At 25.0% G+C, this 72,089-nt stretch overlaps 2 protein-coding genes across 2 annotated transcripts; one reads left to right on the forward strand and one right to left on the reverse strand.

Annotated features, from left to right (window-relative positions):
- The first annotated feature begins 4,278 nt into the window (after positions 1 to 4,278).
- LOC145841173 (cadherin-19-like) lies at positions 4,279 to 18,865 on the forward strand. The gene is made up of 17 exons (XM_082948544.1): positions 4,279 to 4,389; positions 4,645 to 4,791; positions 5,091 to 5,232; positions 8,023 to 8,207; positions 8,511 to 8,652; positions 9,432 to 9,568; positions 10,624 to 10,795; positions 11,660 to 11,732; positions 12,614 to 12,726; positions 13,419 to 13,552; positions 14,132 to 14,258; positions 14,649 to 14,771; positions 15,164 to 15,283; positions 16,364 to 16,431; positions 17,385 to 17,524; positions 17,831 to 17,921; positions 18,722 to 18,865. Exons 1-17 carry the CDS (start codon positions 4,279 to 4,281, stop codon positions 18,863 to 18,865), a joined length of 2,169 nt encoding a protein of 722 aa, XP_082804670.1.
- Positions 18,866 to 62,693: 43,828 nt separating this feature from the next.
- Positions 62,694 to 69,271, reverse strand: LOC145841174 (serine carboxypeptidase ctsa-1.1-like). Its single transcript, XM_082948545.1, has 12 exons — positions 69,084 to 69,271; positions 68,681 to 68,789; positions 68,307 to 68,450; positions 67,860 to 68,024; positions 67,470 to 67,622; positions 65,932 to 66,075; positions 64,914 to 65,051; positions 64,047 to 64,153; positions 63,766 to 63,838; positions 63,464 to 63,553; positions 62,904 to 63,005; positions 62,694 to 62,774 (listed from the first exon to the last, which is right to left on the reverse strand). Exons 1-12 carry the CDS (start codon positions 69,269 to 69,271, stop codon positions 62,694 to 62,696), a joined length of 1,494 nt encoding a protein of 497 aa, XP_082804671.1.
- Between the last annotated feature and the right edge of the window lie 2,818 nt (positions 69,272 to 72,089).

Consider the following 72,089-nt stretch of genomic DNA (forward strand, 5'->3'; position numbering starts at 1 on the left):
TGTAGTTTTTATTGAAAAAGCCAATCAATTGAAACCCTGATACTTGGTATGTTTAACATATACTACTAAAATTATTATAAAATTTCGTCACTCTTAAAAATTAATCTCAGCAAAGTAAATAAAAGTGTTGACTTAAAAAAGAATTAAATAGATAAAAAAGAAAAATATATTAAAAATTTTTATTTGTTTTAAATGTTTAATATTAAATTTTGATTAAAGAATCTGGTCGTTACTATGTTATATTGTTATGAATTAATTAAGTTGTATGTTTTTACATAAAAATAATGTACAACAAATTGCTTATCTAACTTGTTTAATCTTTTTTTTACTTAGTATATTGGTATTTAAATAATATATATTGTTATAATGAATATATTTTCTTTAGTTTCAAGATTTTCCAAAATAATTCAAAAAATTTCCAAAATACTGTTTGATTTAAACACTATTACTTGTGGATTTTAAAAATACTATAAAAAAAAATATATAATTTCTCAGTGCTTAAAAGTTTACCATAAAACATTCTATAAAAATTAAAAATAAATACAGGCATTTTGAATTTCTAAAAGTTTTTTTTTGAAAGTTTCTTTTATTTTCAAACTTTTTAAACTTTTATTTTTATATAATTTTGTCAGTAATATGTTCTATACATTCAGAAACTTTTTTATTCACTTTAAAATATCAATTATTTCCAGGTTTTAAAAATGACTATTAATTTTATTTTTTCAGAGACCATCTTACAGTATTAGATTTTTAATAATTATTGCCTCAAAGCAGAGTTTCAATTTCTGATGAAATGTTTTTTTGTAGGTTTTAATTCTTGATGAAATGTTTTGTAGTAGGAGAATATATAAACTTTGAACTTAGTTTAAATAGTCAAATAATCTGTAACAATTGTTATCTTGGCTTTAACATTAGCTTTGTTTCTTTGTTTAATACTAGTAAATTACTTAAGTATAAGCTGATTATTTAATCATATACTATGTGCTTTTAAAAAAAGAAAGTTGAATAATTATTAGATAAAAGTGCCTGATGTACAATTTGTTCAAAGTGTTGTGTTTAATCTATATGCACCATATTAATAGTTTAGTTAAAGCCAATACTCACTAGTTTTGACAAGTCTAAAAATATTTATTATAAATTACTAGATTTAACCTTAATATCTTGAAAGTGTTTATTTTAAATTTGAAAAAAAATCTTGTATATAAATTAGTTTGTTTAAACCTATATAAATATTGTTTATTGAACGACAAAAAACGCTCAAAATACTTTGTCCTAGGACTTGATGCACGGAAAACTGTTTGGTTATCGAGTCGCGCACCACTTGGACACTTTTTAACCCTTTGTCCAGGACAAATAAATATCTACTATAGCAAGGGATTTATTCTAAGTTCACCATAGGTTAAGTGAAACATTAGCTTAAAAATATAATCACGAGTTAGTAAAGTTGTAAACATGTTTGTTGTAAGCTAATTGAATTTTAATGATTTTCATAAACAACAAGTTTTATTTAAAGCTAATAATAAGCATGCATTGTGAAAAAAAAGATTGTCATAAGCTATGTTAGTTTTAATGTTTGTACTCAAGTTATGTACTGTCATTGTGTTTGTTGTGTTTGTCATTGTAACAATAATTTTTTTTTTGTGTATAGACTTTAAGAACCAAGAATAAGATAAGAGTTAGTTTTATTTTTATTTTTCTGAGCACAAGTTTTTTCCATAAAAAAACTTTAATCAACTAAAATACCTATTTGACTTAAAATAAACTAACCATATGATTTTCAGTGTCACCATAATATAGATTGGGTTTAATTTATACTACTATAAAGTTATATTGAATTAAAGAAATAGTAAATATCTTTAAGCTAAATAAAATAAGCATACTATGTTTTATTTTGATTCGAATCTTTTATAGTTTCAAATTTAAACATAAAAATGAAATGTATTTTGTTATAGTTTTTAAACGAGTTATGCACCGATAAAAAGCTGTTTAAATTTTCTAGTTATACAATGTTTTTCTTATGGTAACGATAGCATTAGAACATTGATATTATAACTTATAAGGTTACAATATAATAAAAAACTTTTATTTAAATTACCCACATAAAAAGCAAGAAAGAAAACTGATTAAAAAAAGAGTCTGAGATTTTGTGAAAATTGAGAGATTTAAAATGAGAGATTTAAAAAAAAGTAAAAATTCATCAGTTGAATTTCGTTTTAAGAGCTTAAGCATTCTTGATAGGAACTTCGTCTAAGCTTTAAAAAAAAAACAGATTTTAAAATTTAGGTGAGTAAATTTTTGATTAAAATATTTTTAAGTAGAACAAAATCTATTAGTGTATTTTTTAAAGTTTTTCCCTAAATAAGATAAGTTTTTCCATACTAGCAGTTGTATTGTTACAAATATTGTCACTTAAAAACTATCTAGTTTAGTCAGCCTATATGTAAACAATTTAATTTGCTATTGAATTGTTTTTTTTAATTGACTCAGCAAAGATTTCATTTCAATATTTGAATTTAATTCTCAAAGTCTAAAGCTAAAATAGTTTCAAAATATTTTGATATATAAATAGGTAAATTCTTAACCGCTTTTCATTTCTTAGTAAAGCTTCATTCATGGTTTGTTATTAATGAATGATTTTTAAGTAGCAGAGCATACTCAAAAAAAAGTTTAGTTTTCGTAATTTGTTGAAAATTTGTTTACATGTATAAGTGTTTTTTAAAAATTTTGAAACCTTTGTACTATCTGTTATATCAAATAAAAAAAGATAAAACTAAAGTTTAAGTAAATGGGTTTAAAATTAATTGTGTGTAAGTTAATAGTTATTTTAGTTAGTATTTACAAATGTAAATATCTAAGACTTCAAATATTTTTTTTTCTAAATGCTTTCATCGTTAAATGTTTTAACTAACTTTTTAACAACATTTGAAGTTTTGTTTAAGTTTGTAAATACTAAAACTTCACAATTTCATGCCTTATTACCTTTTGGATTAAGTAAAATTTGAATAATCGTATATTATATATACAGTACAAAGGTCCGCAATGTTTGTATACTTTAGTAGTTGGTACCTTTTGATATTTTGCGAAGTTAAGCTTGTTTTGCGTGTTTTGTTTAAGTATAAATTAAGGCGTTTTTTACTTTTTAAATCTTAGGTAGCTTAAAAAGTGTTTTTTTTACATTTTTAAAGATTTACAGTTTTATAAAATTGCTACAAGTATCTTGTTACAAGTTTTATCACCTAGAAATTTTCAAGTCTAGTCAGCGTTTTAAAAGAAAAAGTATTGTATATATAAATGAATTTATGTTGTATTGTATATCCACCTAGCAAAGATTAAATTTCATATTTTGGTTTAAATTTCATACTTCAAAAATTTTAAGATGTTCAGTTTACACGAGCTTTGTCATTTTATTGGAGGTAAACTTCTTATTTTATTAATTTATATGATATTGAAATACGGTTTAAAAAAAGAATTAAATGCTTCTTGTTGCTTTTATTTGTAGTAAAGTTTGTTTACCTTTTTTTGAGTTGTATGTCTATGCTGGGATATTGATATTACAATAATAAGAGTAGTAAAAATTTATTTAAATAATATTTATAGTTAACTATGTCAGAATGTGAAACTTTTTTAGTAAAGCTGATAGTACTTAAAATAAAAGCTTAAATTATACTTATGGAAGAGATATTTAGTAGCTAAACTTTAAATCTTTGCATGTACTTTTAAGCGCTAAAGTTATAAAAAATATATTCTTCAAGTCTAAACACTTCTTAAAATTGTTTAATTTACCCGTCAAAAATATATATTGCTGTTAGTTTGATGTATTTAGATGTTATGAAAATATTTGTCATAAAAATTTTACAAGGCAGTTGTAGTTACAAAAATGTTTTAAAGTTGTAACAAAGTTTATGGTCAACTAGGCATAAAAATTGATTGCAAAATACATTTTGAAATTTGATAAATTTGTTATATTACGAACAAACATAACTTTAGATGTTTTATAAATAAAGATTGATGTATGATAAATTCATCTTGTATTCTTTTTTCATTTAACTTTCAGCTTCCATCAATTTAAATTTAGTTTCAACTATAACTCATACTTTTTACTGTACGTGTACACTGTACATTAACTTAAAATTTGAATGGGCTAAAATTTTACTAAACGTTTTTGACAAGTTGAATTTTTACATTTAATCTATAGCTACAAATAGTTAGTTATGTTAACATAATTGATATAACAACCAAATAACAATTTTTCAGAATTTAACAATATAAAAGTAAATTATGTTAAAACATTTGATGCTGTTGAGTTTCTTCAGCCTGGCATTGGGCCAGTGGCAGTTCAATTCTTTCAGTGTTTATGAAAACATGCAGCCCAACAGACCGGTTGCCGATGTAAGTGATTTACTTGTTATAATAATCAATTATATGCTGTAAAAATCTTTGGTGTTGGTTTTCTAGTTAAAAAAAAACTTAATAGTTTCTTGTTTTGAATTCAAAATTCTAAAATTTATCAAAATAGAAAATACATATAATATTAGTGCAAATTAAAAATCAAGTCTGTTAAAGTTTTTATAGCCTGCTGTTAAAAACAAGTTTATCTTTTTATAAAACTAAAGTTAAATATATTAATTAAATATTTTCAAACAGTTGAAGTCAAAAATAAAGAATTCTGGTAAATACTCCGGATTGACTTTCGAGCTGATGGGAGAAACTGACATGTTTGAGATGCGAGAAAGCAAATTGTTCGCGAAAGGACCTTTGGACAGAGAAACCAAACAATACTACCAAATAACTGTATGTTTGTTGTAAATATAATAAGTATTTTTTTAGTAGACTAATTATCAATTGAAATTTTTTTATTATATCTGACTACTATTTACACAGCTGAACACTTATGTTTACTGTTAGGTACTTGTTTAATTTTTTGATTTAAAAATAAATATTTTTTGTTTCGGTGTTTGATAAATTGAAATAGAAAGTGCTTACTCTTAAAAGTTGATACAGCAGTATTTAAGTACTTTATACATTTTGTTCAATATGTATCTGAAATACTAAAACATTGAACATTGATTACCCAGAATTCTTTTAACTAGGTGAAAACACTGAACAACGGTAAGGAAGTAGAAGAGCTCCCGTTGAAACAAATAACAATCGAGGTGAAAGATGTGAACGACAACTCACCGGTCATCAACAAGGAGCAGACCAAATACTTCGTTTCAGAAGCAATTAAAACTGGTTTGTTGCAATTTATTTACCTAAATATTTAAAACAAAGGTCAGTATGACTTATATACGTCTAACAAAATAAAAACTAGTTTATCTTGGATATTAATAAAAGTAAAGGAAATAGTTGTTCAAAATCCAGGTAGTTATTCTTGGAGCAAAAAACATTTGTATTAAACAAAATTTTAGAAAAAAAAGTTTATTTGTTTTAAGTTGTATCAGGGATAAGTAAAAAAATGTTAAGTTCAAGCACAAGCAAAAATTAATAAAATCAGAAAAAAAGTTGTAAGCATTGTTTGACTTTCGGTGATTTGCAAACCAAACACAAAAATAGTTTAAAAGTCTGAAAGTATTATTAAGTTCATTAAAAAAAGCGTGCCATAAAAGTTAGTATGCTTTTAAATATAAATATGCTTAATAAATCCTACAAAAACTAAAATAGTTTAAAAAATTTCAAAATTTTAAAAAGCTAAATAGGTTTGATTAAAACTTTAGTTAGTGGACGGAAAATCTACTTCAAACTGTAATTACATATAAAAAAAGGTAAGGTCAAAAAGTCAAATGTCACATATGAAATAAATTTAAGCAAAAACTTTAATGCAAACAAGCATATTTGTAATAAAATTTTCATGGTTTTGGTTAAATACTGAGAGTTAATAATTCTACCTACTACATATTTCACAACTTTAGCCTTTTAAATTACCTTTTATAAACAAAAGTCAAGCAATGCTAATCAAATTTGATGACCAGTAAATGAAAATATGTGTGTTAACAAAGTTGAAAAAAGTAATGTTTATAAAATTTGTACAATTTTTATGTATGAATATTGATTACATTTACAGTAATTAATTACAAGTAATAAAGGAAAAATTTATAAAATTTACCTTATATTGATAATTGTAATTAAAAAAAAAAGACTATTTGTTTCTTTATTTCAATATCAATAACCTATATAATATTTATGATATTTAAAACAAATTGCTGTTTTTCATAAAGTTTTATATTTTTTTGATTACCAGAAAAATATATTTACGTCCTAAATCGTGTAAAACGTAGTTGAAGCAGCTTATAGAACTAAGTAGAACCAAGACTTAAAGTTTTAATTTTAAAAAGGTTATCAAACTTTTGTAGTTTTGTTTATTTAATTTACCGAGAAAAATAATATTAAAAAAAATACTTTTTTTTTCAATTAAGCTTAAAGTTTTAGATAATTTGCTTGATAAGTAGTAAAGAGGAAAAGTTTATCGTTCAATTAAGTTAACAAGAAAATTTATACATCTAAACGAGCAAACTTTTATACGGAAAAGACTAGTTTACGTAAACTAGTTGTCTGCTTATAAAATTTAAATTAATTTGATATATGACAATTGAAACAGCTTTTTGAAAAAAAGTAATTTTTCGCGAAATTTATTTTTTGTTCGTGAAATAGTTGATTTAGGCATTGTGCTTAAAAACTCGAAAATTACGTGTAGTTTTAAAACTTTTATTTATACTAATTATAACATTGTGAAAAAAACATTTTCAAAAAGCAAAACGTTTTTATAAATTTACAGGTCATTGTTATAAAAATAGCCGTATTTTAGTTTCTCAATAACAACGTATGTAACTTTGTATTTTTCGTTTTTAAAACCATTTTTACAACAGTTGTTTACAACTTTATCTGTTATAAAATTATTCACACTATTGTTATATTTTATAAAAAAAAAATATTTAGGATATTTTTTGGTAGATAATAAATTTCGATAACACTTATAAAATATTTTATTTAAAGTTTGAAGTATTAACTTGAAAATAAATGTTCAATACTTTAAGTTAGTTGAAAAAAAGTTTATTGTTTTTCTGGAATATTTTAATTTGTATATATATAACTGTTTTAAAAATAATTTTCCAAACAAAGGCGCGTAAAATACTCACATATACTGAAAACTCTTATCCTTTTTAAGGCAAAACAAAGTTTGAAAAAATCTAGTTTTGTTTTATAATTAAATTATGTCGTACTTACACTGCGGGACTTAATACTTTTCTCTCTAAAGGTCACATCTAAAATATTTGCGTTTGAAAGTAATTTTCTTGATTGAATTTTGAACTAAATTTTTGATTGTGTTTAAAATAACTTTAAGCAAAAAATAGTTTGTTTTAAAATAAAATTTTACGAAAAAAAGTTAAACAAGGATGCATTATAATAAGTTTATTATCTAACCCTGTTTAAAAAGCTAAAAAAACTGTAAATTATTTTATAGTCTTAGAAAACTTATTCGAGTTAAAATTTAACTTGGTGGGGTAAAAAAAACTTATATATGAACTTTTTTTAAAGAGTTATCGTCTTTAAGTAGTCATTTAGTTTAACAACGTTTTACAGAAAGTTATACTTCAATAATTTATCTTTTCTTTTAAAATAAACTTTCATAAATGTTTTATATCGTATTAAAAAATTAATATCAAGTATTTTAATATAATATACTTTAATTGTACCACTCTTGTAACTTTTAGCTTTATACTTCAATGAAATTTTTTGTATGTATTTTTATATTTTTAATATACTTTAGTATATTTTAAACTATGTTATCACTTAAAAGTGGTTTAAACATATTAAATATAAGCTAAAACCATATAATTTTAAAGGCGAATCTACCAAAGCTATAAAATACCAATTTTAAAATAAATTTACAGCGTGTGTACATAAGATATTTTGGCTGTGTAAATTAAAAATCATATTTAAAGCCAGTTAATACGAAATAAAAAAAGAAACTAATTTATTTTTTAGAAATAGATATTTAAAAAGTAACTTACTAAATTTTAACAGGCGATAAGGTGTTCCACGTCGAAGCTTCAGACAAAGATTACGGTTACAACGCAAGATTGGAGTACAAACTGAAATGCGTTGATGACGTCACTAATTGCCCGTTCGTCATCCATCAAAATGGTGAAGTCACGTTGAGCTCGAAGTTGGACAGGGAAACCAAAGATCAGTACAAAATTGCTGTGACTGTAAGTAATTTAATAGAAAAATGCTGATTGAAAAACTAAAAAGTGGTACTAATTTAAAAAAATTAATTGCATAATTTGTAGCAGTTCAAAATTACCTCATAGTTGTTTAACAAATATTAAAAAACTAAGCGCATGTAAAAGTTTTGGCAAAACATATAATTACATGTTACATTTTTCCACTAAACAGTTTACAAACTTAATTTATGATTATCTTAACTAAAAAAAAAAACAAATACTTTGTTTGACCCTTTAGAATATCTTATTAAACATAGTTATTATTTTTATTAAAACAAACATTTGTAGGTAACTGACGGAGTGGGAGGCCCGGGTGACATAGTAAAAAGATCCGACGAAGCAGAGTTCACAGTGGTGGTTCAAGACGCAAATGATAACGCTCCATACTTCGACTGGAATCAGAAAACCGTTGAAATTCCTGAGAATGCCGGTGAGTATAAACTATGCTGTTATGTAAAAATTCGTTAATATTTAGATTTCGATTTTCATCAGAAGTAGTTTAAATGTGATATTACATGAATATTATATGAACATATTGGTTTCTAACGAAACAATGTAAACTTAAACTTGTGCGCAGTGTAATAAAAATAATTGTGGATGAATAAAAATAATATAAATAAAATATTTTTGATTTTCATTGCCAAAAGCTCGTCTAGAAATGTAATAAAATAATTTTTTTGCAACATAATTTAATTTGTTAGTTTGATTTTTTTACTGTACTAAGCTATTAAAAGAAAATAGTTGTTATTATGTGCCAATTACTTTATAAAGTATTTGATTTCAACTGGGTTTTAAATTAAAATGTTAGTTGAAAATACTTAAAAAATACTTGTTTCAAATTACGTTTAAAGACTAAAATATTTTACTTTTTTTCAGTACATTTGTAAAAAAGTTAATTCATTGTTTAGGTCAAATGATTCTCGTGAAAAAAAATGTTTACACGTACACTTAATAAAGTAGTTACAAAAGCTGATAGTAAAGTTAAAAAGTTATTTATAAGAGCTAAATAAGGTTTTTGAGTACTAGAAATTTATAAAGATTCGTTTCAACACATCTTAGCTGAATTTTATTTAACACATTTAATGTTAGAAAACTTCTTTATAGTAACTTATAAATGTAAAGTGCAAAAGCTTATTTATTGATTAGTATTAAGTATAAGTATTTCTTTCAAATAATAAATATTTATTTTTTTATTTATTTTTTTCACAGCTTTTAATACTGAAGTAATGAAGTTGACTGCTGTTGACAAGGATTTAGGAAATAATGCAGAAATGGTATACAAGCTGTCAAACGATGGAAATAACATGTTCTTTGTTGATAATAAGGGAGTTTTGAGAGTAAAACAGGTTAGTTTGTTTTAAAACTTGTTAAAAAAACTCAGTGTTAATCTATGATAGGTAGGTTATTTAAAAGTATGCTGTCATAAGTATAAGTTATATCTAAATTTAATAATATCAGTATGATTTTTTTTTTATAATTCGACATCAAATTATAGAAACGCCGTTTTGCAACTAGTTAAACATGTCATCTATATTGAATATTTTTAAAAAAAGCTTGTGTTTACTTCAAATTAAGTATGGTCAAATAAAATTTAATATAAATTTTGTCAGAAATTTCATTAAAAAAAACTATTTTCACCTTATCTACATATTTAAAAATATGAAAGTGTGTTTATTTTTGTGTTAAAAGTTTGTTTTCCAAAGTTAAAAACTACCTTGTTTTCAGAAGCATTTATTTTACAAAGTTTGAAACTTAACAAATTAAGTTTTAACGACCGAAAAAATCTGATAAAGGTTAAACTGATTTGTTGTTTTTATTAATAACTGTCAAACGACACATTAGTATAAATTTCTAAATAAACAAAGAATGTTCCCATACTTAGAAAAATATCATAACAAATTAAAACAAAAGAATTTCTTTTGTTTCGTACTTTTGTTTTACAAAATCTTGATTTATAATATTGAAAAAAAACTGTTTTGTACAGTTTTTTTTTAATTTGTTGTTATAATAAAGTTTAAAAGTTATTGAACAACTTTTATACTTTTAGCAAACAAAGTTTTCTGTATTATAAATATTTTTAAGCTATTTTAAAAACGTTTTATATAATTTATTATACTTTGTTAAAAACATATATAAGTAAAGTTAAATACTGAAAAAAAAAATGTTGATCAACTTTAAACCTTGATAAAATTAAATTTTGTTTAAACCATGCATACACAAATTAAAAGCTTAAAAATACAAATTATTCGGATAGATAAAAACAGTTTCTAGTATTAATTTAAATTAATTTAGTTTTTTTTTATCAATTTTATTTTGATTTTAAGACATTTAGTTTTCCAAAATTAAAGCAAAAATATTAGCTTAAAATAAGTAAAACAATACTTTTTTTAATTTTAAACAGAATTTGGACTACGAAAAGCAACAAGAGTACAACTTGGTGGTTGAAGTTTCAAACAAAAATCAGCTGGTAGAAGGAACTAAAACATCAAGTAACAATAAAGCTAATGTCAAAGTCAAAGTTGTTGATGTCAACGAGCCACCAGTGTTGCTGGAAGATTCTAAAAACATTAAAGGTTTTTGTTTGTTTAATGTTTATTTTGGTTTAACAAAAACATACCCTACTATAGATAGGAAATTAATAAACGCTTATAACATTAAGAAATAAGTATGCTGAAGGTGTTGCAAAAAAAAACGTATTTACTCTTGTAGTGTGTTTGTTGGTACTTTTAAATGACTTAAGCATGTAATTTTATTAAACTATTGTTTGAATTCAGTAGCCTGTTGAATGTTCAGTGTACTTAATACAGAGTAGCCTACATAATTAAAAAACAACTTTACATCAAGGTTTCCTTTGATGCCATATGATCTAAAACACAAATGTTCTACAGTTTAATCTCATTATATAAAAACCATGTAAAGCGTATAATTAAGATGTTTGTATGTACTTAAAATTAAGTGTTTATTAAAAAAAATGTTTAAAGTTTATTTTTAAACTTAAAACAAAATCTTACAAAGCAGTTTTAAGTGAAAATAAATTAGTATTAGACAGTATGTGTCAACACATTATATAAACTTTTTTGACATATAACATTTATATCAACGTATATGAGTCATTAAGTGAAAGTCTTCCGTTTTTAATTAAAATGCAATTAAGTTTAGTATGAAAAAACTCTATATAGAAATATAAATCGAAGTAGCTAGTATTACAATTGGCCCAAAAGTGCTATAAACTATTATGTATTAGACTATGCAAATGTTTTTTTTTGAGTACAGTATTATTTTAAAGCAATTTTTATTAATTTTAAACTTAGATATAAACTTAACAATCGATAAAAAAACAAGTATTAACTTGTTCAGTTTATGAAGATGCAGAAGTCGTTACAAAAGTTGCGAAGTTAAATAAATAAAGTAAACATATAATAACATTTTTTTTTCAGTTTCTGAAGATGCAGAAGTCGGTACAAAAGTTGCCAAGTTGAATGCAAAAGATCCAGAAGGAGATGCTTTTAAGTTTGTTTTTATTGATATTTTCTAATATAAATGAATTATATATAAAGTTAAAACTAATTTGTAAACAAAAAGTCAACTTATTTTGTTTATGGGTAGTTTTAAACTAAGTTATGACTTTATATTGCTCAAAAGTTTCAAATTCGTAAAAACCAAGTATCTACATACTAAAGGTGCTATTCCAGAGTAAAAATAGAAAAAGTGAATCAAAGTTTACATATTAAAAAATCTAAAACCATCGTAACTAATTTAAATTAAAATTGTTTATTAATATACATGGACAATAAGCTTATATGAATAGGAAAGAAAATAACAAAAAATATCTCCCAACTATGTAGTACTATTTTTCATGAACTGTTACGTCATAATTAAAAATGTTAAATTTTATCAAAGTTGACCAAATGGTTAACATAACTGTAATTATTTTATAATTTTTATATAACTTTTTACGAGGTTTTAAATGCGTATTTTATAAAACTGACAAGTGTTGACGCATCTTAATAATAATAATCTTAATAACAAATTTTGATTTTTTTGCCAAATTTTTCGCGTTTAGGTGAGTTAAATATTTTACACATGGTTGAAGCTTGAGGTGATATAAGCTTATCTTTGTTAGCATGTTTTACTTAACGACTTTACAATCTAGTTAAAAATAACTTGTGTGAATATATTCAGTTCACTACACGGTTTTAAGATTTTTTAACAGTCAAAGCTGTTTTATATTAAAACTTTGTAATAAAAACAATTAAAATCAGCCAAATGCAGATATACAACAACAGCATTTCTTTTAAAATATATTATTTGTTTTATCAATTTTTTAGTTTTCACAATTATATATTTACGTTTAAAGTACTTACTTGAAAGTTTAAACATTATAATAACAGTTTCGAAGGATCAAACAAACACTTCTCAGTAAATGAAAACGGTGATGTGGTTCTTAAACATCAGTTGGATTATGAAAATGAACAACAGTATGAATTAGAAGTTACTATGAAAGGTAAGTAAAATGAGTTTAGTCTGTAAATTTACTGACTGAGTGTTTTGTAATATTTGAAGCAACGTTGCTTAACATTTATAATTAAAAAAAAGTTATAAACTGTTTCAAAAAATTCTTTTATTAAACATTCATTTTTAAACAGATGCGTATTTCTTTTGGTAATAAACTTTAACAAATTGACATGTAATTTTATTTGTTCAAGCTTTTAATAATAATGTATTTAAATTAATTTAAAACCAATATTATTGAAATTTAATAAACGTTGTTAAATAGGCAATTAGATTATATTAATTTTATTAATATATTTTAAAGTTTAAAGCGTTAAATTTCTAAACAAATGCTGAAAGTTTATCATTTGATTTGTGTTATAAAATAAGTTTGTGTTATAAACACTTATTTGCTTTTTGTTTTAGAACGGTTAATTAAACAATAAACAAAACCATCAAATATTATGACTGAGTTGGCTACTGGTAAACATGTTTTAAAGTTCATGATTTTGAAATAAAAACAGTTTGAAACTTGTTAAAATAAGTAGTTAAATAACTTAGAAACTAAACTACTATAAAAAAGTTGTTGAAAACGGATCAAAAAAAATTCCTCATCTATCATTGCCAAGAAGTTACAACATAACAACATTTGAAAGATTGGTAATTAATTGAATATTTATAAAAACGTTTTAATATTTTCAACAGACAAATCAAAAGGAAACAACAAAAGTACAGAAAAAGTTTTTGTACAAGTACTAGATGTTAATGACAATGTTCCAGTACCTTTAAACGAATCAAGAGTTCTGACTCTCTGTCAGAACAATCATACTGCTTCTCAGGTATTTAATTTAACCGCTATATCCATATTATAACTTTTAATTAATACTTGAATGATTTAACTGTTTGCTTTAAAGAAAAAGTTTCAACCTTAAATTTCTAAAAAGTTAATTTTTAATACTACAAAATAAAAAAACATTCTTAATTAAGAAACAATTCCAAATTATCGTAATGTAATCAAAACATTATATATCCAAATAACAATTACAACATAAAGTTGGCGGTAAAAACTAGCTGGTCTTAATACAATGCCATTAAAATACTTTAAACTAATTCCCAAAGCCGCAAGATTCTACAGCAACAAAAAGCAAATAATTTTTGCAGTAACAATTTGCTAAATTACTAATTAACAAATAGCATTTTGTTTTGTTGTTGGTGGTAAGATTACTTTTTATTCTTGTCTTATAAGAAACTTTTGACGTTTAACTTGATAACTATAGAGCCTAACTAAATATTGTTTTTTTACTTATGACTTTAAGCAAGTTTTAAACAAACCTTTTATCACAATTTATAGCACGAAAAAAAAGTTAGTACATTTATGTAATTAATTATATTGATTTTCCTAAAATTTGATTTTTTAGGTATTGAAAGGAGCCTTAAAAGCTTCAGACGCTGATAGTTTGGATGTGAACGGAAATGTTCTCACTTTTTCACAAGACCCAACTGATCAAACTTATAATGGAAACTTCGAACTGTTTAATAAAGATGGTAGCTAGTTGCTGTGTTTTTATCTTTAAATTAATTTCTAACAAGTTTATATAAAAGAAATGCAGCTAAAAATATATTTGCAGTTGTTTTAATCTTATTTAGCTCTAAACCATTTTATGTCAAACCTATTTTTGTAGCATGTTATTTAAATTCGTTCAAAGTTTATCAAAATAAAGTAATGTTATCGGTTTATTGCTAACTTTAAACAGATAGAATCTAAATAACTATAAAACATTTAGACTGAAACATAAAATACATAAAGTAGAACATTTTAATATACAATCTCAACATAAAACGTGTATATCAACAAAAGCTGGCTACTGCTACAATTGTAAAGCCATGAGCTGAAAATGTACCTAACTTTAAAAATACACAAACTTCTTCTGACAGGTCAAGGATACATCAGAACACTTAGAGGAGATTTTGACAAGTCAGTTACTGATAAGTACACGTTGAGCTACATAATATCAGACAATGGAAGCAATAAGTTACAAGGAACGTATACCGTGGAAGGTAAATTATTTTGTTTATAAATATTTTTATTAGTAAGTGATACATGGTAAGGAAAGAATGTCGTTAGAATTAGTTTTGGTAATTTTAAGCTTGGTGAATACTACTTTATATACAATTTCAAACATGGCTGGAAATTAAGTAAAAACTTTTAGTGATTTATGTCGTAACATATTTATTTTAAAGTTCAAATATCGCTTTTAAGCAAACGGCAGAAACAACATTTGAATTTTACCACTGAAATAATACCTTAAAGTATACGCAATTGTACAAAAAAGTTTTACAATTTAAAAAAATGCACTATTTCATTGTAGTTAAATATTTTTACAATAAGTTCGGGGATTAAAAATAAACATTTTGTTACGAGCCTTTATAAATCATGTTTTTTTACACAGTAAATGTTTGCGAGTGCGGAGAAAATGGTAATTGTCAGACAACAGAACCTCAAAAAGGCGGCGGAAATACGGTGAACATTGTTGTTATTGTAGCCTGCGTCTTATTAGCTCTTATAGGGGGTGAGTTTAATTACAAAATAATTAACATTTAATAGTGATAAATATCTACTTATAATTTAAATTTACATATCAAGTTGCATGTAAACAAAATATTTATATATCACTGTTTAAATATTTTTAACGGTATTTTTTTAAACTTAATGAACTCAAACTTTACTGTTCAATTGTTTTCTACGAACTACTAACAAACAAGCATAAAAATTCCAGAATTAAGTAAATATTATAAACGTTTTTGTCTAATTTTTTACAAACTTTAAAAGGTTTGTACTAGCGAGTAAATTTTTACACATTTAAGAGTTTATCTAAGTGTCATTAAACTGTCAAAGTATATAAAAATACTTTTTAAAACTTTTTAAAACGCGATTTGAACGCGAGTAGGCTGTAAAAGTAGTAAAACTGCATTATGTTTTACACTTGTTTATAAAACACAAAAACTTGTATACTAAAAACTAAACACAAGTATTATGTTTTGACTCAATACAAAACAATAAAATGCTCTTAAAATATAATTTCGATAAAAGTTCATTTTTAAAGATGTCTTTATTTATTGTAAATATAAATCTTAAGCTAGTTAATTGACTAGTGTGAAAATCAATTTAAAAAATATCTTACTTGTTTTACTAACATTATTCGAAATTTATTTAAAACTTTTATTAACAATGTTTACATTTTAATAGCTAATTGGAACTTTTTTAAAAAGATTGAGTTAATATAGTTTATGTTTTAAGTAACGTTTAACAACAGATTATTCAAAAAAGGTGTGTTTTTATTATATTTATAAGAACTTACTAAATGTTCTGCATTTTGTTTGTAACATTTATTGAAATGTTGTTTAAGATTACTTATTTACAATACCAAATACAGTACATAGTAAAAGCTTAGCATACCAATTTGTTTTGTTTATTGTTTTTAGATAAAAGTTATGTTTGTATAATAAAGCTCTGTTTACGTTTTACAGGTGTTTTGCCTAAATATTGTTACCAGTTAAACAATATTACAACTACTTAATTTTAAAAGACAACTTATAGAAAGTTTAAATCATTAAAAACATACAAAACTAATTTTAATTTATTTTTGCAGTTGTACTATCTGCATTCTTCTACAGAAAAACCAAACGTGACAGAAAGTTGAAGAATAATCTTATTCATGTTAGTTTATTTGATGTAGTTTGTAAAAATAAGAAGGTTATATTTTTACAAAGTTTCCCAAGGTGGGCGAAATCGTATTTAGTATAATGTTAACTCGTAAGCTTTTGAATAAATTAATTAACATTATTCATAAAAGGAAAAGTACATAAAAAATAGGTTTAAAACGAACAATTTCTTCAAATAACGATACAAGTCTCAAAAATTAATTTAGTATGTTTGTACTTAATAAACTTGATAAAAAAAGTGATTTCCGAAAAGAAATATCTAAGCGCTTAAAGCTTATAGATTTTCATCCAACAATATTTTTGTATTGTTTATTTTAACCAGGTTAAGTATAAAAACGAAATTAAATTTATAAAAATAAACTACGTTACACAACAATAATATACTACCTGTTTAAGATTTTAATCATATAATGCTTAAAAATCAATCTTTTATCACTGGTATAAAAGATGCATACCATGTATATTCACACTGTATCTCCTCTCTAGAAGGACATCGAATCAGGATACCTTAGAGAGATATTCAAAAACGCTAAATTACCAAAATTTTGGCTCTCTAATATAATGCTCAAAAACTAAATTATTTTATCAGATATAGTTATTGTATCCCGCACAGGATACAATAATAATACTTTGTAACACTAAATACTACTACTACAGTAATAATATTAAATACTCTAAAGTAAAGATTAAATTACAAACATTACGGCTCTCTAGCATAATGCTCAAGAACTAGATTAATTTATCAGATGCTCACCATATAATCTATTTGTATTGGATATGATGTAATTTGTTATTATATAGTACTTTATTTCGCTCAGGAGCCGAATCAGGTGACAAGGGACCATCGTGTCCTAGAAAAATGAGTTGTATTTGTAATTTCTTATAATAAAAAAACAACAAAATTAAAAAAACAAAGTTAAACTTTGTTTTTATATAATAATCTCACAGGACATCGAGTCAGGAGAGATGGGAAGCGACGTTCCAGGTGAGAAGATCGAAGGAGGAGGAGAGGAAGACAACATGAAGTGGGATAACATGGAGCTGAAGGTAAAGAGTAACGAGGAAGAAAACGAGCAGGACGTGTTGGTGTTTGTTGTAGTGTTTGAAATTTATAAACTTGTTAAGATTACAAGTACAAATAAACATGATTCGACGAGAGTTTGTATTCATATATTTTCTAATTGAAAGTATACAAGTACAAAAAATTTACTTTTGTTTTTGTTTATGGCATGTAAAATGGTTTTATTAAACAAAAAACATAGAGTTTGTATGTAAATATCGTGATACTTTATCTAGGGTACAAATCTTAATGTTTGTCTTTCCTAAAAAGAATAAAATGTATACTTTATTACACTTTTACTGTAATAAATGTTAATTAGTGATCTTTTATTCAGGCAAGCATCAGACGTAGACGTAGAAATGATAGATGAGTGCAAACAAAACACAGATAATGACCCAAACAATCTCCCTTATGACGCAATACAGGTAAGTGTTCTTTAAATATTACCTATGTACTTTTCAATATGCGTAAAGCAAAACTTATTTTTCTTTGATTTTCTCATGTGTGTAAGTTTCTCTGTTATAGTTTTCATTAATTTCGAATTCTTTTTATTTGCATTTTTAAGTAGTAATTTTTATGTAATGAGGCAATATTTTATTTCATTTCAGTTTAATTTGAAAGTTTATATCAAGTTGAAAGAGTTTGATTTTTCGTTTGAAATTAAGAGGATAATATTTCACTAACATATATGATTTCATTAGGCCAGCTTTCAATTCTAAATTTTCTCTTTGTAAAACATCGAAAGTAAAGTTACTATGGTTTTCTTTAAAAATGAATTTCATAAATTTGATTATACCAAATCCAAAGAGTTTAGATTTAAACTTAAAATATTATACTAAAAAAGATAATATAATAAGTTCAATTTTAGATTAAAAGATGTGCTTATGATTTAATGTTGAGTAATTTTTAACATTACTTATATAAACTTTTAACATTATTCTAGGTTGACCAAAACACATATTGAACTTTAAACAAAGTTATTTTCAACGTTTAGTTTAAAAAAGTTAATTTGTTTATCGTTATGTATTTACATCTTAATTAGTTAGTAATTTTAAACTCTATGTTAAAAAACTAATAAATATTAGAACTTGTCTTATGTTAACTTATAATAAGTATTTCAAAAAGTAAACAAATATTAAAAATCCTAGGTGTTAGTAAAAATATCAAATACAACTTTCTTATGGTAAAACTGTCAAAAATTCAATATTAAAAAAATTTATCAAAGGTGTACGAATACGAGGGGGACGGATCGAGGGTCGGTTCTCTCTCCTCATTGGACGAGAGCGTCAAGTCAGGTGACGAGGATTACAACTACTTGAACGAGTGGGGGCCAAAGTTCAACAAGATCGCTGACGTCTACGGGAAATGATAGTGACGTCATGCATGATCTGACGTCATTTGTTTGTGACGTCGCTTTTGTAAATTTTCGCTAGACGTTTTAACTTTGTTTTAATTTTAGGATTTATACTAAAACCCTATAAGTCAAGAAATAATTGTGTGACGTCATTTGTAGACGCAATTGATTTTTCAGTTTGGTTATGACGTTTTTGACTTAAACTATGATATCATTTGCCTATTTTGATGTAAAACTTTTTTTGGTGATCGCTTTGTTTTTGTTTCGGTCGCATTTAAAAAATTAAGAATTCGAAATTTGGCTAACTGGTCAGAAGGTTCCAGTTAAACTAGTTATTAAAGTAAAGTTTTTAAAAATAGTTAAGTGTATATTTGATAGGATCGAATAAAAGTTTTCCTTGATACAAACAATTTGTAAGTTTGTCTAGTTTATTTTTAGGACTATTTCTTAATTAGAGTTAATGTTTAATATGAAATCCCTCTATGACTAATTTAAATTGTTTAAGTTCTTTATAATGAGCTAATAAATTTACCAATTTTCAAATAAAATTTTGTTATAAAAGAAAAAAACAATTTCGTTTGTTTACATTCGTTTGGAATAATATTTCTTTTTTTATTATGAATTTTTTTTTGCCATTGAATAAATCATATAAACTGTTTTTCAGTGATTTTGTTATAGTTTTTATACTTGATATACAATCTTTACTATAGGAAAAAACAAACCTTACATAAATTTTTATTTAGCTTGAATATTTTTATCTCCTAAGTTTCTTTAAACACACTAAAAGCTAGCTTCAGTATTAAAAAAATATAACTTAAAAAAAAACCTAGAATCTAAAATTTAAACCACTTTTTACCAAGCTCTTTTTTTAATGGTCCCTTTCGAAGAAATTTAAAAGGCCCAAGCCTCCCTCTAATATGGCTTCTCAAAATTATTTGTGCACATTTTTTTGTTTATTAAAAAATAAGTTGGTGCATTTTAATATGTCAGCGTCACGCTGCTCTTACTAAAAATGTTTTATTTTAGAACTTTATTTAAATAGACTCATGCAAACTTCCAGACGTTCTTAATTATTTTTAACGCTAGCCATTACATCTGGTTTCAAAAAATGATTTTTTGAGTAACAATAAACAATTTATTGAAATAAAAGCTACTCTATCACAATGAAAATTTTGAATAAACAACTTATTAATTCAAACAGAACTTCGTATTTGTCAATTACAACATCTTAGGTAATTTAAATCGTACTTTAAATATGTTAATAAGAAAAAGAAATGTAAATCATCGTTTCTCTGTATAAATAATTGACCTCTGTATAAAAAGTTTTTTAAAAAACAACCTTATCATAACTGAGATGTTTTATTACAACTAACAGTCTCTCAAAAAAAGACACAATAACATGATAAATTAAAAAAATAAGGTAAAATAGAGTATATAAATTCTATTAACCCTTGTCACAAGTCATGTATGACACAATTAAATAAATAATCAAAAACTTCTATAAATGGAGACTGAAAACCATATTACCCAAACAAAACATACTTTAACAATTACATGGTCTTTGTAAACTAGACCTCCCTACTAAAATCTCCATAAATTTATCCTTAGAATACATGTTATAAATTTTCAAAATAACCTTCTTATAGTCTTTAGAAAAAAATCCTGGTTAGGCCTGAGCTATGCAGATAAAATTTCACTGAAATAAAGTGAACTGAGTAAAACATTACTATATTAAATTAAAATAGTTACCTAAAAGTATATTTGTTTAGTTATATTCTTGTAGGAGAAAAGCCAAAATGTTAATTAAACCAAAATAGGTTTTACGAGCAAATAAAAAAAGCTAAACATATGATGAATAAGTAAGCGCAGTTATCCAAAAGGCTGAGATTAAACGCCTTAACTATAAACTTAATTTGATTTGAGAGTTTACACAAATAAATTATCATGATTTTTATACTGTGTGCAAAACTCTAAATCAAAATTGAGAAAGCTTTTATTAGTGTGAAAAAACACTGTTTTATCCCTCAAGTGTGAAATCATAAAGTAGTTCATTTAACTTTGAACAAAAATTGAGTAAGCTTGGAACAGGTCATTTTTTCACAAAAGGTCAATTTTGCATTAGTATAAAAAAACAAAAAAAATATAGTAAAAGATAAATTAACTAAAAAAAAAGTGGAGAAAAAATAATTCACCGACCGACGGTAAGCGTTATAAGTAACAGTGGTAGCAAAAATAAAAAAAATGAAATAGCTAAGAAAAACTGTTATTAAAAGAAAAGCAAGAAAATAAACAATTAAAAAAAAAGATTTATTAAAAAAAACAAGAATTAAGTGTCAAAGACCGAGGGTTAAGGTTAGGGGTAACTGTGATACTAAAAAAAAGTTAAAACAAATAATAAATTATAAAATTATTAATAAAAACACACTACAATATAATTAAATAACTTAATGATAAAAACTATTATATCAAATTATGCAGTTTTATAAAACTTAATTTACTTAATTTCTATATATGATAAATTAACTGTGTATACGACAACTTATGGTGCTACACACAAACTCCCTATAATTCTTCATTTTTTGCTCATAAAAACTCTTAATAACTGTTTTTCTAATAAGTATACAAAAAATACAACTTAGTTAAAAAATACGTTAGCTAAGCTTAAAGTTTATATTAATGGTTAAATTACACATAATTCTTAGAATATTTGCTACAGTTGTTGCTTTTATCAGATAATAATGCTAAATTATTTTTGATTTACTGAAAAAAATATACAAGAACAAGTATAAACACAACTTATTATTTTTTTTTATTTTTTACACAATAAAAATGTTAAAATTTTTAACAAAAGTCTGTTTATTTTTAATAAATGCAATTATCGTTTTTTTAACAAAAATATTTTATATAATTGTAATGAGTAAATGTCTTATTCAATGTTATTTCTAGCGTTTGTTGCTTTAAATTTTTAGCTGTAAAAAACCAGTTAATTTAATATAACTTTTTTATTACAAGTTTTTGACGAATTAAAACAAATAAATGATAAACAATAATAATATATTAAAAAACCATCAATAAAAAAATAATGTTGTTAGTGTTTTCAAAAAATACCTTTAATTTAATTTTTTTAAGTATTCAGCTAAATGTGTTTATATGAAATAGAGCAAAAATTTTTCACAATTTTGTAAATATTATAAAATATCAAAACAAAGAAGTTGTATGAAAAAATTTTAAATTTTACTATCGTAAAGAAATAAGTTTTAATAGTTATTTTGGCCCAACTATGGATTTTTTACTAGTCACGACTTCTTTGGCAACTTTGCAGCTTATGGCCTCCTAAATTTCTGAAAAACACTTAAGAGAGCCCCATGGCCCATTTTAGGAAACCCTGACCTAAACATGTATAAAATCTTGGAGCAAATTTTAAATTAAATTTAAAACTTTTACATATTTTATAAAAAAAATTAGAATTTATTTATGTAAACAAAAAAAATCCAATTTTTGAGTTTTACGTATTGTATTTAATGCTCCAAGCTTTTTGTCTTGTTTGTCATTTTTTTCTGATATCATACTTTTATTTTCTTGATAAGACTTCTAAAAATTAAATTATTCGTATTAAGAATCTTTTTTTTTTTTTTCTAAGCACTAAGTTTTGACTATGCAACAGTCAACTCAGAGAGTTCTTTTGACCTTAATCATAAACAGATATTTTTTGTTAACTCTACTTTAATTTCATCTTCTTTGAAAATCAAAATACTGTCAAACTATTTCTGTTATCTGGAAGTTTATTACTTTACTGAGAGATTATAAAGTTTATACTGATTTCGTCTTTATTAATTTTTGTGTGACACAAAACATGATGTAAATTTAAATATTATAACATCCATTTCTGAATCATACTTTAATAATGGGCCAACCTCTCTAACATAACAATTAAATTTCAAACAATAAATTCCTAAAAATGTGTTGAAAATACTACATTTCAAAAAATAATACCCATTTCAATAATAAAAAAAGGGGTTTGTAATCTAATCAATAAAATCATGATAGTAAACTATAAATTAATAAAGCTACTTAAACAAAAGAAAATTGTTATGGAATTAAAATAACAATATTTAATTACCTATTTAAGTTATCTCTCAAAAAATATTTAACACTTTGCAAAATAAAAAAGTTGTCTGTAGATATTGGGTAATTATGCAACCCATTTTGTTTTCAAACACGGTTAATAATTTCTTTTTAATTTGAACTTCCCGAATTCGAATTTTTGAAATTTAACCCAAACTCTCTCATATTGTAGTTTTGTTTTTGTTCGATTTTGAAAACCTGCAGACTTTAAAATATTTTTTACAATGCATTGCTTTTTATTAAAAAGAGTCTTAGCTAAGCTTCCTTGAGTGACTAAAAACTTCCTTGAGTACCTTTAAATACCCTGAGGTTCCCACAGTTTTTCTCAAATCGTTAAGATTTTAAAAATCTTATTCAATAATGATAAAAAATTTCAACGTTAGTTTTAAGAATTTTAAAGAACTACCCGCAAGGCTAAAAAAATTCTAAATAAGCACTTAAAAATGATTAAAACTATTTTTTTGGACAAAATATTGAAACTGGATTAACTTAATCTCATTCTTAACATAGAAAACAATTCCCTGAGATTTAAAAAAAAAAAAAAGCTTAAACCGTCCCTGAAGTTTGTAGAAAAATTCAAAACTGCCCTGATTTTCTCTCAGTTTAAAAATTATTAAAGTTCCTAAAGTTCCCTGAGTGTGTGGCAACCCTGTTAATAAAACCTAAATATTATTAAAACTAAATAGTACTTAAGATGTATAAAATATGCTACTCTATATAAACTAAGCGATACAATTAGTGGTTATAATTTATATTGAAGAATAAATACACATTTTAACAAAATCACAAAGAATATGATACTTTAGGAAAACACTTTAAATGAAATTAAAAACTTTACATCAGAAATAAATCTAATGTAGTAGAATTTAAAAAATGTAAAATCTGGAATAAAAATCAACTACTTTAGACCATAAAACACTTTTTAGAAAATAACATTTTTCAAAACATAACTTTACAATAAACAATATAAACAGTAATTAAGTTTAATTCTGCAACTACAACTTTTAAGTGTTGACTCAAATCTCAATATAATCTTTACGTGGCTGGTTTTCATAGGTACGGGTCTATATTGCAAAAGGTTACTAAATTGTGCGAGGGGACAAATTACACGAGAAAAAAATTGCACGAGTGCACAAAATTACACGGAGGCAAGTTTGCACAGGTTACATGTTTGCACGAGGGAAAAAAATATGTATAAAATAGATAAAAACAAAAAATAAAGAGAGTAAAATTAGAAAAACAACTAATAAACAATATTATTAACAAAAATACATAAAAAAAAAATTACAGAGCAAGAGTAATGGTTAATAGTGATAGTAAAAAAAAATAATAAAAATTTAAAAAATAATAAAACAATTAAAAAAAAAAGCTATCGATGGAGGGTAAGGGTTATGGGTAACAGTGATATTGCAAATTAATAAAAAAAAATAACAACATTTAACCTGTGCTAAAATATCTCCGTGTAAAAGTATCTTCGTGCAATTTTGTGCACTTATGCAAGTTTGTCCCTTCGTGTAATTGTGTACACTCGTGAAAATTTGACAGCTACCCGGTTTTCGTAGCTTTTTTTTATAAATTCTAGCCTCAATATAACATTACATAAGGAAGAATTTCTTTCCAGTTGACTGATTTAATATATTTAAGTATTTAACTAAAGGAAACAGCAAGTAAACTGGTATTCCATTACACTTCATATCTTTACTATTTTGAAATATAACGTTCACTTTACCCTTTATATCTCTCTTTGATCAATGTCAGTTTCGACTTACTTTTTTCTCTCCTTTTGCTAGCAGAATGGTGAGGAAAACTAAGTTTCAGTGTTAACCAATTCATTTTCCCCTAACTATATTAAGTAGCAGCAGATATATATAAAAAAAGTTAAATTAAAATATAAAAAATATATTGGTATTAAAATAAATTAAATAGAAAACATGTATAAAAACAGTAATATGAAAAGAAAATCATATCAAAAACTAATTTTATAGTTCTGAATTTTATAAACTATTAGTACACATAGTTATCTAAACACTTTTTTCGACTATACAATTTGCAAATATTTTCGATAACAACGTAAAAAAATAACATCAACATCATAATATAAATAACTTATTTAGTTAAGAATATCATTCAACTAACATGCTTATGTCATCTCCTATGATAAAAATCCCTAATTTTTTTCACCATGTTACTTGCTTTGACGTCTTAGCAGTTAATAAATATTGTCTTATTCTATAATAATATTAAGATTTAAGAACCTTACATAAAACTTAATATGACTTAATAAAATGGATTACCACTTTTTATGACTTAAATGCACTTTTACATCATTAATACTTTTGTGACTTACTTGGACTCATAGTTTTTAAATAATAATTATGACTTTTTCGACTCGTATTTTGTCAATACTTTTGTGAATATTTTGACTTTTTGAATTCTTTGAGACTTATTGGAAATTAAGCTGGGTCAACACACTTTGTGTTTATTTTGACTCGAACTACATCAAAAACTTTTTGAGATTAATAAAAATCTAATTGAGTCACTATCCATGGTGAATAATTAGGACTTTCAAAAAAGGGACATAATAAATGTGAGAATTGTTTTTTTTTTCAAATTAAATTTAAGCTTAAATTGTAAATTTTTTCGAAATTTATTGTTAAAAAAATTCATTATGTAATTAAAACTTTAAAAAAAAAAGAATTTAACTTACAAATGTGACAAATACTGCCTCAAAAACGAAAGGTAAAATACTACTAAACTTAATTTGGACAATATACTCTCTTTAACTATAGAGTTTGAAACAAATAAATAGGACACAGTAATCTACCAACTATTATGAGATTGATAATTAATAATTTATTATTTTTGAGAATAAACAATTACTCAGTTTCACCGCAGAGCAGATTTTCAAATTGTAAATCTGTAGTAAAATAAAAATGTTAAAATGACAAATAATTAAAAATAGTTTTGAGTTAAGTTTTTATACAAAACTCAAACCAATTTTTAATTATTTGTCATTTTTACCATTATTATTTTACTACAGATTTACAATTTTAAAATCCGCTCTGCGGTGAAACTGAGTAATCGTTTATCCTCAAAAATAAAAAATAATTAGTTTACTCTCTTTGTGTTTTTTAACTGTAACCTGAAGGACTGGTAATTTTTTACCTTTAGAACGCTATTACAAACCTATAGGAACTGTAGATTACTTACTTGTATGGTTGTAGTATAATTATAACCAACTACTAACCATAATTAAAATCGAACGAGAGTTACTTTGGCTCGAATAGCTTTTTTGGAAAATTCTTTTAAATTTCCAAACTTTAAGATTCAACTACTTTTTTTATCTTTTAAGCTAACTTATATTTTTGATTTATATTTTTAGCACTTTATTTTAAATTAAAACACTTGAGCCAGAAATCAATCAAATTATGTAAATTTAAGTGAAACTTGCATAGGTCATGTAATAATAAAAATTTAAAAAAATTAATATTTCCTTAATATAAAACTTAGTTAAATAAATCTAAAATTAAAACTTATTTGAAAAACATTATAAACTTTGCGTTAAAGCCAGAATAAATATTAATATTTTTGAAAAATTTATTTGGGATATCTTTAAAAAAAAAGTTAATGAAAAAAAAGTATTTCCAGCATTACAAACTTAGCTTAATAAAAAATTAAAAAAAAACATCTTATTTTATTTTTTGAGAAAAGCTAAAATCAGTAAAAACAAACAATAAACTTTTAAAAGGGCCCCACACCCACTACTAAATTCAAACCCCAATCCAGTGGATTTTTTAAAATTTAAGGCAAGGGAACGTTCTCTAGAACAGTTCTAAGTTAGCTTTAAAGATCAGGAAAATTATTAGATCTAAAGTTTGGACATTTTTAAAAAAATGTAAAAAAGTCTTTTCGAGCCAAAGTAACACCGTTTATAAATACATGAAGGCTAAAATGCTACTCTATAAAAACTAGGTATGTCAGTTAGTGGTTATATCTTATATCAAAAAGCAAAAACACAATATAACTATATTATAAAGAACATCATACTTTAGTAAAATATTTTAAATTAGGTTTTAACTGGTTTTTTGAAATATTTTCTCCAGGTTTTCAATATTTATTCCAAGTTTTTAAAAGTACACATTTTTTGGTCTATTTTTAGTATAATACTAAGTTGAAAACAAAAAATTTTGTTACACATTAAAACTTCATTAAAAAGATACTGAAAAGGTAATTTAAATGTGGTTTAAAAAAACATAATTTTTGATGATGACAAAACAAAATTATCTATAAAATTGATCATTTGTGTAAAACCGAAATTTTACTACAAAAAATGTAAAAGTTTGTTAAAATTTCAAAGTTTTTCCAGGTTTTTTACTGATTTTTGTTCACAAATTCCTGTTTATTTTTCGAAATTTATCAAATTCAAAGTTTTTTAGGGACTCCAGGTTTTGTGGCAGACCTGTTCAAATCTAATCAAAACCTTACACATAAAACAAATGTAAAATAACATTATGTAAGAAATTTAAGTCTTCAATGGGAATTAACTACTTAAACTTAAAATAAGAAAATGTTATTAAGAAAATGATATTGTGAAAAGATCTTTACATGAAACAAAAAAAAAACTAAGTTTATTTCTGGAACAACATTTGACTCAATTCTCAATAAAACTTTACCTGTCTAGTTTTTTAGCTCTGTTCCCTTTTATAACCTCAATTTAACACTTCATCGGGAAAAATCGCTTTCTAGTTGACTTAGTTATATTTCTTAATATTTACTTAATGGTAACAGCAAGTAAAGTATTACATTTACTAATCCTGCAATTTAGAAAGAGAACCTTCGCTCTACACTTTATCTCTCTTTTTGCTCTAAAAATGGTGGGGAAAAGTCAGTTATAGTGTAGTTAATCAAAGCAAATTCCCCTAACTCTATTTGTAACAGCAGAAATATGTAGAAAAGTTAAAAAACATATAAAAAAATTAATAAGTCTTAAAACCGATAAAAAAGTAAACATTTAAGTAGAAATAATAAGAAAAAAGTAGCAGAAAATTGATTTTTTTTAATTATTAGTACTCTAATACCCTTAAAACTTTCAGGTTTTAAGTATTTAATTTGGATTTTTTTAAAATTACGTAAAAATTAACATTAATATTGTAATAGGAATAACTTACTTAACTAAAAATATTACTCAATTTTCATGATTATGTAAATTCCTATGATAAAAATTCATAAATATTTTTAGCATGTTACTGGTCTTTGCTATCTTAGTTATTAGTAAATATTTTATTTTCGTATTACACTATTAAGATTTAAGAACCTTACATAAAACTTAACATGAATAGCTGTGACTTTAAATGGATCACTTTCTGTGACTTATTTGCACTCTTACATTATCATTACTCCTGTGATTTACTTGGACTCATGGTTTTGAACATCCTTTGAGAAATTCTGGCCTTATTTCTTGTTAGTATTATTGTGACTTTTTGGATTTATATTTTGTCAATACTAGTTTGACATGTTTAACTCATACTTTGTCAGTACTTTTGTGACTTTTTGGACTCATATTTTTCAAGACATTTGTGATTACTTTGACTTTTTTTTTGTGACTTTATAGTAGCCAAACTTTTGAAAGTCATTATCCTTTGTAATTTTACAAAGGATAATCAAATCAAATAATCAAATTTTACAAAAAACCTTTTTTAATTATTTAGGGTTTAATTGTGAATTTTTTTTTGTGATTTTTAGGATTTAACTCTGTCAATAATCATGTCGACTTATTTTGACTTTTAAAAGAGTATTAGTCCTTTAAAAGTAAATGTAAGCTAAAAATGTAAAACTTTTCTCAATCTACTGTTGAAAAATAATGTGTAAACTATGCAGAAAAAATGAAAACAAACTATGAATGTGATTTTAAAGTGTGATAAATACTGCCTTAAAATTCAAAGATAATATATAATAAATTTTAATTGGTTTATATACTGGCTTTTTCTTATTTAACTGTTAACTGAGTACTGATAAATCTTTACCTTTAAAACTAAATTGAAAACCTATTTGGTTATTTAAATTAAAAGACTTGAACGGTTATTGTAATTTTACCCAAATACTAAACATAATAAAACTTGAATAAAACTAAAAATTAAAAACTACTTAGGAAGACTATTAATGTCTTTGATGTCTTATGACGTCATTTTTACAGAAAATATGCAAGTTTTGTCTGTAACTTTTTTATTTTTTTCTGGTATAAAAAACAAATTCTTCTGCTGTTTTTACTTCTAATTTTTTTTGTTTTTGAATGTAAAATGTATGGAGACAGCTAGCTAGAAAGATATTACCGATGTAATGTCATTTCAATGGCATTTTGATATAGATATAAAATAAATCTTAAACCACTTTCCGTTATTAGAAACTATGATAAATGAGAACACCTGTAAAAAAGTAAAAGATCTAGATATATATGTATATTGTAGAAATTGCATGAAAATTTTTTAAGTTAGTGTAATTATATTGTTTAAATAAAAAGAGTTATTATCTAATTAAACAAGAATTATTTATCTATATCAAGTATTTTTAAGCTGTAAGTAAGTTATAGTTTTCACATTACTATTAATTTAAGTTTATAAAATATTATACATTTAAATTTATTAAAATTTAACTTGTCAGTCAGTTTAGATGTTTTAATTCTCCAATTTAAATGCTTAGTTTTAATATATTTTTAGTTTTAAACTTATAGCAGTTTTTCATTATTGTATTTAATTATATAAATGCTATCTATAAGACTGAACACTTAGCAAGGTACACACTTTTATCTATATAATTATAAAGGTGTATACATTGCTAAAAACTGTATTATACACATGTTAAAATTCTGTTTTGCTAGGTAATGAATTGAGATTTAATTTTATTTAATCTTTTGTTAATACTAACGCATATTCATAGTAGAAAAATATTATAAAAAATCTGAGTTGATAGTAAATGTAATTTACTCTTTTTCTAAAATAGAATCATATTTATTCTTAGACCCCTTTTTTGATTCTCTCAAAACTACTTCAAATGCTCTTTTTTAAAGTAATCAATTACTACTAGTATCAATTTTTGTTTTACTTTAGTTTTTTACATAACATATCCTTCACCAAGTCTAAACGTATTTAGTTATTTAAAGACTAAACTTCATAGTCCAACGTAAATTGAGGGCTTTTGAGCATGCAGAAATACAGTAAAGTATCTTTTTCAATTTTGGTGTACAACATATGCTAAAGATACTTGTAGGAAATTGAACTAAAACACTTAGTGAAGGATAAGTTATACCAAAAAATAAAAAAAAGATTTGATAAAAATCCTTTATATTAGAGAACCAAAATATATAAACTTAATACAGATATATTATTCTCGTTTAATTAAAAAAACTCTTTGTATTTAAACAATATAGTTACACTAACTTTAAAAATTTACCTGCAGTTTCTATGATATATATATACCTAGAGCTTTTACTTATATACAGGGGCTCTCAATAATCATAATTTCTAATAACGGAAAATGATTTAAAATGTATTTTATATCTATATCAACATGCCATTGAAATGTCATTACATCGGTAATATCTTTCTAGCTAGCTGAATCTACACATTTTACATTGAAAAACAAAAAATAAATAAAATTAAAAACAGCAAAAGAATTTGCTTTTTATATTAGAAAAAAAGTTCAATTTTACACACATAATTTGCATATCTTGTTGACGTCATAAAACATCAAAAGCAGTTGAAATTTCTTCCAATATATGCTTATAAGCTTTCATTTAAGATGTAACTTATAAGTCTACGACATGTATAAGTGATTTTTTACTGTTTAAGTCAAAAAATCGAAAGAAAATGTGATTTTTGAGGTTGAAATTAGTTTTTTTCTGCGGCATGCTTTTTTATTTTGTAAAAATTGTTTTTTTTCTTAGATTTTTCTTAATGAATGTAAAATACATCTGAACAATATAGACTCATATGCATTTTACAATATGAACAAAGTGCTCTACTCCCTACCCCTAATACATCACAACTTTCTGTGACTTAGTTGCACTCTTACATTGTCAATACTTCTGTGACTTACTTGGACTTATATTTTCGACCACCCTTTGAGACATTCAAACGTAACTTCTTGTTAGTATAATTGTAACTTTTTGGACTTACACTTTATCAATACTTTGTGACTTTTTGGACTCATACTTTGTCAATACTATTGTGACTTTTTGGACTCATATTTGTTCAATACTTTTTTACTTTTTGGACCTATACTCTATCAACACTTTGTGACTTTTGGACTTATACTTTTTTTAATACTTTGTGACTTTTTGGACTTATACTTTATTAATACTTCGTAACTTTTTAAACTTATACTTTGTGACTTTTTGAACTTATACTTTATAATTACTTGGTGACTTTTTTGTAGTCATTATCTTTTGTAACTTTTTGGTATCAAATTCTACCAAAAACCTTTTTAGATTATTTAGGGTTTAATTGTTTCAATACTGATGGCGACTTATTAGGAACTTTAAATTAAACGTAAGCTTAAATTGTATTTTGTTTCTAAATTCACTGTTAAAATAAACGAACTATACAAATAAAATTACTAAATACTAAGAATGTAATTTGAAAGTGTGATAAATATTGCCTTAAAATTAAAAGGTAATACACAAGTAAATTTTAGTTGGTTAATATACTGTCTTTTTCTTATTCAACTGTTACATCAAATACTAAAAATTCTATATATTTAGGGCCCAATTAAAAACCTGTATGGTTATTTTTATTAAAAGACTTGTAATGTTTATAGAATATTATACCCAAATATTAATCATAATAAAACTTATATAAAACTAAACATACTTTGAAAGGCTGTTAAATGCTACTCTATATAAACTATCAATGTTAATTAGTAGTTATATTTAATATTAAAGAACAAATACACAATCTAAAAAAAATAATAATTATACTTAGGAAAATACTTTAAATTGAATCAAAACATTTACACATGAAATGAAAATAATGTAGTTAAAGAAAATTTTAAGCTAAAATAATAATAAAATACTTAAACTTTAAATCATAAAACACTTTAATGAAAGTAAAATTGTTCAAAAAAGAACAAAAAATAAAAATTCCTAAAAATACAAAAAATTAAACTGATTAAAACTATATAAGTTTCTTATTAAAACGTTGATTTTACGATATATCAAGTATTATTTTTGATAAACAATACTTATTGGTAACAAATAAAATTTTATAATTTTGAAACAATTTGGTTTTTCTTCATTAAGCTTTTTTTATTTTTTAAATCTACAGAACAAAGTATTGAAGAAAGCTTTTTTTATTGAAAATGATTAAGTTTTTAAGCATTGAAATATAATAAATATATTTTTATTCTCACTTTCAGACAAAAATAGAATTTTGCATTTTTAAATTTTATAAAACACTTTAAGCTGTTAATCTAAAAAAATCGGTAATTAAATTAGCATTTAAAACAATTTACAACAAAAATATGAAGTCTAAATCCAAAATAAATTTTGGTTGCAAGCCCACTATAAAGTTGACCTTTGTACACTTAAATACAGTATGTAATATAATACTAACCAGTTTTAATAAAATAATTCAGAGCCATGATACTTCCTTTGCCCGTAATAACATACTGAGAGTCACTACTTTTTGTATAAAATGAAATACAACTATGAATTTGTTGGGAAACAACTTTATCTGGTTTATCATTCTTCACAGCTTTCAGATACACTTGCATGTGATGGAACTTGATTGTTGTTAAAGTTTTTTATTACATTCTTATATTTAATCTGAAAATAGTTTATCTAAAACCATTAGTATATTTTTGGTTAAATAAAGTGTTTAAATAGTTTGTGTATCATTATTATTACGTGATTTAAGTAAAAATAATTTAATTTTAAAAGAAAGGTTTCAATTTTTGATCATTTACATAACGATTATCCTTATTGAATTTAGTGTTTGTTAGAAAATAAGTATCAAAAAAAAAAGAAAATGTACAAATCTGCTGTTACCAATGTTAAAAATATTTTTCTTAAGTTTTTTAAAGAACTGTTTTATTATAAAATGACTTTACATTTTTCTATTTAAAATGGCTAAATATATTAATTAAAAGATAATATTACACCTATAATTAAACATAATTTAACTTTAAATTATATTGCCTATAAAATACGTAATGTATAAATATAATAAATAAAAAGTACAAAAAAAATTAAGGAAAAAGTACAAACTGTGTTTTTGTTGTTTTTCTACTAAATCTTAAAAATGTTTTTTTCAAATGCAGTTACTGGTAAATTAACACAGGAAAAACATGCTAAATCTTTTGTTGCTTCACATTCCTTTTCTGAACATTTACCGTTTTTAAAGTCATAAATTACAACTTCACCTTGGTCGCTGAAAATAAAAAGCTTGCTGTCAATTGTAAATATTTCTTCGGGTGTAATATAACTGCTCGTAATGTCTGATAGAGGTTCTTTTAACAACGAGAATTTATTACTTCTTGAATCAAAAACTTCCATACTTTTTGAAGCATATCCGCCAACTATATAAAGTTTATCGTTTCGTACAACTGAATTATGTTGAAATCTTCCTTCAATCATATTAGCCATTTTTGACCATACATCTGCTATATGGTCGTATACTTCAACAGTTTTAGATTCGAGAGTATTTACATTATATCCACCAGAGACGACTATTTTTCCTTTATATACCGAGCAAGCTGCGTAACCTTTTTCTTCGTTCATTCTTGAATTTTCTTTCCAGTTTACACTTCCAGTTGTACGAAATTGAACGCAAGTTGACGTTGGATACCTTTCATCTATGCTTCCTCCTACAATATAAACACTATCCATAAAAGAACAACCTGTAAAACGATCACGATCATCGTACATGTCACATACATATTCCCATTTGTTATTAGCAAGGGAGTACTTTTCAACTGATTTTACGACTTCATAATGTTCTAAATATTGTACTTCATATTCATCAACGCCACCAAACACATAAAGCTCACCTTTAATAAAACATGCTTTAAAATTATATCGAGCTTTTCTCATTTCTGGCAAATTGTTAACTTTACCAAAATTCTGTCCATCAAAAGATTTAACATCAGTAACAGCTGCTTGCCTAGTAACATTAAAGCCCCCACAAACTGTAATGTTAAAATTGCTTTTGTTGCAGTGCCTGCTTGTAATATTGCAAGTTGTTGAGAGCAAATTTTTATTATCATGTAAAGCCTTTTTAATAATGCTAATACATTCATCATCAATGCTAAAAGATGATACTTTGGTTAAGATTTGGTTTAAGGCTGGTACTGATAAAAGCGAAAGTCTAACTTTAGACAACAAGTATTTTGCATACTTGCCACGGTCAGTTATATTATGACACAACCAGCTATCTCCTGCATCAACTATTTGTAATTCAGAGTCAATTCTTAAACCACTGCTTGTAAGTATTTTCATCAAAGAGTTTAAGTCCAGATCTAAAAAGTTGTTAGAATCAGAAGCCATCGGAAAACAGCATTCAATATAACTCATCAGATCTTTACACAAGCTTGAAAGTTTAAAAAGTATGGACAAGTTGAAAAGAACCAAGAAATTATTCCGGTCAGCTTTAGCCTTCATAAACCTGTGTAGCTTATCTTCTTTACATTCATCTAATACAATCTTGTTATTTTTCATTGATAGTATAAGTTTGTCCTCGTTGGTAATCAGGTTATCTGTAAAGTTTACAGGTTTGATATTTAAAACAGCTTCTTTTAGTTTGTAACTAAAAATTAGATTTAAAATAAGCTATCAGATTTTTTTGCCTTTTAGACTAATGGAAAGTATCAAAATAATTGACTAAAAAAATAAAAATAAAATAAAATCATTCATTAAGTTTTAAGGAAAAAATCTGTTTTTTGATATAAATTAGGATAATGATAAATTATAAAAACTGTAATTAAGTAATCTTGGAAGGGAATACAAAATCGTAAATAATTCTCTTCGCTTATTGAAAATTATAAAAAATTAAAATAAATAAAAATACTATTTGTTTTATTTTTAGAATCTTCAAAATTTTATTCTTTATTACGTTTACAGTATTGATTTTTAAAAGTTATTGTATAAATGCAAATGATTTAATTTTTATCTTACCCTTCTTATTAAGTTATTAGTGAAAAAAATAAAATCAGAGTATGTTTAGTAAAAAATATTTAAGCTATACGAAGCAAAATGAAAACGTTTTTGTGAGAAACTTTTTTTACTAGATTTAATAATTTACTAATTTAGATAAAATTTAACTTTTTTTGTAAACTATTCTTTTGTATAACCTTTTTGTAATAATTATGCATACCAAAATCTTTACACTGCTTTAAAAAAACATTTAAGCTAATAACCTGTTTTTAATTCAGACAAAATATAAAAATTAAATTGTATGAAGTATATTAGAACACTAGTATAATAGAACAAAACTTTATGAGTATAAGAGTGAAACTATTCTTGTTAAAAATACTATTTGAATAAATGAAGTAATAAAATTATTCACTTTCTACTTAAAGTTAACAAACTCTGTAATTTTAGTTAAACTAATGTCTGTAAATTTTTTATGAACTATTAAAATTAGTTTATTTAATCACATTTGTTAGCTAATAATATTACAAACAGTCCTAACCTGTCTCATTTGGTTTATAGGAAGTCATGATATTTTCTCTGCATGACTTGACAAAACCTGGAAGAGCTGAAGTTGCACAAGATGTACCATTATCACAAGTTGCTTTTTGTTTTATAATTTCAATTATTTTTTCCTTTGTCTCACATATGTTATTTATTTCTTCAAGTGGTGAAACTTGATTACCATTTAAGTTACTTCTTTGCATATTTTACTCTAAATTTGTAAAATTTTACTCGTGTAAACTTATATAAAAATTAGTTTACTTATATTAAGAGACTTGTGTGATTTTATTATACATCACATCAAACTATTAAGCCTAATTAAATAACTTAAACACTGTTAAAGCTCAATAGTGCTTAAGAAGGCTAGTACATGCTTCTCTATATAAACTAAGCATGACAATTAGTGGTTATATTTTAAATTGAAAATGAAATACACATTTCAACAATAATACAAAGAATATCATACTTTAACAAAATATATTGTTGGAATAAAAACCTTTAAATCAGAAATATGTCTAATATAGTATTTTTTAAGAAATATAAAAGCTTGAATATAAATCAACTCCGAACTTTGAATCATAAAACACCTTTAAAAAACTTTATTTTTCAAAACATAACTTTACAATAAAAATATAAACATCAATTAAGTTCAACTCTGCAACTACAACTAGAAGTTCTTGACTCAAATCTCAACAAAAACATTATTTGCTGGTTTTTTTAGCTCTGTTCCCAATCCTAACCTCAATTTAACACTACATCAGGAACACTTGTTTTCTTTTTGAGTGATTTAATATTTTTCAATATCTAACTAAATCAGGGTTTCCCAAAGTGGGCCAAGTGGCCCCCTAGGGGGCCATGACAGATACTCAGGGGCCATGAGCAGTAAAGGGGGAAGAGGGGGGCCATGAGGCCATAACTTGAAACTTACACTAGATATTATTGAGTTGCAGATGAAGAGCAAAAAAAAAAAAAAAGTCTAATGTGTATTTTATAGCAGTTTAGAAACTTACACTAGATATTCTTTAGTTTCAGATGAAGAGCAAAAAAAAAAAAAAAGGTCTTATGTGTATTTTATCGTAGTTTATGAGTAATCTAGATGTTGAAGGGGGCCATTACTTTTTCAAACTCTTTAAAGGGGGCCATTAGCAAAAAAGTTTGGGAAACCCTGAACTAAATGGAACAGCAAGTTACTACACTTAAGTTACTACTTAAGTATAAGGTATCACATTTCAGTTACTACACCTACAATTTTTAAAGATAACCACAACTCTACCTTTGATCTTCCTTTTTGCTCGAAGATAGTATAAACTTACTATTTTTTTCTCTTTTTGCTAGCAGAATGTTGAGGAAAAGTGAGTTTTAGTGTTAGTTTATGTAATTTTCCCAAACTCTATTAGGTAGCAGCAGAAATATAAAAATAAATAAAGAAAAATTAAATTGTTTTTAAAACAAGTTAAAGAGAAAAAATTAATAAAGTTAGTAATAGGAAAAGAATATCATATCATAAAATTATTTTATAGCTATAAAAATTTTAAAAGTTATAAGTACTCAAAATTCACTTAACACCTTTTTGGATTATAAAATATGCAAATAGTTTCAATAACTAGATGAACAATTAATATCAACATTATAACTGAAATAATTTTTTTAACTACAAATATGACTCAATTTTAATTATTATATATTAAAAAATGTTTTAAACATTTTCAACATGTTACCTGCCTTTGCTGTCTTAGTTATTGATCAATATTGTCGTTTTCTATTATTCTATTAAAATTTTAGAGCATTACCAATAATTTGACATGATTAAATGTGACATAAAATGCATCACTAATTTCTATGACTTAGTTGCACTCTTACATTGTCAATCATCCTGTGACTTACTTGGACATATGGTTTGAGGACCCTTTGAAACATTCTGGACTTATTTCTTGTAAAAATTATTGTGACTTTTTGGACTCATATTTTATCAATACTATTATGACTTTTTGGACTAATACTTTGTCAATACTATTGTGACTTTTAAGAATCATATTTTTGAAATCTATTAAAACTTTTTGGACTCATATTTTTGTAGTCTATTGTGACTTTTTGACTCATATTCTGTCAAAAGTTTTGTGACTATTTGAATTCGTATTTTTTAGTACAACTGTGACTGTTTTGACTGATTATTACTTAATTGTTTTGGGACTTATTCGGACTTGATACATTTTGCAATTAATTAGAAATTAATTGTGTCAATACCATACCCATGGTGACTTAAAGGTGGCAAGTAAAAAATTTGATTATTAATTTTTTTATATAAATGTAATGCTTAAGAAGTTTTTTTTTTATAACTAGGATGCACTATTCAATTAAATATCAAAAACCTAAGAATGTGGTTTGAAATTGTGATAAATTCTGCCATAAAATAAAGAACATATACTAAAAAAAATTATTTTGGTAAAATACTGTGTTTTTTTATTAAACAGTTACCTAAAAAAATAGTATTTCTTTACCTTGAGTGTGTCTTTGCAAACTTATACAGAATGTACGTTACCTAAATTAAGAGAATCTTGTGGTTAAAGTATAGTTACACCGAACTATTAAGCATAATTAGTAATAAGTAGTATTTATAATGCTATTAATTGCTATTCTATTTAATCTAGGCTAGTCAATTAGTGGTTATGTTTTATATAAGAGGAAAAATACATAATCTAACATTTAAATAAAGAACAATATACTTGAGAAAATCATTTCAAAGGGAAACACAACTTTTAAACGAAGAATTAATCTAATAGAGTATTATTAAGAAAAGTATAAGCTAGGTTAAGATAAAGATATATTTTTTATAAATAAAATCAGATAGGTTTCATTAAAAAACTAGTTTTTCTAAATCTACAAGGTTTTTGTAAGGGACTGCATTAGAGTTTTAAGTTTTCCTTAGAAAATTAATTTTATTTGTTGTATAAAAATATCTCTAGTTGTATTGTTTCCTGAAACAACTGGCATGATAGAAACCTTTTTTTTTGAGAGAGTAAGATATTTATTAATAAGACTTTTTAGCACCATTGATGACCTTATTAAGTTTAACTTCTGCAAGATTTTTTTTTATTTGTTGCTGTTTTGGTCAATAATTTTAAATCTAACTAAGATAGGACTATATATTGTAGCATTATTGTTGTCTATTTTCATCAGTCTTCTAGTATACTTAATAGCGTGTGTCCTCAACTGAGAATCAACATTACAAGGTTGCAACTCGTTTTTTCAAAAAATTTTCCAGGTTTATAAAATTAAACATTTTTGGGTCTATTTTCAGTTTAAACTTAAGTTTAAGATATGAAATGTGTAACTAGTATAAAAACATTAGAAAGATACTTTAAAGCTACTTTAAATATGTTTTTTAATAAAATAAAATTTTTGATATTGACAAAGAATTTTTATTTATTTGATAGATTTTTGACAGAAATTTGTTAATTTCAGGTTTTTTCAAAACTTCTCAAATTCCAGTTTTTTTTTTTTGCTTTAGTTGTCAAATTCCAGGTTTTTCCAAGTTTCCAAGTAAAGTGGCATCCCTAACATTAGTCATTACTTTTACAGCCAAGTAAATTACAATCACATTTTTTGCAAAGGAAACTCTACATGTAACCCTGGCCTGTATGTAGGGGATACTTTTAGATAGGGAGCTCAAGCTTCTCTTATTTTTATTATTAATTTTTTTTACTGCCAAACGTTTAAAGCGCTTGGTGCTGTTGGCCTGACCTACATTTCCCTGATTCATATCAAATATTTTAAATATTAAATTCCAACAAATATAAAATAGTTAAATAGTCTTCAAAATTTTATTTTACAAACTTAAATTAGGTGTAAAACATTATAAATAAAAAATAAATAGTTTTAAGTCTTTAAGACAGCTTAATATTTTTTGAAATACAACACCAAAATGAATAACTTATCAATATGCAAACAGGGTTCGTGCGCGAAATTTTTTCCATTTAGCCTGACTGAGACCAACTTAGCCTGACATTTTTTCAAAGTAAGGAAAATCCCCTTTAGAAGTCATTTTAGGTGTTGGGGAGTCTTGATTATTACTATTGTAGTCTCCGACATCAACCAGCTTTATCTCAAAAATATTTTGAGCTTTAAAACTCTGCAAAAAGCAACTCATAGCTTAGTTACAACTCAATAAAATAAAACTAAATTGTGAAAAAAGTGATTAACCCCCCCTATTCCCTTAACATAACAAATTCAGTGGTAAGTTTTAAAATAAGTGTTATATCTAATGTTAAAATTTAATATATATTACTAAACTCAACTGTTCTATTTAGTTAAGATCTAAGTAAAAACATAACCAGAAGATTTATATTTAAACGACGTGCATTGTTGTGTTTTATTAAATTTTAAAATGAAACGCTTACACGAGTATTAAAACTCAAACAAACAGCCAAGTTATTGAACTAAACTGTATATGTAAATTTTTAATGAATTTTCATAATTTAGACGTATATAACCCACTTAAAACAAAACAATAAAGGTTCTTAAAAAATTTTAGAGATTCAACATAAGGTTTTAAGCACTTATTATTAAAAATACTGACTGATTTTATAATTAATAACTAAATCTTCATTTAGAAATAAATTCACATCTCAATTTGATCTTAAAAAGATTTCACAATTTATTCTAATCAAAAATTTTCAAGCATTTGAACTGAGAAAAACTGATATTCTTAAATTTTTAAATAAAAAAACTGATTTAGCCTGACGTTTTTTAACTTTTGTCAAAAAAACTGATTTAGCCTGACTTAGCCTGATTTAGCCTGACGCGCACGAACCCTGTGCAAATTCTAAATGCAAATTCTCAAATTCAAATACATATCCAACAACTCTAAAACAATGAAAACATTAGCCGCCAAAGACGAAAATGGCTAAAACTTAAATGCTATTTGATAACAGGGTGTTTTTGTTGCACACAAATCTCTACATTTTTACCTTTCAGACTTATTTATAAGTAATCCAGCTGTATTTAGAATAGTAATCTCATTCTTCATTACCTTAAATGTTCATTTAACATTTTGATTTCATTCACCAACATGCTGACTTAAAACAAAAACATTTTTATTAACTTTACCAAAAAAAAACTTGTTCTGTTTTAAACTTTATTTTATTACTTTAACATCTTAAAGGCAACGGTAAAAGAAACTTTAAGTGTGATATTCTTAAAAGTTTTTGAAAATGTTGGATTTTTACAACTTTTATTCGTACAGGCACTTTTTTACTCATGACTCAAACTTGGATTTTTCGAATTATTTTACAGTTGCCTGAATATAAATACTTAATACTTGATTAACTTGTTACTGAATACTGTACACTTTTTTTATTTAATTAAATCGAAAATTTTCTCAAACTTTGAGTGGTGATAATAACATAAAATTGTAGCATTTAATAATTAAACAATAATTGCTTAAAAAAAAACTAACTAAAAAAAATGTGTTATGTTAATGCATTTTATAACGCTGTATAAAAAGATAACTAAAGGTCAAATAAAGTATTTATAAATTCAATCTAGTTAGAATAATTTATATACTAAAGTTAATTAAAACTTTCCAACGGGTACGATTTTAAAGCAAAAGTGTTTCCCCTAATATTTCCTGAATCATCAATTATTTTATTTGATATATTTTTTTAAAATTCTATTAACATTTATACCCACAACCGAACCCACCTTAGTAAGGTACAATTATTCAAAAATTAAATTTCAAAAAAAATATTAAGTTTTCAGAACCCGTTATTTTCAGAAGTCTAATTAGAAAATTAAGCAACAAGGTACAAATTGTTCGAGCATGGATCTAAAAATAGAATAAAAAATTTTCAGTATTCTGGAAAGCCTGCAATTTAATATAATGTTTATAACTTCTTTTTTTTATAAATCCTTAAGAAAGATACTAACACTAGCTTGTAGTCAGGGCAATAAATGAATGTCCTTCTCCACGCAGTACGTTTGGTTTCCGCAGTCGAAATATTTGTTTTCATATTTCAAGTGGTAGCCCGTCGCGCAAAACTCGTGCTTTTTCTCATCGGAACATTACGACCGGGTTGTCGCAGTGCGCGTCGGGAAAACCATCATCGCAATCGTAACACTTAAGTGAGCAACAGCGAATAGGCAAAACAGAAAACTGAAAAAGCAGCTGATGCGTGCATTGTTTACTAAAACTAAAACATTTCAAGCAGTCGGGTTTTTCTTCCGGTTGCTATTTTTTCAATAACTTCCGATCTCACATGCCACACTTTAATTGAAATGTAATAATTATAAATTACCGTCAATCCTAAGTAGCAGTTTGTGGCTTACATTGTTCTAATTTCTTTTTTAATAATTTTTTAGGTATACTTATGTTTTTATTATTCAGTATACAACATATATGGTCGCAACGTATTTTCTAGCTTAAAAACATGTTGTAAAACAAGAAATTGTTAAATTTTTTATAAAAAATAATTTGAAATGTGAGCATGTTTTTTTAGTTTACGGCAATTATATTGCAACACTTCTTTGTTTAAAAGAATAGTTTCACAAAACTAGTTTCGGTGCTAACACTTATTTCTGATGAGCACGTTCTGAAAATTAGTTTATTGGTAAATTAGGCCTATTTACAATGAAAGTTGCCCACTCCTAATCTTATACCATTGTTTTTGTGTGCCTGATGTGCTGATAAAGTATAAAGCAATTGAAGATAAAATGAAATTATCTGATTTTTAATTTTCAATCATGTCTATTTTAGTTTAAATCTGGGTATTTTGGTCATAGATATTTTTTAAACATTTTTTATTGTAATCATCTATAATTAAAAAATATTGAAATGATTTGAAACTTTAAGCAAACAGAATTTATGTAAATAGTAAAAATATAGTTGCTTGTATTTAAAAAGAACTGATAAAGCATTTTAAATTTGTAAGAACTCATTCAAATTAATTTATTAAGCAACTTAAGGAAATTTTTAGAAAAAAAAAATCAGTGTGTAATACAGTTTTTGTATAAAAATAAAAAATTGTCCTCAATAACCATTTTTTTCAAATAGAATAGTTATGTTAGCGGCTTAAATTTTTGTACACTTAAAAAGCATTACAAATTTTAGCCCGATTGTTTAACAGTAACTAAACGCATGTTTATTTTTAAATTTAAGCATATAAACAAAAGCACATTTGACACGTTGCTGTTGCTGCAGATTTGTAGTAACATACATTCGTTTCAAAATTATAGTGCTTTGTAATACTTTTATTTAATTTTTTCTGATATTTTTGCACTTAGTTTTGAATTTTTATATTATAAATTTAGTAGAAACTGATGTGAAAATCGCATAACGCCTTTCTGGCTAATATATTTTTTCAAACTATCATAGCAAGTTTAGAGTTGCTTCCTCTACTTGAAACATAAAGTAAGATAAATTTAGACTATAATTGTTATATATTAAGTAAGGTAAGAAAAATTTATATGCTTAGTAAGCCACTAGAACTAATTATAAACAACTTATATCGCTGTTGAAACATCTAGACTAAATTGTAAAAACTGAAACTGGTAGTTAAAATTTTTAAATGAATAATTACTTTATTAATTTCATTAAATTTTTCAAAATTACTAGTCGGTCTAAAATTAAGTAACTTATAATTTTACGCATTTTTTTAAAGTAGACAGTTATGATCACCCGAGCCAAAAACTTAATTAGGCTTTGCCAAAATACTTTTGATGAGCTTTTAATGTTGTTAATGACATGCGCCATTCCATTGTCATTAAATATCAGATTTGTTTTGGTTGTGAGTTGGCGTCATAGTTAGCCAAAGCTTAAAATTGTCTTTAAATGCCATTACACTACTAATTTTTTAGGGTTGTGAAAATATTGTGTTTTTATAACTAAAACCACTTATTTTTCATAAAAATTTTGCCGAAAATAACAATATAAAAATATAATTTATAATATTAGTCTCAAAAAGGATAAACATTTTCATGAAACAAAAATTTTTGCTTCATGTAAAAAACCAAACACGTTTTTTTTTATATACAATTCTAAGTTGTTTAAACTATAGCCGGGCACCTAATCCCGCTCGTTGAGCAATATTGTCTGTCCAATAATTATGTTTTTAAGTATCAAAATTCAGAAATAAATTTGTTAATTATGTTGTGAATGAAAACATTAAAGACACTTTATAAATTTTAAATTAAGTTGACTAACTTTTTTAGTGATAAATTTACAATGCTTAATAAAACTTTATAAATTGCTTAACATAACATGCTTGGAAGTACTGTAAATGATTTAATTATAATATTTTTTAGCTGCTAGATAATTAAACTAAGTAAAAGTTTAGATAAGTTTGTTTAACATCGGTATTTGTACCAATAATGGTTCTACGAATTTGTTTTTCAAAGTAATTAGAAAAAAAAAAGAAATTTAAACATGAAAAATGTTGTGGAGTCTTATCTATAACGTACAAAACAAAAAAAAAATCGTTTTTGACTACAGACTAAATTTATTTTATCTATATTAAAATTAACATGTTATAAGTTTATTTTTTTGATACGTTCTATAGGATAAAAAATAACAATCAGATGTAAACGTTTTAAATTTTTTCATAATACACTCCTCATACTTTTGAAAACTTAACCTTTTATAACAAACCAACTGTAAACCCTAATAATATTTTAAAGGTATATTTCTGTTCGATCTAATGAAAACTGAAAGATAATAAAATACCATTTAAAATTCTTGAAAAGCAACCGTATGAGAAAGAATTTATAATTGCAAAAATATAATAATACTTTTTGCACCGAATCAGTATATTGAGTAATTTTCCTAACTTGTCACTAATTGGTATTCAAAATTTCGTTCAACTTTTCGAATACTAGATAAACATAGTTGAAAAAAGGCAAACTAAGCACAAAAATAAAACAATAAAGGATAAAGATATTACATTCTTTTTTTTAATTTCTTTTCTTCTTTTGGGTGGCACGCATGCGTCAGTGTCCCTCCCCACGCTATGCTCCTGGTACCAGGGTAACTTTGCACAAGAGCAGCTATGCAGATCTGTTGTAACCTCACACGGCTCTTCAGTCCATTTACCTTCATCAACATCGTATATATATATATTGTTGGGCTGTAATTTCCAATTGCTACTATTCTGTTGCCAATTGAAATTTGACGATATGGAACAACATCAAAAGGAATTTTAAGCTCAAACTTTTTACATTGATCGTCGAACACTTCCCACGGAGAACTCGTAGCAAACAGCTTGTTTTTAACTGCTAGCAAACCTTGACCCGATCTACCGTTTATCATATCTGGCATCGGTGACCATTTGCCGGAAAAGGCGTCGTAAGACTCAACAGTTTTCAAAGGTATAATTTCAAAACCCTCCCCACCCGCAACAACGATGTTTCCTCGATAAACCGCACACGCTGCTGCGTGTCTCGCTCGTTCCATTCCGGCAACTTGTTCCCAGCTTTTGTCTTTAGTGTTGAATTGTAAACAAGTATTAACGAGGTATCTATTCCAAACTGTACCCCCAACAACAAATATGTTGTCCTAAATGCACAGCAACAAAAGTGCTCCCGGTTGTCAAACATATCAGCTACTTCAATCCACGTGTTAGTGTGGGGCGAATATTTTTCAACGGTTTTATCACCACCGATAACATAAACTTCACCTTTTACAGTTACAGCTTCATAATTGTCTCTCATTTTTATCATTGAAGGTAAAACTTTCACTTTGGTAAAATCACTCGCATCAACTTGATGATTAATTTTAAAAGTTTCTTCACACTCTATATTGTTTTTGAAAGCGCTAAAAATAAGTAGGTCAAACTTGTTTTGGTCACAATACCTACTTGTATAATAACTATTTGACTCATTTTGAAAACTGTTTTTCTGGTCAACTAAAATTTCTTTTAACTCTTTAGAAAATTTATTGTTTTCAATGACTGATAAACCTTTAACTAAAATGTATTCAAAAGATGTGTCTGATAACAGAGATAGTCGTACTGTTGATAACAACTTGTTTTGCATATTCGTTACGTTCTTCAATGTTGTGATTTATCCAGCTAATTGCTGCATTAAATACTTCTACTTCTGAGTGAATGTTCAAATAAGAACTTGCGAGTATTTTAGCAACGGTTTTAAAATCTAACTGCAAAAAGTTTTGAGTATCAACTACCATTGTAAAACAACGTGCTATGTAGCTCGTTGAAAGTTCACTAATGCTGAATATGTTGTATATTTTAGCTAAGCTATGATAAGTGGTAACATTTTTTAAAGAAATCTTTGCTCTGATGTGTTTGCTTATCTCTGCGTGAGTTTCTTCTTTCATCATGAGTTTATTCAGTTTTAAATTTGAAGTTAGTTTATAATTCACTTCATCTTTTGCATCTAAAGTAATATTTGATAATTATATGACTCGAACAAAATATTTTTGAAGTGTCATTGCATTTTACATGATTTTAATTTCTTTTAGTATAAGACATATAGTTTTTATTAGTTTAGTGCACATAAAAATTTTATTGTAACTTGGAAAATATAAAAGGAAAGAAGTTAGTTTTTTAAATACAATAACGAAAGAAAATAAATGATCCCTCAAAAAACAAAAAAAAAACAAAAAAAAAATTATACTACATAAAATCATACTTGAAATAGTTTACAACTTTTATAAATTTAAATGCAAACAGTGTCTGTTATTTTTGAGTTGAAGAATTATTGAAAGTTTTGTCTAAAAATGACGTGCGAAACTACATTGAAATAATGACATAGATTCTATTTTAAAGCTAATTTTCTAATATTTTGTAAATATACTATAGTGTTTACCCAAAAAAAATCTTTTTAAAAGTTTAGAGTTAAAATTTTTATAACAACTTTATTGAAATGTAAAAATTGTTTAAAATATTATTCACAGAAACCTAAACAAAACTTAGTTTCCATTAACGATATATCTATTAAAATATTTAAAGTTTCTGTACCTTAAGTTCTTCTTGATACATAAATTAACATAGATTTTTTGAATTTCTAAGGTATACGAAATTTATAATACTCTTAAATTGTCATAAAAACCATAAAAATTTAACCAAAATTAGCATGTTCAGAAATATTTGTGTTTTTTAACACACACATTAAGTTTATTACAACTTATAGTGTTTATCAATTAGAGCTGATATGTGTTAAATTTTGTATATATATTTTCAGTATTCTTATGTCTTTGGTAGAAGTTTTTTTACCTAAATTAAGCAGTAGTTTTCTATTTTTGAACAAAACATTTACAGGCTTATCATTATTTAAATCTAAAAGATTTTCAACATATGTATTTGAAACAAATAAAAAAAAAACGACATTTCAAAATAAATAAACCAAGTGCTTTTTTACATTGTTCAATATACATTTAATAGTCTAATATTTTGGTATCGTAAAAAGCCTATTACCACTTACCGGTCACTTGAGATCAATTATTTGTACAGTTTACAAACGCTGTTATAAAACATTTTATATTTATAGTTAAGTATGTGATAAATTATTTCTTAATAAGAAAAAAATATTTACAGTATGTCTGAAACTTTACTAAAATGTTTGAAGTCAACATGTTTAACATCTGTATTTTATGTATGGTACAAAATACTGAGCTGATTTTTTTTTTCCATATAAATAACTTTAGCGTTTTGAACACATAAGTATTTTTAATTTATATAACATTTTGTTGAAATACAGTTAGTGGTACTTCCTTATACTTATAAAAGTTATCAAAGGTTTATTATAGCAAATTTATGCAAAAACATCAAATTATCTTACCTTTTTTTGAAAACTCACATAATCGACTTGAACTGTTTTCTTCATATATTTTTTGAGCTTTACTCTTCAATAAATCGACAATTTCGTACATGATAATATGCTACTTAGTTACTTTTATATCTTAATCCTAAAATTAAAAAAAGTTCTTTAGTTTGTTTTTATTTAACGATTTATAAAACATCAAACTAAAAATGTTATTCTACTAACAAAAACTTTTTATTACAAAATAACAGCCTTTATAAACAGTGCGTTTTAAAATTAAAACAAATCTTGATACAAAAAACTTAAAATTTGAATTCTAAAATTAATAAAATATATCAAAATTATATTGGAAAACGAACATTATATTGATATCCATGCAAGCAACATTACAGGGTAGCATTTCGTTAAATCAAATTTTTTTCCAGGTTTTCCTAATTTCTTCCAGGTTTTTAAATGTACTCATTTTTGGGTCTAATTTTAATTTTAAGTTAAGTTAAAGGTAAAAAACTCTGTTAAGTAGTAAAAAACATTAAAAACATACTGTATAGGTATTTTAAATATGTTTTTTAATAAAATAGAATTATGATAATGACAAAATTTTTTCATTTTTATGGTAGATTTTTTGAGTCAAATCGAAATTTTACTACTGAACATGTGAAAGTCTAGGTTTTTCCAGGTTTTTTTAGTGGTTTTTGTTCAAAAATCCAGGTTTTCCCAGGTTTTTTTTCAAAATTTCCCAAATTCCCGGTTTTTTTGCCTAAATTGTGAAATTCCAGGTTTTTCAAGGATTCCATGTAAAGTAGTAACCCTTACATTAACAACTAACTTGTATTTTTGTTACGCAAGATAAATAAATTATCGACTTGAATAAGTTCTTAAAGCAGAAAACAATTCACAAACAAGGTTAACACATTTTACTTTTAACTTAAGAGTCAGTTTTTATTGTGACTATCAACAAATTAGAACATATACTTTTGTAAGTGTTTATATTTATATATTAAGTTATTTCACTAAATTGGTTATAAAATAAAAAAGTATTGAAACTAAATCAACTAAAATTCATTTTAAAATCTATGAAAAAAGTAGCTTTAGATTTTAAAAGTCATAAAACTATTTTGAGATATTTATGAAAAATTAAAATTAACCCTGAGTCACCCTTAATTTATAAAACAGAAGCAAAATATACCCTGAATTTCCCTGAATAATCCTGAGTTTCTCGGATATTTTCTAAGTTTAAGAATAACCTTCATTTTCTTGAGTACCCTGAGTGTGTGACAACCCTTAATTTCTGAAAATAAAAATAAAAAACAAACAAACTGTTTAAAAACTGAAGTTTTCGTAAACTATGCCTCCATATTAAAAGTATTATAATATTATGCATATCATTTATTTAAAACTTTTGTCTTTAGAGAAAAATAGCAATTAAAGGTTTTTATTTATTGCTAAGAGAATGATATAAAATTGTGCATTAATAACAATTAACCACTTAAAAAATTAAATTATATCAAAAATTTATTAAAATTTTATTTTTATCATTTTTTTATTCTTTTGAAAGCTATTTTGAAAACAAATTTTTTACATTTTTAAAGCTACAAGATATATGTCTTACTTTAAATTGCCAAATAAATTAAGAATAAAATATTAACACGAAAGTATGCAATCATCTACTTTTATAATACATATATAAGTTGCATTTTTTTCTTTGTATCAATAATTGACCAACACAATCTGTATGAAAAGTCTTTAAAAAAGCCTTATCAGAACTGAGATCTGCTACTACAACTAACAGTCTCTCAAAAAAATAAGACACATTAACAAGATAAATTTTTAAAAAATTAGAGTAAAAGTAAAATAATAAATCTTATTAATCCTTGTTTTTAGTTATGTATAACACAATTGAATAAATACTCAATAACATCTTTAAATAGATACTGAAAACCATATTAACCAAACAAAAATAACTTTAACAATTACATAGTTTTGTAAACTAGACCTTTCTACTCAAAAATCCATAGATTTATCTTTAAAATATGTGTAAAAAAATTTAAATTATCTTAATAGAGTGTTTATTAAAAACATTCTGGTTAGGTCTTAGCTATTCAGATAATATTTTACTGAAATAAAGTGAACTGAGGAAAACATTACTAAAATAAATTGAAATAATTACCTACAAGTACATTTATTTTGTTATATTCTTGCAGGAGAAAAGCCAAAATGTTATTTGAACCGAAATAGGCTCACGAGCAAATACAAAAGCTAAACATATGATGAAAAAGTAAGCGCAGTTATCCAAAAGGCTGAGATTAAACGCCTTAACTTTAAACTTAATTTTATTTGAGAGTCTAGCAAAAACAAATTATCATAGTTTTTATACCGTGTGCAAAATGAGAAGGCTTCTATTAGTGTGATAAAGCACTGTTTTATTCGTTCAAGCTTGAAATCATTAAGTAGTTTTACACTTTATTTAACTTTGAATTAAAATTGAGTAAACTTGGAAGGGTCATTTTTGCAAAAAGGATCAATTTTGCACAAAGGGTCATTTTTGCAAAAAGGACCATTTTTGCACAATGGGTCATTTTTGCACTAGTATAAAATAAAACAAAAAAAAACATACTAAAAGATAAATTAACAAGAAAAATAAATGGAGAAAAATAAGTAACCGACCGAGGGTAAGGGTTAGAGATAACAGGGATAGCAAAATTAAAAGTTTAAAATAGCTATTAAAAACTGTTGATAAAAAAAAAGCAAGAAAATAAGCAGTTAAAAAAAAAATTAATCAAAAATTAGAAGAAAATAACAGTCAACTACCGGGGATAAAAGTTAGGGGTAAGAGTAATAGTAAAAAAAAATAAATAAAAACTATTAGTAAAAAAGACAATCAAATAAATTAAATAACTAATTAATAAAAACTATTATATTAAATTAAGCAGTTTTACAAAATTTAATTTAATTAATTTCTATATATGATAAGTAACTGTATATAAGACAACATATGGTGCTAATTACAGACCCCCTATTATTACTCTTTTGTTGCTCGTGAAAACTCATAGTTTTTTTTTTATTAGTATAGGAAAAGTAAAACTTTGTTTTAAAACATGTTAGTTAAGCTTAATGTTTATATTAATGATAAATTACACATAATTCTGAGATATTTGCTACAATTGTTGCTTTTATCAGATAATAATGCTAAATTATTTTTGATTAACTGAAAAATAGAATATATATACAACATCAAATTTAAACAAAACTAATTATTTTTTTAATTTCTAACAAAAAAATATGATGAAATTTTAACAAAATTCAGTTTTTTTAGAAATGGAACTAATTTACTTTAATCAAAAATATTTTTTTAAATCATGATGAGTAAATGTCTTATTTAATGTTATTTTTAGCATTTGTTGCTTGAAATTTTTAGCTGTAAAAAACAGTTACTTTTTTACTATAACTTATTTATTGATGAAAAATGTTTTAGAAAATGACGTGCTTTTTAAAGATCTTTACAAGAAACAATAAAAATAGTAATTAAGTTTAGTTCTTGATTTACACTTTTAAGGTCTTGACTCAAATCTCAATATAACTTTATTTGGCTAGTTTTTATAGCTCTTTTCGCAACATATACTCAATTTACATTACATTAGAAAAACATATTGAAACTAAATAAACTAAATCTCATTTTAAAATCTATGAAAAAAGTAGCTTTAAATTTTTAAAAGTCTTTAAATTACCTTGAGATACTTATGAAAATTAAAATTACCCTGATTCACCCTGAGTTTATAAAAAAAGGCAAAATATACCCTGAGTTTTCATGAATATCCCTGAGTTTCTCATAAATTTTTTAAGACTTAAGAATAACCTGCACTTTCTTGACCACTTTAAGTGTGTGGCAACCCTTAATTTCAGAAAATAATAAAAGAAAACAAACAAATTATTTAAAAACTATGGTTTTTCTAAACTATGCCTCCACATTAAAAGCAGTATTAAATTAGCATTATCATTTATTTAAAACTTTGTATTTAGAAAGAAATAACAATTAAAAATTTTTACTTGCTGTTTAAAAGAATGATATAAGATTTTGTTTCAATAAGAATTTTCAACTTCTAAAAATTAATTTAGTATTTATTGTTAACAAGTTTTGAAAATGAAATTTTAAAATATTTAAAGCTATAAGACATATGTCATAAATAAAAACTACCAATTAAATTAAGAATAAAATGTTAATATAAAAGTATGCAAACATCTGCTTTAATATTACATGCATAAGTTGAATTTCTTTGTTTGTAAAAATAATTGACTTCTATATGAAAAATATTTAAAAAAAACAACCTTATCAGAACTGAAATCTGTTACTACAACTAACAGTCTCTAAAATTAGGCACATTAACAGATAAATTTAAAAAAAAATTGAGTAAAAATAAAATAAATAAATCTTATTAATCCTTGTCTATAGTTATGTATATCACAATTGAATAAATAATCAATAACTTCTCTAAATGGAGACTGAAAACCATATTACCCAAACAAAAGATACTTTAACAATTACATGGTCTTTGTAAGCTAGACCTCCCTACTAAAAACTCCATAAATTTATCCTTAAAATAAATGTCATAAATTTTCAAAATAACCTTTATATAGTGTTCAAAAAAATCCTGGTTAGGCCTGAGCTATGCAGATAAGATTTCACTCAAATAAATTAAAATGAGGAAAACACTATTAAAATAAACTAAAATAAATACCTACAAGTTTATTTGTTTTGTTATATTCTTGTAGGAGAAAAGCCAAAATGTTATTTAAACCAAAATAGGTTTTACGAGCGAATAAAAAAAGCTAAACATATGATGAATAAGTAAGCGCAGTTATCCAAAAGGCTGAGATTAAACGCCTTAAATTTAAACTTAATTTCATTTGCGAGTCTAACAAAAATAAATTATCATAATTGTTATACTGTGTGCAAAACTCTAAATCAAAGTTGAGAAGGTTTCTATTAGTGTGAAAAAGCACTGTTTTATCCATTCAAGCGTGAAACCAATAAAAAAATTGAGTAAATTTGGAATTGGTAATTTTTGTACAAAGAAATTTTTGCACGAAGGGTCACTTTTGCACAAAAGGTCATTTTTGCACTAGTATAAGAAAAAACCGAAAACAAATACTAAAACATAAATTAACAAGTGAAATAAATGGAGAAAAATAAGTTAACGACCGAGGGTAAGGGTTAGAAGTAACAGTGATAGCAAAATTATAAGTTTAAAATAGCTAATAAAAACTGTTAATAAAAGAAAAACGAGAAATAAAACAACTTAAAATTATTTATAAAAAAAGAAGAAAATAAAACTCAACGAACGAGGGTAAATATTAGGGGTTACAGTATTTAAATTCGTTTACGCGATTTATGACCTATTTTACTGTTTAATCTAGGTAGGAAAAAATTTGTTTCTGAAGACCTTGTATGATACTTATGGACATTTTTTACACTTTTCTAGTAAATTTTAAAGTTATCTGGTAACAAGTTATTGTTAAACTTCAACGTAATCAGACCTATTTTATATAGACAAAGACTTATAACATCTATTTTATTTTCTGAGTTTTTAATTCTTTTACACTATCATCATATTTCTTATAATGTTGTATTTCTTATAAATGTTTTTCAACTGTTTCTATTTAATGCCCCATTCGAAGAAATAATAAAAGCAATGACCAACTCAAATATACTTCTAGAAAATATATTATGCGTCCTCTTTGGTACTTCATTTCGTTTTTGGTAAAAGTTGTCTTTTACATTTATAGTTTATTATCAAATAAAAAGTACTATAAAATTAAAGCTTTAAGAACTAGGCTGTAATGTAAATATAATTTTTTACTTTGTAAACTTTTTGATTTCTTTAACTTAAGTTATATTTTAGCTGTTATGCTGATTAAAAATATTAACTAGTTAAATATTAAAATGATTTTATGGTTTTTAGCGCTACCTTTTAAAATGTTTTAAAAACAAATCATTTGCAATTCTTTTATATTTTATGAATAAAGTAGTTAACTGTTATTAAAAATTAAAAACTCATAGAATAATTTTACATCAACCTTTTAGTAAAAAAACTCTGTGCATAAGCATACTGCATATAATTTAGTTTTGCGAAAGTTTTTAAACAAATTATTTAATAGGAAAAATCTTGCAAAAAGAATGACAAATTAAAAAACTTAAAGTTTTGAGCATATACTTGAAATTATATAAACTCTAGTTTTTTATGTAGTGCTTGAGAATTTCATTTCTTGTTTGAAACTTGTTTAAAAAATCTTAAAATTGTTTAGATGAAGGTTTTAATACGGTTATTTGAAAAACTTATATTGTACAGGGTTGCCTTATTTTCAGGGTACTATGGATAACTCAAGGTATTTTGAAGTTTATGAAAAGTTCAGGACAGTTCAGTATAACTCTAGGGTATTTGATTTTTTTCTTTAAACTCAGGATATATCCTTCTTCTATGAAATAATCAAGATAGTCTTAAGTTTTTTAATAATCTCAGGAAGTATTTTTTTCTAGATTTTAAATGAGATTTAGTTGGGTTAATTTAAATATTTTATTTTGATTTATAATCAAAATGATTAAATAACTAGATTTTTATTAGTTTAAAAAGTTAAAAAATACTTTTTAAAAGATTTCAAAGTAGCCAGTATGATTCAAGGCAATTTAAGGTCACTCAGGACAGTTTTCTGACTTAAAAGGTGGTAACCCTATATACTTAAATATATTTTAACCTTCAAGGCTAATTTCAGAGTATCAAACTTTATAGATCAAATTTAGTTTGCTTATATAAAAGTTTTAATTTAAGTTTTACTTTATAAAAAAGTACTAAATACTTTACAAAAATTAACCTTTGTTTTAAAGCTCAAGTTTTAAATATGAAATTCTCATTAGAGATAATAAATATTCTAATTTTTTTTTGATTTTTAGTCTTTTTATTAACTTTATTTTCATAGTTAATTTGTCCTTGTTTAATAAAATGGTACTAGCAGGATAGATAGAAAAAAACAACAACATTCTATTAAAAAAAAACTCTCTTCTAGCTTAGTATTTTGTTGTTTCTTGTAAGGGCTACTTTTAATTTTAGATATATTTCAAGAAAAACATTCTAGTATTAATGTCGGCCAGAGGTTAGAAGTTTTTTTAAATTTGTTAAGTTTATAGTTTTGCATGATATATTCAATTTGTTTTCTACGCATTTTTTTATACTAATTTTTTAGAGTTTAGGTTTTACTCTCATTTTACAAATGCTATTCATTATCTCAGGTTTGTTTTCATTTATCTCACCACGAATTTTTAAGGTAGTTTACAATATTTATACAACTTTTAAAACAGCATTTCTTTTATTTTTAAGTTATAGAGTTATAAGTTAGAAGTTCAGTAATGCAAGCCCTATGGATTTTCAATCTGATATTATAACGATGTTAAACCTGATACTTAAACACAGTGCTTTGAATATTTTTAGCTAAGCTACGAAAATTAAAACAGAGTGCTTTATTTGTTAAAGAGTTTAAATAAAGTGCGTAGATATCACTTTTGTTATTACGAAAAACTTTAAAACCATAAAATTCCATCAAAAATTTATCTTAGATTATCCTTTTACTTAAATAATGCCTAAAAGAACAAAGTCCAAAGTTGAAGCAGAATCAGTTGAAAAGAAAACCAAAAACAACAATGTTAATAACAATAAAAGCAGTTGTTTTGCATTTCCAAGAAAAATTGAAAATTATGAGTTTATTAAGTCATGCAAAAGCAACACTTTAAAAGATGATGATAAAAAAGTATTGGAAAAAGTGAAGAACTTTACTTTTGAAGGTGATCAATTATTTTTAAAAATAGTTAAACTTTTTTTTCTTCTTAAGTTAAAGCTAAGAAGAATCTAATAGAATTTTTTTTAAGCATTTCCTATAGTATACATATATTAGTTTTCGAAATAGTTTTAAATAATTTCGCATACTTTTGTAGTACAATTTGAGAGCCTTAATTTTTGGTCTACATGTATTAAGTTGTGATGAAGCAATAAAATAAATTAAAATAATAAATTGAGTTAAAATTTACCGTACTAAATATCAAGTTCAACTAATTTGTAATTAAACAAATTGATATTTTTTGGTGGAAACTAATTTTCATGATTTTATCACATTAAGATTTAAAATAATTGAAGATAAATTATCATTAGCTAATAAGTAAATTACAATTAGTTTTTATTTCATTATGAAATAGTTGTGAAAAGAAACCTATTTTCAATAGCTCTAACTTTTACAGTAAATATAATACTATAGTTTCGAACGCCCATAAAATAATAATTAATTTATTTTTCTAAATATATAAACTTTAAAAAGATTTTAAAATTGCACAAAATATTGTATCATTTAAGTATAGGAACATACTACTACTATTCATACTACTTGTTAAACTTGTCATTATTTTAATTTATCCTTACCAAAAAAAGCTATATTATTAAAATAAAGTCTCTTATTATCATATGAAAAAGTTTAAAAAACTACATAAACTATAAAGCAAACTTAGTTTTAGTTGAGATAATGAAACTAGCTTTCAATGTGTACTCCCCTAATTTCTCTTATTCTAGCTTGGTTTAACTCTCTAGTTTCTAAAAAGTGTGTTAAGAACTTTAAATCACACAATTTTTAAACATTTATACACTAGCCTCTTATCGTATATGAGCAGGACAATCTTTTAAAGCTCGTAATATAAACTTAACTGATAAACTTATTCTATTATCATATGCAAAAGGATGTTGTTTAAAATGTTTTTTAAATCAAAAAAAAAATTATATAAAAGCAATCGAAATAAACAAAAGACATTTTAAAACTTTTAATTGATTTATATGAAGCGAAATTACTTTTATTAAGTAAAATGTATGTTGACCTTGAGTTATTTTACTTTGATGACATTCTTTACTTAAAAAGTAGTTCAGTGTAGCTGCTATAAAAGCACGATTAAAAACCAAAATTAGATTTGTAATTTTTTCTAACACCTAAGGCTAATAAATTTCATTAACTTTTATAATTATATTATTAGGTAACGGATCAATAAATAATAGTGAAATAGTTTTAGCTTTGAAAACAAGAAAAATTATCTTAAAAGAAAAAGACGAAGCTAGAATAACTCAAGTTATAAAAGAAAACATCAGTTCACGCAGTGTTTTTTTATCATATTTTTTAGCAAAAAAGTTTTACTTACCTCAAATTGCCAACAACTGCCTTAAATATATTGAGCGTTGTTTCGTTAAAGTTGTTCAGTCAAAAAACTTTTTAGAACTAGATTATGCTTCAGTAAGAAAAATTCTATCTAGCTCTGAATTACATATCACTTCGGAGTTGGAAATCATTAATCTAGCTGATTCTTGGTTGCGACATTACTATGATCGGAGAAGTAAGTTTGCAAAGGACCTTCTTTTAACAGTCCGTCTTCCCTTGCTTTCTGAATCAGTTTTGAAGAAGGTTTTAGGCAGATCTTACAACACGCGCAACTCTACTGTGTTCCAAAGCAACGAAGAGTGTCTGAAAATGACAAAGAAAATTCTTGAAAACAAAGAGGAATTTTATCGAGAAAGACCAACGCTGAACTATAAGACGAGGTATTGCAACCAGGAAAAATTCTGCATTTTGGTATGCGAAGGACTTGAGGAGTTAGAAGAGGATTATGATGAAAAAACTAATCATGTTATAACAAAAGTTGATGCTGAAAATTTTGACAAGTTTGAAACTTTAGCTGAATTTTCAGGATCTTATTGTTTTTGGTCTGTTAATGTCATGTGTGAACTTTACGTGTTAGCTAAACGCGACGGAATAGATACAATAAATGTCCACAAATATTCCCATGAGAAAAATGCCTGGGTTAAAGTGAAAGTTGTACACACACGCCGCCGTGATTATTATAGTGTTTGTTCTTTTTTGAACAAAATTTATGTTGTGGGAGGTCACTTCAAAAACATGAGAGCCACCAGATCTTGCTTCGAGATCGACACGGCAAGCCGCAGAGAAAAACCAATCAAAAGAATGAATGAGGCGAGAATTAATGCGGGTTGCGTGGCGTTTCAAGGCAAAATGATTATTTCAGGCGGTGGTGTAGATATTAACGACCACTTAAACAATTTAAACACTGTTGAGGCATACTGCAATGTTGACAACACGTGGTCAAACATGCCCAAAATGGTGCATGCCAGAAGCAACAACTTTTTAGTTGCTATAATGAGCAAATTGTTTGTTTTTGGGGGCTGGGGAGATACCTGTGAAACTTTCGATGTTTTTAGTAATAAGTTTTCTGTTCTTAAAAAGCCGAAAACGTTACGCATGGACGATTACAGAGTGCAAGACGCTATTTCTGTTGGCGGAAAGATTTTAGTTTTTAGGAGGTATTCGGCAAAAGTGGCTGTTTATGACTTGGATCGGAACGTATGGACGGAAGAAGAGTTCGAAGCTACAGAAGACATTGATTACTACATGTGTGTGAAACTACCCAAGTTTTAATTTAAACAGCAGTTTTTATATGTAATCTGTACTTATGTGTTGAATATAAAAAAAAGTATATTGTTATACGGTTACGTTTAATTAATTCTTAATTTATTTGCACTTCTAATCTTAAAATGTTACACAGAAATTTCTTCTACTCGTTTTTTTTTATAAAATATTGTGATACGATTACTAAACTTTTTGAAATTATTACGGTTATTTTACTTTATATATGTATTTCACTCAGTACCTCTTAGAAAATATGTATTTAACACCTAATTGAGGTTATCTTGTAAATTATTTTTAAAAATTTTTTTCTGCATATATTAATTTGATTTCCTATTTTTCTCTTTGATAATTATAATTTATTGTTTGTGTAGTACTCTAAAAAATATTTGTATATGATTCTATCAGCTGGTGTTTCTTTACATTTTTTGATATAATTTAATATTGTTAATTAAGCTGGATCTTATAAGCTGCATTTATATATTTTCATTATAATTTATCGTTAGTTTAAATAAAAGCATATAGAAACTTGACAAAAGTTTTATTTTAAATTAAAATGTTTTATTTTTATTTATTTTTCAAATAAAACTTTTTTTTTAATTTAGATTTTATTAGTTTAAAAAACGATTAAAACGGTTTTAAGGCTTTCTAAAATAAAAAATGTAAGTAAATTAGTTGTTATAACAAAGTTTTTTTGTTGTGAAACGAATATAAGTTGTAGATTTAACTTAGACACATGCAATTTCTTTCTCCCAAAACCATATTACCTATTTATTATATACTCTTTTACAAAGGTAAATGGTTTCTAGTTTTAAAAACTAAAACAAATTAATTTATAAAACAATTTTTATACTCTTTTATCGGCAAAATTATAAGTCTGTTTAAAATGCATTTATTCTAACTTTAATACATACATTCTTTAGTTTAAATATGTTATCTAAAGCATCTAAATTATTTCTTAAACTTTATTTACCTTAATTATAAATTGACTGGTAAGTGCTAAAAATAACACTTATCATGTAAATTTAATAATTGAAAATATTTGAGTAGGAAATCAATTAAAAAGTTACAGCAGAAAGATATCCTTAAGTAAAAAACAATTTGAACTTATGAGGCAAGTAAAATTTCCCGAGTCGCAATTCATAAAATAGAATACTTAGTAATTTGAACTTCTACATTTTAATATTGTTGTTTATTGAACGATAAAAATAAAGTTTTTAAAACGTTTGGTCTAAAGACCTGGTTAAAAAACCTTTTGGTTATCGAGTCACACACCATAAATACAGTTTAACGTCTTGTCTAGGACAGAAAAAAGACAACAAAATTAAACAAAATTTACAGTTATGTTGAAAGTTGTGTAACATTGTCATAGATTCCAAATGTAGCTTAAACGCAGAAATTTTTTCTTAAAATCAGGTCTTTTTCACAAAAGCTTATGGCTTAGCATAAGCCTCTCTTAATCCAAAATTTAATTTTTATAGCATAACGGCTAAAAGGGAAATCCCATAAAATACCCGCATATAAAACATTTTGAAAAATAAATTATCAAAGTTTATAAGTTGTAGTAACAATGCTTGTGAGGCTTAAAATAATATATTTAAATTGTGACAGTTTAAAATGTTATAAAAGGTTCTAAAGAGGTTCTTTGATAATAAAATAGCTATACTTACAAAACAGTTAAGATTTTTTTTATGTTCTCAATACTTCTAATTCGGAAGCTTTCTATTTATTTTTCAATAATAAAGTTTTGTTTAAAGACTTTTAAAGGTCTAGTTTATTTTTGTAATTTTTTTTATTAAATTGACGTTTTAACGTTATTAAATTGACGTTAAACTTGAAAAAACTTTTTAGCCAAATAGCAATTATATACCTATAAAAGTCTTCAAAAAGTTAGTAAAATTTTTAGCAACAAAAAAAAACGACCAAAAAGTATGGTTTTACGACCTTGTGTAAGAAAAAACTTTCAGTTGATGAGTTATACGGACACAATGGAAAGTCTGCATCTATACACAAAAGTGTCAAAAATCTATGTAGCTGCTCTACAGAGTGCACTGTAGTGTGCATAGATGCTATTTTACTACGCAGAAACAATTTGTTAAGAAAAAATTATTATGTTAACGGCATTTGTTATGTCTGTTTCTATAAAACTAAACTCTAACATAAAAGTAGAGTTTTAACATTGTATCTAATTGTTAAGACAGTAAAACTGTGTACTTTTTACTTAAAAGATAATAGTCAAAGTTCTCAACTTAATTAAAAGGAGAATGATCAATTCAAAATTTTAAATTTCATTATGAAAACAATGTTTCACTCGCTTTAAACTAGTCAAACGAGACTATCAGTTGAATAAAACCTATAAAAATTATATAATAACATGTAAGAAGACATCAGTTTAAACTTGAATTAAATAATAATAAAAAACTAAAAAAAAATGTAAATAAAAGTTATACTTTAAAGTTATTAGTTGGCGGGTCAAATAAGAAAGTATTTAGTTCTTTTCGGGCAGGAGCATTTCTGTTTTGTTTTCTTCACGAAATTTCTTCAATGATCCAGTTGGTTCCAAGAAAAAAATATAAATTTGTTTCACCTTTTAATTCAACATCTATTTTATTTTTAAAATCTCCTGTAAATTGTACCTATAATCAATTTTTTCTAATCATCTCAATCCCAAAATATCTTTTAGAATTTTCAAAGTTTAGTTAGCAAGTCAGACTAAAAAATATTTGCTTGGTTCTATTTTTAAGTTTTTCAATAGAAACTAACTTAAAAATGACTAGGACTTGAAACGAATAATACAAAACAAAATAGAAAACAAAAAAAAAAGATTTTCGGACCTGGAAACAGAAAAGTAATAAATACCAAAGTAAAAATTTCAAACTTCTGTTAAAACTGCTTTAGTATATTGGCTTTACGAAACTGTTTGCTAATAAACCACTGATTTAAGTAAACAAGTTTTTATTAGAATTTTTAAACAAAAAAGCTGCATATTAAAACTTTTAACATACTCAACCTTAAAACAATCATAAAAAAGTTTTATTAATTTTGGTTGTTCAGGCAACTAAAACTAAAATAATGATAAGTTTTAATTTTTATAGTTTTAACAACTAGTTATCTCACTAATTAACTAATTTAAAAAAATTAAATAATTATATAAATAGCGAAAGATTTAATTTTAAAATTTCCAAGTAGATTTTTATTTCTCTAGAAAATCTTTTTGAATACAAAATGTAAGAAAATATAAAAACTTTTTTCATAACAACACTTAAAGCGTAATATCAAACTCTTTAACAAAACGTTTATACCATTTTTAAACCTCTTAAAACTACTTTTTTAAAACTATAAAAGATTTATGTAATATCATTCATTAGAAATTGAAAAATAGAATTATTCATCTTAATTAGAATGATTACTATCACACGTGCAATAAACTTTTTATATTTATGCTTTAAACTTCAACGTAAATTAAACAGGGTTTTAGTTTTTACATATGTTACAAATAATCGTACAAAACTTGTTTTGTAAAACATTTTGAACTATAAAAGTATTTTTAAACATCTTTAAATTTGTTCCGATTATTAAAATGTAAATTAAACAAACTTTTATAACTAAAAGAAGATATATTTACTAAGTTTCAAAGGCAAGTGACCGGTTTTATTTCAAAACACTAAAGTAAAATTTGTTTTTTTTTGATAACACTTTTCCACAGTTATGTAAAAGTAAAGTAGTTCATTGATAGATGTGAAGTTAACAGTAAAACTATGATAAGTAAAGTATAAAAGATAAGTATTAGCTGATAAAATTTGTTATAAGTTTTATCCAAGTTGATTTATTTATTTTTGACAGTTAAATTTAGGTTTTCATCTTTTATTTATCTCTATATGTTAATGGCTTTAATTTTGTATCAAAATCCCTATCCCCTAAGGTGTGAACTTTTGCGAAAAGTAAAGTTCTTATTGAAATACAAAATTGTTTTAGTTGTAATGTAAATTATAAAGTATAAAATAAAGTAGTTAATTTAAAAGTACTATTGCTTATTATTTTTATTAAAAGACAAAAAAAGCTCAAAATATTTGTTCCTAGAACCTGGTGAATAAAAACCTTTTAGTAGTCAAGTCGTACACCACGGAATCTTTTAATGTCATGTCAAGGACGTTTACCCATAGAACTCTATCACTTAAGTAGAATAACTTTTATTTAGTTGTTTGTACATTGATGTCATAATAACAAAAACAAGTTTAAACATATTTTCACTTGTTTAACTGCTAAAGCTAACTTATGATTCCCTTAAACTTTTTATTACTTATTCAAAATAAAATTCTTACTATAAGTTGGTTAACTGTAAAATACTAAAAATGTTTATTCTTTTTAAGTTTTAGTAAATATATGTAATTTTGTACTTTAATCATTAAAACTCGAATTAAGTTTTCTTTTATACTCTTTGTGTTTAGTTTACACTGCAAAATAAACACACATAGTTTAAGTTAAGATTTAATCGAAACGTTTTTTAGAAAGTTTGTAGCATGAAATTTAACGTGCAGCAGATGTTTTTTTAAAATAAAAACAATTAAAATATTTATAAACTTTAAAAATACTTTATATCTTAAAGATTTGTTTTGGACCTTTTTTTGTTGAACAAAAAAAGTATATAAACAGACAGTTACAAAAAAATAGTTTGAGTTTATTAGAAATATATTGTATACAAAAAACTCAATAATTAAACAATCAGTAATTTTAAGTATAAAAATTGACAAGTGTTGTTTTCCGATTTCTTTACTACCATTGTTTTGACATAAACCTCCTCACAAGTGTGAATGTTTCATAAGGTTTGTCCGCTGGGGCCATGTGACCTGCGCCCTGTAAAGTTTAACAAATATTAACCTATATAATAAAAATTTAAAAAATTTATTCGATAACTTGTTTAAGACCTACTTAAAATAAATTATAAAAATGTTATTAGCTTTTCAATTTATTGAGTTTTTATACCTTCACAGTTGCAAACCAAAGATTGTCAAATTTTTCAAGAAACCCAGCTACGTACTGATAAGATTCTTTTTTCACATACCATGGAGACCTGCCCTTTGTTCTCTGCACAAGTTGTTTGAATAAAATTATTTCAATAACTTTACGGTAATAGGACAGTTAAGAAATTTATAGCACAGCTAAGATAACTACCTCTAATTTAATAACAAAATAGATAGTTTATAAAATAAAACAAAGAAAATACTTTTGGTACAAACAATTTTTTCTTATGACACAATTTATTTAGTTTTAGCACACAAACTTGTAATTAATTATTAACAAACGTATAAATCCTAAAAAAAAAATTAGGGAAAGATTTATATTTAATTTTTAAGCGACCAAATGAATTGAATAACTTGATAAAACAATATAAAAACCTAATATTAACAATAGTGCCTTTAACAATTTTATGACAACAATAAATTTTAAACCCAGAAAAAAACAATCTGATATGTTTTGCTTTTGAACTAGGTTAGAGTTGTTAATTGCCTAATTTTTTTATAATAAATACAAATAGAACTAACTTTTATTCCAGTGGTTGATATAAAACTTTCTCCGGACAAAAATGGACAAACTAAATCTAGATCACCAAAGTAAAGAAGAACAGCAACTCCCTAAATTAAACAAAACAAATATATATGTTAATATTACTAAATATTGAGGTTTTTCAATTTCTTTCAGAATTTTAGCTATTTTAATTTTATAAAAACTTATTAAAAAACTCAACTGTTTTAAGAATCATATGACAAAACTTTTCAAGATAATGATAACAAACAATTAAGTATATTTTTTATATTTTACCTCTAATATTATTTTTTAAACTAACAGCTTTATTGATTGTCTTTATTTCATCTAAAACGTCTGAGGTTGTTTGTTTATACTTTTTAAGGATATGATTTCTGATTGTGTAAAATAAAGTATGATACTTTGTAGAAAAGTTTTACAGTTTTATAAATTTAGCTAAACACTTTGACTTTCGCTTTAAAACATTTTGTAAACAACATATGAGTAAAGTACTGATCAAGGTATTTTACTATACATGCTTAAAAAATTTTTTATTATATAAAATTTCAAAAAATAATCAAATTAATTATTTTTCTCATAAACCTGCATTCTTCGTATTTGATATCATCAGCGTGAATTGCTTTTTTAACGTCTTCACGTTGAAAATAATCACTATACTTAATATTTTCCAAACGACAGTTTGAAACTTCCTGTTTTATATTAGATAATTTTTAGTAAAACAATTTTAATAAACATTGCATCCAACAATATCTAGAGCAGTGGTTCTAAATCTTTTTTCATGAGTTACCCCTTTTTGGAAGATGTTTATTAAATTTAACCCCAATATACAAAATAGTGTTTAATTTTGAAGAAAAAACTAGACTTTTTGAACTTTAAGCTTATTAAATACAAAAAAAATTAAAACTTAAAGATTTGTTTTAACTTTAAAAAAATACTCATTTAAATACTAACTTATAAATTAAAAAGACAATTAATAAAATTAATATACATAACTTGTACTAAAGAAAATAAACAAGAGAAATTATTCCTGCGGGTAAATTTACCCCAGGTTAAAAACCGCTGATGTAGAATGTTACAAACTTGTAATAAAAAAATAAATATAAATATATTTTAAAATAAAAAGGGATGAGTGTTTATTGTATTTTCATATTTTTTTTATAGACACTACTAATTTTATGGTCAAACTAGTCTATCGATAAAAAGTATGCCAAAATTCATTAGGAAGTATTAAAAATTACAATAAACATAAAGTTAAAATAAATTTCAGTTTTTACAGCGCATTTGTATTGGTGAGTATAATAACTTTCATAAATGATACTGAGAAAACATATATAATTAAAAAGAATACTTCATTCAAGTTAGTATTTTTTATAAAGTAAATACGTATTATAACTCAAAACAAAAAATTAACGTAACCTAAACAGTTTTTGTTAAAACCAAGGTACTTACGGAGCTTATGTTGATGAATTGCTTCACATAGTATTTGATATCTATTGCTGCTTTATTTGATTTACCTATTCTCTCTAATATCTCCGAATAATTTGCTTCAGGTACCATTCCATTGTTAAGGTTTTCAATGGTTAGTGCCTATATAAAGTAGAGTTCATTGTTGAAATAAATAAACCTTTAGAAGCATCGCTTTCGGAAGTAACACAAATTAGTTTGAAAAAAACTATTGTTTAAATTTAATACATTTTACTTGTTTATAGTTTATTTAGTCAGTTAAAAATACTTTTACTGACAGTTTAAGATAGTTAGAAATGCTTCAAATCAAATATATTAAATAAAAGATCTATTTTAAAGAAAGTTTTTTTTTAATTAATTATAACATCTAAGTTAATAAGCTTATCAATTAACAGAAATTGGTGCTGAAGAAGATATATTCAATTTTTAGTGTAAAATATGCACGAAGGGATTATTTTGCACGAAAGGACATTTTCTCAAAGGGTCACTTTTGTGCGGGGTGAAAATATTTTTATATATACTTTTTTGAGCTTTAATTTTTGTGGTTTTTAATTATCTCTATTTTGTTTTTACTATCACTGTTACTCCTAACCATATTTAACTTTTTACTGTTCTGGTCGGTACGTTATATTTTTTACCTTTTAAAAATTAAAAAAAAAATCTAGTTTTTTTTTTATAATTTTTATTTACTTGTTTAATTTTTTTTCTTATTATCACTGTTACCCCTAAACCCCTTAATCTCAGCCGCTAACTTTTGTTTTTCGTTAAGTTAACATTTTATTTTACTGTCGTGCAAAAATTTCATCGTGCAAAAGTTACCCCTCGTGTGCAAAAGTGACCCTCGTGCAAAAGTATCCCTTTTGTGTATAAGTTTCTTCATGCAAATAAGACTTTTCGTTCATGTTTGACCCGTTCCCATAATTAATACATTTTACAGGTTAATATTTTGTATAACAAGTTAAATATATCTTTCTGTCAAGAATATTTACTTAATATATCTTACTAGTTTTTCATCATATAAATCTTCAAGAAGCTTTTCAATTGTAGCAAACGACATATCCAATTCTAAATCTTCATAGTCATCGTTGCCAGTATAATCAAGGTTTTCGTAAAAATAGTCGGAAGTGGAATTAGAGTTAACATCTAGCTAAAGTTTACATAACCATTTTTTATTTGAAAATACTTTTTTTTTTGTTTTTCAATAAAAAATATAACAGTTCCTTTTGATTTTTAAAAATATTATATTTTATTTTTAATAGAATTTAAAACTAAAGCATTGTGTATGTGGTTGGCATTTAATGCATTAAATAAATAACTTATTTATCTAAGTTTTGCAAAATACTAAACATAACAAAGATATATTAATAACTAGTTTAAATAAATAAAATTAATTAAACAAGTTTTTGAATATATATCTAATAAAACAAACCGTTTCAGATCGTTTAAATTCTACTTTACATGGACTGTCTTGTGCAAAATTATAAATAGAAAGGGATTGATCTCTTAATACTAAGTTTAATATGTTTTCCTGTATAAAATATAAATATGTAAAAGAAAGCAAAACTGTCGCTAACTATTAGATAAAAGAATAATATTTAGTTTACTAAAGTGTTGTCAAGATACTACATTAAAAATAACAAATGTAATACAATATTTAAGCAAACGGTAAAATAATACCTAAAATGAATATAAAGTGTAGTTAAAATTATCTATCAGTCTATATAGTTAACCAAAAAAAATCTTTATTAACCAGTTCAACTTTTATTGAACTAGCCCGAAAATTCATTTTTAAACACAGGAAATAATAAATACATATTTTTAATTTAGCTTATTTAATAGCTGAAGATTGTGGCAAAAAGCGGTATGAAACATATGTTCTACTATATGAAAGTTTGCATAACAACATAATTAAATATATATTTGTAATTTATTTAAGAAACATGATTCACAAAAATAAACCATACAATTATCTCATGTAGCTCAGAATTTCCAAAAGGCTGGTTAGATCGCCCCCTTTGGAGTCACAAGCTGCAAAGAGGTCATGGGGGGAGGGGTCTAGTATAGGATCCATATGGACGTAGTTTAGGCGTAGGGGTATTTAAGGGTAGTTTGGAAATTAACGTTATATATGACGGAAAAGATTTGAAACTTACACTAGATATTTAGGAGTTCTTGATGAAAAGAAAAAATGTCTTACTATAATTTTTTGAGATATGCTTTTAAAGAGGGCTTTATAAAAAAAATTAATAAATCCTGATGTAACTACAATCTTTATCTTTTTAATTTTAAAACTAGGTTTAAAATACATTACGTATTAAATACGGTAAACACATAACAAAATCACATAAAAAAACAAACAGCTCTTACGTTTTTTTTTTTTCAATATTACAGTTTAAGCAACTTATTTAAAACCGTTTTCAGCGGTCTTAGTGAAAACTGATTTAGTTAATTAGGTCTAACTGTGTTTTATAATCAACAAGTTTGTGGTCTGGTGATCAAACCTAGTTAAACTCTACTTTATAAATTACACATATAACTCACTGTTCTTTTACAACCGCGTTGTTTTTCTCCTGATTTGCAACTTTTCAATTTTTCGTAAAGCGGCCTTCCAATAAAACCATGGCCGTAAAAAAAGTCCACCTGCGAATCTGCCACAAATTTCTCACCCAAATATGGATTTCCAAGAAGAAGACCCTGGATCAAATAATACTTTATTTGTTATGTGAAAATGTTGTTATAAATTGATTGTTTAATTGATTTAGTTAAAAGTGTGAAACTTCAAGCTTTTTAATGATATACATATGTATTTTATATTTGTTATGTTTTAAGTTAGACAAAAAAAGAAAAATAAATACAATTACTATATAATTTCTTTAACACATACTTTTGAAAATAAAATCAAACAATTAAAAAGTATTTTAAAAGTCATGCCTTTAGATTCTTTGAAATAGTTCTGTTTTCTTTTAAAATTTCAGCAGCTAACACGGGTAGGTAAATACCGGCATAACTCTCTCCGCTCAAATACAATTCGGCATTTTGAAATCTCGGGTAAAGCGTGAAAAAGTGCTTTAAAGCTTTCAGTGTAGATTTCGCTGTCTGTTAGGTAAAGTAACATATAATGAATTAATATCAAGTTTAAAGTGATCAGCTTTTCTTACACAATCAAGTCAAATATTCTAACTGCTTTTCATTTGAAAACAACATCAATAATATTACAGCTATTGTAGGTTTTTAAATATGTTTATTAAATTGATCAAGTAACCAAAATTTTTAAGAAAAACATAAAACAAATTTTAATTTTTAACTAATAAATAAACTATTGTTTTACTTCTAAAATACTTAGCTTGACAGCTCTACAAATATACTCAAAACAATAACCCTCTCGTCATTTAGTTCTTCTGCTGATGTGTTTCCATTGGTGTATGAGAAACCAGTACCAACGGGGGAGTCCAAATACAAAGTGGCACCCAGTCGGTTCCAACTGTGTCTATTTGGTTCCAATGATTCCGTTTGTGAATTGTACTGTATAAGTTTATAGGACTTGAATTATCAAATATGTTATTGGATAAATAATTAATTTTTATATGATATGTATGTCTTTATTGTTAGATAACTGATTTAAAATAAAGTAAAAAAAAAAAACGAATAACTTGAACGTTCAATACCTATAAAAAACAATAAATTTAGCTTAAAATGTACATAGGAAGTATTTATTAAAAAAGTACTAAAAATAATTTAAAATTAACACCAACATTAAACGGTCCATTTTCATTCATGAGTCCGTACAAGGAGCTACATCCGGGGCCGCCGTTCAGCCACAAAATAAGTCGATCGTCACTTCCGCTTTCCGCTTCGTTTAACCTTTGTGACGTCATATTGTTACTACAGACATTGTTAAAACAACTTCTCTTAGTTTTTTTATGTTTGTTAATTTAAATGACTATTAGATTACAAGAAAAACTAATAGGCAGTGTCCCTTTTACTTTCCTATCTATTGTTTTACTCAACTTAATACAGTTACTTATTTTCCGCTTATTTGTTGTTTAATTCAACTGGTACAAAAATTACTTACTAATTTAAATACATTTAAGCCAAGTTCTATTTAATCACTTATTGAATTCAAAAATATAATATACTAATTTAAAACATAGGTACCAGTAAAACAGTTGATCTCCATTACCGCTGTCCAAATAACCAGAATACATGTGAAATGAGGGCATACCATTGAGGCCTGGAAGCCAGATTATCTCGTCACTCCCGGAAATTTCATCCTGCCTTCTACTTGCTGGGTTCGCTAAGGTGGCTGTGATGACCAGAAGGGACAACAAAATGTGCAAATTCATTATTTTTCGGTCAAACAAAAATATTTTGATTCAATATGCAAATCTCTGTGTAAATATTATAACTAAAATAATTACTAAATAATTAAAAAAAAAAGCAAACACGTTAAAATACTGCATAAACTAAGGTTTCCCAAACTCATTTTCATAAATTCCCATTTGAAGCAAACTAGAAAGAACTGTCCCTCTACCACAAAGTTAAAAATTTATTTTTTTGCTACCTCCTGATAGCCAAAGCTTTTCTCAGTAAAAGAATATTAGAATTTTTTTTTTAAATAGTGTTTCTAATAAGAATATGGTCAAACTAATAATTTGTACATGGAAATAGAAAATCAATATGAAATTAAATAGTTTTGAACAGTAATAATTTTTTTTTCCTGATGACAACCACCTTAGCGTTAGTTTAAAAACATTTAATAGTTTAATTATAACATACAACCTTAATCTAACATCTGTACTACAAAAGCATCAATAAAAAATTTAAAAAACGTTACACGTTAACAATGTCTTAATCTAAAAGTAACTTTTAACAAAACTAAGTTTGGTAAGGTTTTATTTTGATAAGATACTATTAAATCTTAAAATAAAATCAATTTTGATTGTTATAGAGGAAAATGTAAAAAACTTTTTGTTATTTTAACAAAATAATTTTGCATACCAACTAGGTACAATTATTAATTAAGAATAATCTAATAAATCATATAAGCCTAAATAAGTCCTTGACAATAATATTACTATAAAAGCTTGAGGATTATAAGAACTTTGTTATATATGCACTTTTATAGTTTAATAAAAAGTTAAGTAACATATGTAAACAACTTTTGTAGCAAAAGTAAACTAAACCTTTTTCTTTTGACCAAATTTATAATAAAATACCTTTACTTAAAAAACTAACATATTGTGTTAAAGAAAACTAAAAATAAATAAAAACACAGCCATACAGAAAGTTAAAAACAATTACCTAATTAAAAGATTTATAAAACATATATGACCAGTCATAAGATTTGTATAACTATTGTTTAACTTGTTTTTTGTTGTCTAGACTAATTGTTTGAGTTTACTATTTTTTAGTCTTCTATTCCACTATTGTTTTGAATAGTGTATAGCTTATACACAACAATTTTGGATTAAAACACTAAAGCAAAAATTTACCTAAACAATGCGTTGAAACAATTATTAAAAATTAAAATCAATTGGTTAATCAGATCTTTTTACATGTAAAGTTTCTATCATCATTTTCTTAATTACCTAATTGTTATTAATTTTCTCTAAAAATGCGGTAGATTGAAAAATATAGCAAAATTTAACTATTTAATTATTTTTATCATGTCTAGTTTATAAAGTGCTACAGAAACATTTAAATTTAATTATTACAGTGCTATGGAAAAAATTGACTTTTAGGAAAGATCATTATACTTTAGGTGTTTTAGTAGTTTTAAAACAATTGAATCAATTCAAGTCCAAAACTTTACTTAAAAAGAACGCAATAATAAAACGAAAAATGAATAATAATCGAAAACAAAGATGCTAAATTAAAATGCTGTACGAAAACTTATTTATAATTATAAATTCATTTAATTAAAACATAAACAAGATTGTTTATTTTTTATTTTATTCTATAAACGTACATTTTTGTAATTTAACATTTTTAAACAAACAAATTAACATGTATATTCTTGATTTTTTGGAAAAAAATACTGGAAATTCGAAAAAACTTACAAAAACTGATAAAATATCTATTGAACCAAAAAAGTACTCCGAAAAACATTTTTTAAATCGTCTTAAACTGTGCATAATCTGTTATTTTTTATTAATTATAATTGCAACATGTAAAAAATTTCTAGCTAAAAATTCTAAGCTCGCATACAATTTAATCTTGTGCAGTTTGCATTGGGGTGGTTTTAGAAGTTCGAGTGGTGCCAACTGCCAGTAAACAACAGAATAGTTGATTTTTTCTAAAATAGTTACAATACATTTATAGGACTTTACCTTATGATAAATATATATAAATACTTACTTCAAAATAATATTTTTCTTTTTTATAAACTTAAGTTAATACAAAGGTTGGACCATGGTAACTCAATTATCACACCACAACTTCCTGTAGAATGAGACTTTCGTTTTTAAACTCGTCAGTCACCTATAAACTTACAGTCGTCAATCTACTAATGGTTTATTATGTTTAACTGAATGCTTGTAGTCTGATGATCGAATCGGTGAAACCAAACCTTTGTGTTAACTTTTGCTTAACTTGAGCTTGTCTCACTGCATACGAAAGCCCATGCTTCTGCTCTGCACAATCTTTCTTAGTAAAACTTTAATAGCAATAGTTATACAGATAGATACAGTTTATTCAACGACAAAAATACGTTGAAAATATTTCGGTCTGGGACCTGGTGCACGTAAAAACATTTCGAATATCGAGTCGCACCCAACGGATACCTTTGAACGACTTGTCCAGGACGAAATCGAGTTTTTATTTTTACTTAAAGTTTACAGAACATAAACTACAACCACTTAAAGTTACTTACGATAACCAAATTTGAAACTCAGATAAAATTGTTACACACATAATTGTACAGTTTAGAAACTTTCATTCTTTAATATATAAAAAAAATAATATAAAACGTTATAGTAAAAAACATAACTTTAAAAACTTTTAGGCTTTATTTTACATTTAATATTACTAAATTACTACATAATGCAAGATTACTATACACAGGCAATATATTTTACTTAAGGTAAATTGAGTATGAATCAAAATATGCTTTTATAAAATACTCTACAGATAATCAAATATTACTATACATTAACTTTTAAA

This window comes from Thalia democratica, chromosome 7, assembly GCF_965202585.1.
Source record: "Thalia democratica chromosome 7, ktThaDemo2.hap1.1, whole genome shotgun sequence".
Lineage (NCBI taxonomy): Eukaryota > Metazoa > Chordata > Thaliacea > Salpida > Salpidae > Thalia > Thalia democratica.

What these genes read in the sequence shown, in the direction of transcription:
- LOC145841173 (XM_082948544.1), top strand. Translation starts at nt 4,279, where the DNA reads ATGTTAAAACATTTGATGCTGTTGAGTTTCTTCAGCCTGGCATTGGGC. An exon ending in ACAATCATACTGCTTCTCAG is followed by an intron (nt 13,553 to 14,131) that starts GTATTTAATTTA and finishes TTGATTTTTTAG; the next exon opens with GTATTGAAAGGAGCCTTAAA. An exon ending in AACGAGCAGGACGTGTTGGT is followed by an intron (nt 17,525 to 17,830) that starts GTTTGTTGTAGT and finishes TCTTTTATTCAG; the next exon opens with GCAAGCATCAGACGTAGACG.
- LOC145841174 (XM_082948545.1), bottom strand. Translation starts at nt 69,271, where the DNA reads ATGAATTTGCACATTTTGTTGTCCCTTCTGGTCATCACAGCCACCTTA. An exon ending in CTATTTCAAAGAATCTAAAG is followed by an intron (nt 67,623 to 67,859) that starts GCATGACTTTTA and finishes TATTTGATCCAG; the next exon opens with GGTCTTCTTCTTGGAAATCC. An exon ending in TTTGGTTTGCAACTGTGAAG is followed by an intron (nt 62,775 to 62,903) that starts GTATAAAAACTC and finishes TAAACTTTACAG; the next exon opens with GGCGCAGGTCACATGGCCCC.